Source organism: Glycine max, chromosome 15 (assembly GCF_000004515.6).
Source record: "Glycine max cultivar Williams 82 chromosome 15, Glycine_max_v4.0, whole genome shotgun sequence".
NCBI lineage: Eukaryota > Viridiplantae > Streptophyta > Magnoliopsida > Fabales > Fabaceae > Glycine > Glycine max.
Genome location: NC_038251.2, coordinates 48,418,148 through 48,477,788, shown reverse-complemented (window position 1 = coordinate 48,477,788; position 59,641 = coordinate 48,418,148). Strand labels below are relative to the sequence as shown.

At 31.0% G+C, this 59,641-nt stretch overlaps 3 protein-coding genes, 1 long non-coding RNA gene and 2 pseudogenes across 7 annotated transcripts; all 6 read right to left on the bottom strand.

The window, feature by feature from the left end:
- Nucleotides 1-6,826: 6,826 nt before the first annotated feature.
- On the bottom strand, nt 6,827-12,003 carry LOC106796068 (uncharacterized). Of its 2 annotated transcripts, none has more exons than XR_003264733.2 (7): nt 11,135-12,003; nt 10,742-10,834; nt 10,386-10,527; nt 9,754-9,804; nt 9,353-9,526; nt 8,520-8,626; nt 6,827-7,143 (listed from the first exon to the last, which is right to left on the bottom strand). It is a non-coding gene; the product is annotated as an uncharacterized lncRNA (long non-coding RNA). The 2 variants fall into 2 exon arrangements; XR_001384963.3 differs by lacking the exon at nt 6,827-7,143 and adding an exon at nt 7,164-7,517.
- Nucleotides 12,004-12,471: 468 nt separating this feature from the next.
- Nucleotides 12,472-17,258, bottom strand: LOC100807257 (cytochrome P450 716A67-like; annotated as a pseudogene).
- CYP72A69 (11-oxo-beta-amyrin 30-oxidase) lies at nt 16,951-25,367 on the bottom strand. 3 transcript variants are annotated; one of them, XR_005888542.1, is made up of 7 exons: nt 25,141-25,367; nt 23,743-24,025; nt 22,044-22,261; nt 21,097-21,323; nt 20,503-20,878; nt 18,399-20,431; nt 16,951-17,264 (listed from the first exon to the last, which is right to left on the bottom strand). XR_005888542.1 is itself a non-coding variant. In NM_001354945.1 (7 exons), exons 3-7 carry the CDS (start codon nt 24,017-24,019, stop codon nt 19,994-19,996), a joined length of 1,536 nt encoding a protein of 511 aa, NP_001341874.1. In that variant the 5' UTR covers nt 24,020-24,025; nt 24,398-24,511; nt 25,141-25,366; the 3' UTR covers nt 19,898-19,993. The 3 variants fall into 3 exon arrangements, 2 of the variants coding, with proteins under 2 accessions (NP_001341874.1, NP_001341875.1); NM_001354945.1 differs by lacking the exon at nt 16,951-17,264 and adding an exon at nt 24,398-24,511 and having other exon boundaries at nt 19,898-20,431; nt 25,141-25,366; NM_001354946.1 differs by lacking the exon at nt 16,951-17,264 and having other exon boundaries at nt 19,898-20,431; nt 25,141-25,366.
- Nucleotides 25,368-31,332: 5,965 nt separating this feature from the next.
- On the bottom strand, nt 31,333-31,887 carry LOC102669519 (uncharacterized). Its single transcript, XM_006598554.1, has one exon. It carries the CDS (start codon nt 31,885-31,887, stop codon nt 31,333-31,335), a length of 555 nt encoding a protein of 184 aa, XP_006598617.1.
- Nucleotides 31,888-42,336: 10,449 nt separating this feature from the next.
- LOC100791512 (cytochrome P450 72A68-like) lies at nt 42,337-48,400 on the bottom strand (annotated as a pseudogene).
- A 3,844-nt stretch (nt 48,401-52,244) lies between these two features.
- LOC100805842 (solanesyl diphosphate synthase 1, chloroplastic) lies at nt 52,245-56,362 on the bottom strand. Its single transcript, XM_003546698.5, has 6 exons — nt 55,900-56,362; nt 55,431-55,564; nt 54,702-54,829; nt 54,406-54,509; nt 53,321-53,448; nt 52,245-53,175 (listed from the first exon to the last, which is right to left on the bottom strand). The coding sequence occupies exons 1-6, from the start codon at nt 56,126-56,128 to the stop codon at nt 52,627-52,629; spliced, it is 1,272 nt and encodes a 423-aa protein (XP_003546746.1). The 5' UTR covers nt 56,129-56,362; the 3' UTR covers nt 52,245-52,626.
- Nucleotides 56,363-59,641: the final 3,279 nt, after the last annotated feature.

The following is a 59,641-nucleotide window of genomic DNA, read 5'->3' as shown; positions in this document are numbered from 1 at the left end:
TAGTCCATGCTACATGGATCAACTTTATTTTGATGGTATGGCAATATGCAACCATGTTGGTTTCCCAAATCTTTTTATCACTTTAACATGTAATCCAAATTGGACTAAAATTCGTAGAGTACTTGCACCTTTGAATCTGAAAGCAACAGATAGACCAGATATTATCTCACGTGTTTTCAGATTGAAGTATGAACATATGCTTTTTGACCTAACAAAAAATCACCTGCTTGGGAAAGTAGTTGCGTGTAAGTTTGCTATTATTTTGCTTCTTAAACTTAGATATTTGTTTATTTTTTCCCATTTTTGCTTTTCATATAATATCAAAGTTTAATATTTTTATGTGACTGTTACACGATTAATACTATAATCTAACAATTGCAGTTATGCATACAATTGAATTTCAAAAGCGAGGACTTCCTCACATCCAGCTATTGCTATTTTTACACCCAGATAATCAATACCCATCTTCAGATGAAATTGACCATATAATATCAGCAGAGATACCTTCACATGAAGATGACCCAGAACTCTATACATTGGTGCAAAATCATATGGTACATGGCCCATGTGGAATTCTACAATCTCATTCTCCATGTATGAAAGAAGGCAAGTGCAGTCGTTTTTATCCTAAAATATTTCTGCCCAATACTCTTTTAGATTTAAATGGCTATTTGGTCTATCGTAGAAGAAATGATGGTCGAACAATTTTAAAGAATAGTGTTATCGTTGATAACAGATACTTAGTACCTTACAATGCAAAATTACTCAGAAAATACCAAGCACATATAAATATTGAATGATGTAATGAAAGTACTTCCATCAAATATTTATTCAAATACATAAACAAAGGTTATGACAAAATTACTACTGCTATGGTTTATGATGCTAATGATGAAGTTCAAAATCCTACCACTCAAAATGACGAGATTAAAGAATATCTAGATTGCAGGTAAAATTGATTTAACATACATAATTCATATGTTGACTATTTCTTTTATCAACCAATCTTTATTGCATATACATTTCTCCCTGTGAAGCTGCTTGGAGAATCTTTGATTTTCCAATACATGCTAGAAAACCTGCTATCGAGAGATTACATTTCCATCTTCCAGGCCAACACATTGTTTTTTATGAAGATGATGATGATATAGATGATATCCTATCAAAGCCAAGCATTTTAGATTCAAAATTCTTAGCTTAGATGAATAACAATACATGTTTTCCAGAAGGCTGAAATCTGACTTATTCATAATTTATTTCAAAGTTCGTGTTCAATCAAAAGACCATATCATGGCACCTTAGAAAAAAAAGGACATACCATTGGAAGGCTAATGTGGGTACCACCAACCACAGGAGAATTATTTTATTTAAGAAAGATGCTCACTACATCCAAAGGACCTACTTCATTTGAGGATATTAGAACAGTTGCAAATGTTCTATATCCTACATATAGAGAAGCATGTTTTGCAATGGGTTTTCTGCAAGATGACAGAAAATTTGTGGAAGCAATCAAAGAAGCTAAAGAATGGGGAACAACTAACTATTTGAGGAAACTATTTGTGTTAATGCTATTAACAGGTACCATTACCAAACCTGAAGAACTTTGGAACCAAACTTGGCATTGGTTAGCTGACGACATTGCATATCATTATAGAAAATCAACAGCAAACACAGGTTAGTTTTGATCCATTTGTATCTTGAATACAATCAGACATAAACATTGTTTAACCATTTAACTTCTTATTTGCTAGAATTACACATTAATGATGAACATCTTAAAAATTTGACATTGCTGGAAATTGAAAAACTACTGCATGCAAATCAAAAATCACTTAAAGACTATCCTCCAATGCTATATCCTGATGATGCAAATTCTACACCGTCTCTAGACAATAGCTTGATATTATCAAAGCTCAATTACAACAATGATGAGACTAGATCAGAATTCGAACATCTTTTTTCATCCATGACAGGTTATCTACCTATTCATATATTATAAATTGTATTTCTAAAAGCATTCATATAGAAAATATAACTTCCACCTATATCTTTTAATTTATAATTTAATTATTCTTCATTTACATCTAACATTAAATTATTGTTGATCCTAGATGAACAAAAAGGAATTTATAATAGAATTATGGAAGTTGTCAACAACAATGAAAGTGACATGTTTTTCCTATATGGATATGGAGGTACAGGAAAAACATACATATGGAGAACATTAGCAACTTCATTAAGAACAAACAATCAAATTGTCATTATGGTTGCCTCTAGCAGCATAGCTTCTCTCTTGCTGCCAAGAGGCAGGACTGCCCATTCTAAATTTAAGATACCTGTACCAATCTTTGAAGACTCAACGTGCAACATACATCAAGGAAGTCAATTAGCAGACTTGCTAAACTAAACAAGTCTGATTATTTGGGATGAAGCACCTATGGCTTACAAATTTTGTTTTGAAGCACTTGATCAAAGTTTAACAGATATTGTTCAACAAAAAAACAATTTCAATCTAATCTTTGAAGGTAAAGTCATCATGTTTGGTGGAGATTTTCGACAAATACTGTCAGTCATTCCAAGAGAGAGTCGTTCAAACATTATAAATGCAACAATTAATTCATCATATCTATGGCCTTGCTGTCCAGTATTAAGGCTGACAAAAAACATACGTTTACAAGCCAATTTGCAATCAATTGATGACCAAGAAACTGCTACATTTCCAAAGTGTATTCTAGACATTGGAGATGGAATTATTGGGCATCAAAATAATGGATATGCTACAATTGAAATTCCCGATGACCTATTAATAACTCAATATGATAATCCAATTGATGCTATGGTCAAATCAACATTCCCCGATTTATGTCTGCACCACAATAATCCTGAATTCTTCAAATGTAGGGCAATGTTAGCTTCAACCAACGAAATAATGGAAGAAGTCAATGATTATATACTATGTTTGATTCCAGGTATTCATGAATATCTTATCCAATCAACACTACTTCTTTAAAGCTATGATTGCTCAATTAACAAACTTACAAAACTACAATGTATTTAATATTCGTGCTCTTTGCATGCTAACTCAAATAAATATGATAGGTCAACACATGGAATACCTGAGTTCTGATGCTATAGACAAATCAGAAAGCATTGGTAGTTTCCATTTCCATTCAATTACCACTGAATTTCTTAATTCGCTCACCACATCTAGTTTGTCAAGTCATTCTATCAAGCTAAAAATTGGTTGTCCTATAATGTTGTTAAGAAACTTAGACCAAACACAGGGACTGTGTAATGGTACCAAATTAATAGTTACAAGGCTAGCCAAACATGTTATTGCAGCTGAAATTATTTCTGGCAAAAATCCTGAACATAATGTTTATATTCCAAGAATGTCAATGTCCCCTTCACAATCACCATGGCTTTTTAAGCTTTTAAGAAGACAATTCCTAATCATGCTATCTTATGCAATGACAATCAACAAGTCTCAGGGGCAATCACTTTCTATGGTTGGACTTTATTTGTCAAAACCTATATTTAGTCATGGACAATTATATGTTGCATTATCAAGGGTCAACTCAAGGAAAGGATTAAAAATTCTTATTCATGATAAAGACCAGAAAAGTATGACTTCAACTACAAATGTAGTTTTTAAAGAGGCCTTCAAAAACTTATAAGTTAAATTTTTATTTTGCACAAATAGAAATTTTATCATTTCTTGCGAATATTTCTCAAGTGCTGTTAAATTCCATTTGTTTAACTTACTTTTAATAATGTCATGTTATTAACAACTTTGCAAAAATATCCATAACCTGTTACTATTTCGCACTTTATCGCATTTGTATCTTGATTTAATAACACAATGCTACAGATATTCAATTGCATTCTTTTGTAGCAAAATCATACCATTAACCTATTTCATCCAAAAACAACAGGTCAATCCTAAAATAACTATATATTTAGCATTCCTCTGGCGAAAAAAATCCTGGCAACATCATGCACTGTGCATCATATGATCGTTCTTTTCGTGCAAAATTGATCAAATTTAGGATTAAAGTTATGCCCATCCTACAAATATACCAAAATATGCTTTGATTACAAATAAACCAATCCTACAAATTCTACAAATATTTACCAAATATCTATTATTAAATTTAATCTGCAATTTTAAAAAAACAATCCTCATATAACATCCTATTCAGAAAATTACCACTCCAATTCAATTCCAATTTTCTATGCTTTGATTACATGTCTGCAGCAATAGTCATATCCATTAATTTGGAAAAACTACACCAATATACCTTACAAACAGTCTTGAGCTTATGGGTCTATAAAAAAATCTTCAGTTTTTCTCACCTTTTTCACTTCACAACTATTAGCATACCCACTAAACTTCCAACGTCAGAAGCAATGATTAAATCTACCGTCACTTAGAGCACCGGGAACATCCATCAATTAAATACTACACCTACTACAAAAACACCCTGTAACACGCTATAATGTGCCTTCTCCTACAAATTCTATTTCCCTTTTTTAAGATTAAATTTCAAGTTCACGCCATGACCAACATGAACCCCACATCTTCAAGAGAATCAACTGAAGTAAGTCATTCCTAATCTTCTCCTATAAGCAAAACTTGATTTCCTCCTTTTCTTCAACCTCAACACTTCAACTACTAAAATTACAATGGCTGTCTAACTGCAAGTGAATAATCCAATCATATGACCAACATTGATCATGCAATTTACTACTACTTTTCACAATGATAGAGTCATATTTTACTATCCTTTTATCTGCTATATTTTTTTTATTATAATCGTTCAATATACATGCACTAATCTTTTTCGGTTTTTTTCCCAGACTATCATACGAATTCCATCATTCTACCATAAAGAATGGGCACCAGACTATCCCCAGTATGTTGACCTAAAATATGATGGAGGCAACTATGAAATACGAGTCAGGCGACACAAAACAAGATGCTATTTGGCAGATGGACTCGAAAACTTCAGAAGAGAATTAGAAATCTACGAGTCGACCATCATCAAGTTCTTTGCATGCAATCATCTGTACGAGTTTAACATACACTTCACGCCTCCACTACACCGATAAACATGTGGCAGACCAAGACATCTGTCCATAAAGCATATCTGGACTATTAAAATTACTCAGGCCATGCTCACTGCTCCTTAACCCCTGGTAAGTTAACATTACTTACATTAACACCCTCAATCAAATTTATCAACTTTTCATCAAATGATGGAAATCCAATTTTAATATTAATTTAACTTTTCTTTTATCTGCAGAAACTTCGGCCATCTACTGAAATACCTCTTAATGCTTAGGGCCATCAAATGACAGTATTAAGACGATTTGGCCCTCCATTGCAATGGCCTGTTAAAACTCTCAACCCTGGCATTGCTCCTAAAGCCATTGCTCAACCATGGTATGACTTCCTTGCAGAAAGAGACTTTGATCATGGAGATGAAGTCTCCTTTTATTATAGACACGGTGACAAAATCTGGGAAATTGTGATTAGAAGACAAAAGGATTGGGATGATAGTGGTACTGATTAAAGTTCCTTTTGCAGTTTACAATTTTTGAGAAATGTTTTATGAAAGATGTAGTTTCAACAATTAGTTAATTATAAATATTAACTATGTTCATAATTCACTTATGAATTTAATTTTAACTCTATATTGCAGTTAGAAAAAGCTTGCAAAGTCACTTAACAAACAACCAGTGCATGTGCACGGGTTGCAGACTAGTATATATAAAAAATGATAAATCAAAAGAGATAAACAATTAAAAAAATCTAATATAGAAATAAGATAAAAGAAATTGATTCTTTTTATAACCATATTATTAGTACGAAGTATTCATAAACTCTAATGATATTTAATTTTTATAAGAAAATTATTTGATCAATTTTAGTAAAATTTGTAATAATCTAAACGCCAAGGTAAAAAAAACGTTAAGGGTGATTACCACCATAAATCACTAAAGCATTCACATGTCATGAAGTGAACCTCAAGGAAGTTTTGAAAGAAGAGAAAGAAATTAAAAATCTTTAAATTTAGTTTATAAGGCTTAAAAAATAAGATAAGAATAACAAAGTATATGATGACATTACAACTCCACAATTTACACTATAACTTTTATATAATTTAAATAGATCATGGATAGGCATATATAGATAAACTTGCATGCCTAAAAGAAATAATTAAATTTTGTCACGTTATTATTTTAGACAATAAACTAATAATAGAGATTTGAAAAAGAAGAATATAATACAAACCATGTAACAAGAGATAATTTTACTAGGCTTAAATAATAATTTGTTCCTATAAAACATCCTATTTTATGCTTGTCTTTTAAAGAAAATTGTTTTTGGTGGTTATATTTTGTTTTTGTTTTAGTCCTTAGTGTCAAATAATAGCGTTGATAAATGATATAACAGCTATGCTGTTATAAAGGAGTCTAACAAAACAATTCTAATGTTTTTGCACTACTGGAAAAACTACTTTTTAAGGCGGTTAAATTACACATTTTACAACGGTTTTGAACCGTCGTAAAATAAGGCGTCGTAAAAAGTAAAAAAGTTACAAAGACAGATTACAAAACTGTCGTTATATAGGTTACTTTCTACGACGGTTGATACAAAACCGTCGCAATATATTAGACCAATCTAAAACAGTTGTTGGCTTAACTGTTTTAATATGTTTATATTGTGACACTACTTTCTACGACGGTTATTGTATAACCGTCTTAGAATATTTCAACTACTACGGCGACTTATGGGGAACCGTCTTTGTATGTGTCTGTAGATAATGGCTTTTTATGACGGTTATTAAACAGCCATCGTAGTATGTCTAATATATTAAGACGGTCATCTAATAACCGTCGTAGTATTCATTTACTTTTTTTATTTTATTTATTTTGGAATGACCTTCTTCAAGTCTTCTGCTTCCTTCTTTGCAAGTCAAAGATATACCCGAAAATAATAATGTTTTATAGCATCAATATAACAACAAAATGCAGCTAATAAAGACATTTCATACAAGGCTAGCCTCTTTTAGTCCTCCTTAAACTTCTATCATCACTTGGCAGAAGATGTTCCATAAACAGCAGATTCAGCAGTAACTAGAAAACAAAATGTGAGCATAAAACCATGTAAGAATAAGTGGCTGCTGGTTATAATACTTAAACTGACAACTTAAACAACTAAAGTCTAACACTAACATTTAGATGCAAAAAAAATGGGCTAGCATGATGGTATTTGTGGATAAAATACAACACACCAATTATATTGCATATGTTAATATAGACATGCATTTTCTACAAGGTTGACCATAATATTGCATCAACAAGTAGTCAAGTACTAATGGTGCAATAGTAATCAGCCACGTTATGCAATTGAATCACAAGTCAATGCAGGTTTTGCTTCTTGATGCCTTCCAAAAGCCAAAAGTGCTAACGACACCTTTGATGATCAACACTTGGAGAGAGAGACCCACCTTCAAAAATAGTGCAACATGAAAAGAGATATGGATGCCAAAAAGTATTGAGTATTGATCTACATAAGGAGTTTTAATCATTGCAGTGCATAATCATCTCTAGAAGGAAAATTTAAAAGTAACTAATTCTTAAGTTATGGTCAATTTTTCTCTTGTTTAAGCTAAAGATAAATTAAATATAGCTTCAGAACTTGAAATTCTGTTTCTGTTTTAACACTATAAAAAAAATGCAACTTTTCATCTATGGTCCCCTATCATAACTGTGGACCGTAATATGATTCAACAATGACAAAACAAAAATAGTAACTAGCATGCTCTGTCTTAATTTAATCCAACCTTAAATAAAAACTGTATTTGGTCATGATTCCCTCTCTTGATTTCCTATTTATAACAATAGATATCACCAATCAATTAATTTGTTTCTGTTAAGTCTCTTTGACAGATTTTTTTGAAACAAAAAATGACCCAAAATGTCACTAGTATTAATGCCCCAATTTGTCATATGGCCCATTAAGGTCAAGAGGCAGGTGTAACATAAACATGAAGCAAAAATTTCATAACAAATAACACTATTCTTGGAAATCGACTAGAGAAGAATCATAATAGAAGCAGAAAATGGAATTGTTCCTAAACATCATTTTGCTTTGAAATTGCTTCAAAACATGCAGAGCAGACTGAATATATATATACATACATATATATATATAATCTTAATTACCTAAAATCACATATAGGAAATAATATTATAAAAATATTATATTTATATATTATAATCTATTTGTTTCAAGATTAGATAAGAAAGCCACATAAATAAATGACACGTTGTGGTTTAGAACTCAACACAAAATATGGGATGAATTGAATTGAAATGAAGAGAGAGAAAATAAGGAAAAAGAAAAATATAAAAAATGATTTAGCTAAAATAATGTTCATAGGTAGACTAGTTAATTATACTTTTTACAAAAAAAAAAGCATTTTAAAATATTACTGCTCTACTAATACCTTGTAAGTCTAGACATACGAAGAGAAGTCTATTGTCCCATTGTTCAGTCCCTTTATCTTCACACTAGTTAGTCCCGCCCCTACGAAGTCATAAAATGGTCCACGCGCTGTTTAAACATAAAGGAAAAAATAGTATGAGAGGGGAATGAGAAAAATAGTTTTAATATACTTTAATATTGAAATTGCCCATCATTAATTATAATGTAGTAATATAGCTCAATTCCTTCTAAGTTTTATCTTGAATAATAGGTAACTTCATGAAAAGTGTTTTAAATTGGAACTTAAATCCTGTGCGGTGCTTCCTTTTGGCAAAAACAAGGCAATCATTGACAATTTTTAGTATAATTATCTTACAAAAATATATTAATGATAATTGAACTTAAATCCTATGCGGTGCTTCCTTTTGGCAAAAACACTTAAATCCTGAACAACAATATATCCTAAATATTTCAGAATTTATAATCAATATATATTAATTTAAACTACAGTAAAAAAAATATTATTCCAAATCACTATTGATATACATTAGAATTAATCTATAAATTTTGGGCATGTCTAAAAATTAAAATTTTAAATACCTGTACTTTAATTATCATTAAAATTAATCTATAAATTTATTTTACACATTTTTTTATAAAATTATATTTTCATTAGATGAGATAACTAATTTCAAATAAAATTAATATTCTTTTAAAAAATGATCAAACAACTTTTAGCATAAAATGGGATTTTAAGTAAAATAATAATAAAAATTGACATATTAAATAAAAAATTATGAATATTGGTAGGCGTAAACAATTGTATTATTGAAATAATGAATTCTGCATGCTTACCAATTACACAAGGAGGCGCCTATGCAAATGGAGTATTTTGAAGTTAGTACCATTGTTTCATGATTTATGGAAATAGAATGTTAATTCTAACATTTATCAAGAAAATGCAGGTCCAAATCCTGCAACCAGCAAACTTCAGTTCCTCGGAGATCACTAATCATATATATCTTGTAACTACAAATTAAAGCAAGAAAATGCAGGTCAAAAGTAGTACAGCTTCAGAAATTTCATAACCAATGTAATTCATATATCGGTACAAGAAAAATGAATGGCATTGACAAAATAAAACTATGTGAAGAGACATTAATATTACTACTTAAAATTGTGTGAATTAAATTAACCTTATTAGAATCATTGCAGTGAAGTGAAGACGTTGAAATTAATTGCATTACAACCCTTACCTTCTTAGGTGCCTTGTGGACAAAATTAACTTGCTGCTTCACATCACCAACCTATCATAGACAAGATACAGTAAGCAATCCAATTACCCAGTCTAAAAATAAATGGAATGCCATCAATAGTAAATACACATTTAAATTCTCAGTTCATGGTTTCAAGTACTTCCATGCTACCAGCCAAACATGGGGGCAAATTTACTTCTAATAACCTATAATCTATAATCCATTAAATTGTTATGATCTTGTAGTTTCTGAAACCTTAGGACAATGGAATAGTTGAGTTGTAGATATACAAGAAAAAACAGTTTTCTCGGCATCCAAGGATTAGAAAACTAGATACAACCATAAAACATCATAGCACCAAAGAGAAAAGTAGGGAATAAATGCAGTAATACTCCGGCAATCCTACTTAATAACAATTCACGATTTCATAAAGAACAGAGTAACCATCCAAGAAAGAAAGCATTTAAATCAATGCACCATGCGGAGCAAACAAATATCTTATGGTAGAATGCAGTGACATGATTCAATTCAAAAAATGTTTGCCAACTAATCAAGCGTTGCAAGACTGTTTGATTTTCACTAATAATTCATGCCTTGAACCATGACAAAGGACAAGTTTCTCCAATAATCACCTTGAGCTAACAATTGGATGGGGCTGATTTTGCTTAGCCAACAGACTAGCAGTAGGTTTCATTAGTGTTGAACCCTTCATCACAACAAATTTAACCTTAGAATTCAAATTGCCGCCAATTGTCTTACTGCTAAAGGTCATTCCTGAAAAGACATAATTACATATCAAGCTTAGGAAAAATAAGGTTTAGACAGAAGGTAAAAGGAAAAATACACAAAGAAAAATGCAAAAACATAATGTTATAAGTAATAGAAGCAAACTACAATGAGTTATAAATTATGAAAAAATATTATAGTTCAGAACAAAAATGCTGCAGTCAACATCATCTATAATCACACTATCTATAAGATTGGTTACCTGAGGTTACTTGTAACAGTTGCATATTAACATCCCACGGAACACCACTCAACAAGGCAGAAATGTTCCCACTCCCACCCCTTCCTTTTGAACCTGCCAAGTCAAAAGCATCAATAAAGTAAGCCACGAGCCATGACCCTTCCAACATAACATATAATAGAAAATCAGAGTAAACTCCCATTCTAGTTCCGAGATTGCAAGTGTAGGTCATTTTAGTTCTTTACAAAATTCTCATATTAATCCCCTAATTTTTAGCATAAAAAATTAGATTAAAGTAAATGTTGTTTTGTAAAATCAGGATTATGATGAGCCTAAATCTAAGGATTGAGTTTAGACTGTGTGTTTAGCAGTGCGAGAGTAAAATCAATAAAACAGGGGAAGAAAATTGCATACCGTCATGGTGAAAAACGGGGCGAGAAAATCCAATCCCGGACAGAACATTAGAATTGGCAGCGTGAACAGTGGTTGCACATTCCCTAATGTCGTCCTCTCTCGCCACTGACTTTGCCACAAAAGCTGAAACCAAAAAAAGAAAGAAAGAAAACACAATGATTACAAAACAATGAACATTTATGGAAAAGAAGGAAAGAATAGAAGAAAAAAAGGGTTAAATAGACGAGAAGGAGGATAAATGAGGTGCTTCTTGCCGCTGTGCTGGTCGTCTTCTTGCTCGAACACGATGCTCCGAAGCCGCCTGGCGCGACGTTCCTTGGTGGAGATGTTCTTGTCGGAGGCGGCGCGGGGGATGGCAAGGATCATCTCATCGTGGTTGGGATCAGGGCGGGGGAAGTCATCCAGGTAGGTGAAGGGCTCCGGCCCCGGAGGATGACGACGGCGGAGTGGGTAAGTGGCTGCGGAACCTCACTTGCTCGCTCACTCACTTCACTAGCGTAAGCTAGGGCAGAAGAATGTCAAGCGACTAAGTGTTTAAAAGCAGGGCCAGAGTATGAGACGCAATTAAACAAAGACGGGCTTACGCAATAGCCGTCGTTGGCTTATTAATCTTAATTACAAAATTGTCATTACCTTACATTCTAAGACGGTCCTTTCTAACCGCCTTAGAATGTGCGACGTAAAAAATATTATTTCTTCTCCAAATTACAAAATTGTCACCGCCTCCTATTCTAAGACGGTCCTTTAGAACCGTCTTAAAAACAACGTCGTAGATAATATTTTTTCTAGTAGTGTTGGATAAAGGACAATTTTAATCCCTTATTGATATGAATCCTCATGGCACAAGGGCTGACTTAGGATCGTCTAGGATTAAACCTTGATGGAAAATGCGGAAATTGATTAAGGAAAGGATGGAAAATAAGGTGGTTAATTTCGTAGGTCTTAATAAGGTGGTTCTTGGCATAAAATGGATGAATGGGATGGTAAAACGTAGGTTAAGTGGTGGTTGGACAGAAATATAGAAATGGCAATAACTGAAGCTATAGGGCTCCAAATGAAGTGATTCCAAAACGAGGTGAAAGGTCTCATTTTGAAATTCAATTTAGGCTCAAGAATCACTTAATTTGAGTGCGTAAAATGGGAGTTATGGCCATGAGATAATTCTGGGCAGAGGTGGATTTTCTGGAATTGTGGTTTGAAAGAACAAGGGTGAAGATGAAAGGAAGGAAAGAATCACTCTTTCCAGCGAGGGCAACACACAAAGGTTGTGACAGTCCTTTGATACAGCCAGGGTGTTCTTAAATCACTCAAGAATTTAGGAGAATCACTCTCACTAAGATAAAAGAGATAAACTCTAATTTTCTGAATAAAACTCAACTTGTGTTTATTGATAAAATGGTTCAGCTTATATAGAAGCTTTACAGCAAATTTTAGTAATGACCCACTAACCTAGAATTAAAATAACTTAATGTCATTAACCTAGGGAATTAAAAAAAACTTAATGGCTGAGTGTAACTGAAATTGTGGCAACCAAAAGTCACCCCCAACAGCCAACAAGTCAGCCACCATTTGGTCTCCCAAAAGGCTGATGCCTAGGTTGCCAATTGGGCCCTTATTACAACTTGAACTAAACCTATTAAAGCCCTTTTAGTTGATTAACCCAAAATATATTTTTGGTCAGCCAACTTTACAAGGATTGAGCCATTATTTAGACAAACTAAACACTCTAAAATTGAGACAAAGTGGTGTCATTTAGTCCTCCTCCATTTGGGCCATGATACAACTCACAACCTTGGACTCTTCTCCTTGAAACTTGGGTTTGTATTCAAATAGTATGGACAACACTTGTTGAAAAGCTTCCTTGGCTTTTCTTGCTCTAGCCCTTGTCATAGGCCCTCCAAGTCCTTCAAGTGGATCCTTGCCCTTGCTCTTGGTCATGTCCTCATCACTTATACTTCAAAATAGTTGATGACACAAACAAGTAGAGTATAATACAAATGATATAATAAGAGATAACTATTATTATTCATAATTGTCCACCTTATGTAGAATGACAGGAGCGCCATATTGGGGTTGAATAGTCATCACCAAAGTTGGAGCATGAGTATAGGTTGGAGAAAGTTCAAACGAGAAACATTGTAAAATCATCGACAAAGCAATCTTTGCTTCCAACAAAGCAAAATTTTGTGCGATGCATATTCTAGGACCTCCTCCAAAGGGGAAAAATGAAAATCTACCATTCGTGGCCTTCAGAACTCCTTCAGAAAATCTCTCAGGTTTGAACTCCTTAGCATCATCACCCCAGAGCTCACTATCATGGTGAACCAAAATTGTTGATATGAAAATCTCCACTCCATCAGGAAATGATAGGTTTCCAAGTTTCACATCTTTGATAACTTTTCGAGGAACACCAACTCCTGGAGGGTATAATCTAAGAACCTCATACAAAATCATAGTAACCTGTTGCAAAAATATTCATAGTAAATACCATGAACATGCTATTCAATAACAAGTTTATAATACAAACTTACAATCTTTAATTGATTCAGTCCATCAAAAGTCGGTTTTTGGTTGCCAAAAACTTGTGAGACTTCCTCCCTTGCGCGTGCTTGCCAATCAGGGTACCTACTCAATAATATCATTGTCCAAACAAGCAAAACTGAAGTGGTGTCCTGCCCTGCAAAGTAGAAAAGCTTGCATTCTTCAATAACTTCCTCAAGATTCATTCCAACATTCTTATTGTTCCCCTGTTCTTCAATTTCCTTGTGATTTGACTCCAGAAGTATATCTAATAAGTTATTTTTAGTGGCTTCACCCGCCTTTAGCGCTTTGTCTCTCTTGTTAATAATATCCATAAGTGAAGCTTTTATATCTCTATCAATTTCCATCATCCTTTTAGGTACCAACCTACAAGTATAATCAGTCCTGTGATAATCATGAAATGAAGGGAATGTTCTTTGATGCATCAACTATACTTCTAATGTTGGTTCCTTCGGTAGTAAAAATTGGAACATTGATTTTAAAATGTTAAATTGAGAGATACCCCTTCACATACTCATGTCACAATATATGGTAAAATGGTTGCTGTAAAAAATATAATCTTTAGTTTAGTTGATTAAAGCTCATCCAATAAGTTTGATCACTTAAGTCTATCAGATAATCAAATATACATATTAGTCTTACCTCTGTCCTCTCATTTTCAGTGTAAGTTCAATTTTCTCTTTTAGAAGTTGAAATATTCTTCTCCCTTCTAAATAACTACTTCCAAATGCTGTTCGAGAAATAACATCAGCAGTCAAATTCTTAACAAAAGGCCATACGTCAATTTCACTTGATCCATCTGAAGACAGCATTTCCTCCCATTTGCTAATCAGATCATCGCAACATTGGATGAATAGTGGTAACATATTCTGTGAATGGTGTAATGAAGAAATAGCAAGGTGTTAAAATTTTCCGTGCGTTTCAAATTAATTAAACACATACACATTCGGACATGCACATCATGTTTATAGACCAGCTGATGTTGCTTGCAGTAGAAGAATATGTGTTGCTGGCTAAACTTAACTCAAGCTTTGCCATATATACCAAATTTTTTTCTTACTTGCAAAGTATGTTTTCATTATTATATATGTGACTTTTAAAATTTTTTTATTTAACATTTAATAAAAATGTTGTTAAAAGCCTTTAGGTCATATTTAAAAAATATTATCAAATTATGAATAAATATTATTAATATGTTTTTATGATATATTATCAAATGTTATATATAATATATGTTGCTAAAATCTAAAATGTCACAAAAAAACTTTAACAACATGATTTATACATAATATTCGATAAATCTTATAAAAATATATTAATAACATTTATTCATAGTTTTACAATATTTTTTAATATCATAAACAAATTTTACTAATATTTTTATTAAGTGTTAAATAAAAAAATATTGTTAAAGATTATATTTATAATGATAGTAATTCCTTTTAAGAGGATACATTTTATAGGAAGGTAATTTTCACATTAAAAAAATGTAGATACATTTGTGGCACAATCTCAATATTTGTCTGACATGTTTTCAAAAGACACACATGCCAATATCTAAGATCTTTTTTTAGTAATAGGAAACTAACCTTCTACTTTTCTAAATTAAATGCGGGGTTGATTATCTTTCTATGCATGCTCCACTTTTCTCCCTCATGCATTGCAAGACCAGGAATAAGTGATCTGATATTTGGGCCCATATTAGGCTTTCCAAAGTCATAAATCTTGTTGAATACATCTTTGATTAGCTCGGGATCTGTGAGGGTCACCCTTGGTTTCTGTCCATTCCAAATAAAAGAATTTTTGCCTACATGCCATCAGCAACAATTAGAATATGTATTATATTAAATATGAAAAAGAAAGAGAAAACTTTGAAGAATTGAAAAAATGAGCAACTTTGCGAGCTATTTAAATTTGACAAAAGACATACAAACCATGGTAACCTTTTGGTATAGTACAAGCTACACACTAAGGTTAGTTCAAAGTAGTTGTTTATTTTCACTTATTAAGTGAGAGTCAAAAGAGTAAATTTAAACTACGTGACCATACGTAAATAATTCAAATTTAATATTATATGAACTTTTAAAAAGTTGTCATTTTTTTAAAAACTTGTGACTTTGTGTTTTGTTTTTATTTTGATAATAGTTCAAAATAAGATTTAATGGTTAATATTTTTTCCATAATATATATATATATATATATATATATATATATGCCTCCACTGTCTGATGGTGAGTCTCTAATGACTAAGGCAATGTTCTTTTTCAGAGACAAACAAGGAGAACTGAGATTACAAGTATGCATGTTCCTTTAGCGTCTTTGAATTGGCGTTCACCGTCCACGATATAAAGCAAATTAAACCACGTCCAAATTCATAAAATGACAAGGAAATAAGAGATGAACTGCTTCCAGTGATCCGCGTCAAAGATAGAGAATGTGTTACCAAACATACACTTCGTCTTACCTAAACATCTCATGAACACTCACACACAAGAAAATCAAAATGCATATGACATGAATGAAATACTTTTTTAATATATATTTTTTCACTCTTCTTTTTACTCTCTCTTTTTCAGTCATCAAATCAGGCACATGGATTTTTTCACCTTTTTTCTTATGTATTTTTATCCATTCAAACAATAACTATTGTCTACTCTATTTCCCTTATATTTCTATATATCCTCCCAATTTCATTCTTTCTCACTTTTCTCTCTATTTATTTTACACAATTAACTAGATATGAAAGTGAACACCACGTGAATGAAACATTTTGGTCTATTTTAAACGGTAATTATCAATTTGATAAGAAATTATATTAATTAATTTAATTTGGTCCTTAAATTTTTAAAAGGTTCAATTTGTTTCTCAAATTCTTAAAAATAAATTAATTTAGTCCCTAAATTTTTAAGATTTTAAGAATCAAATTGAGTCATTTAAAATAATTTGGAGACCAACTTGATTTATTTTTAAAAATTTAAGGATTAAATTGAATCTTTTAAAATTTTAAGAAGTAAATTGAACTATTTAAAATAATTCGGAAACCAAATTAATAATTAAATCATTTTAAACATGTAATTTCCGAACAAAACTTGGTTCCTTGATATAACAATTGCAAAAAGAGAAAAGCGGAGAGAAAACTAATTCTAAATCTTCCTACTCCAGTTACCTTTTATAATAAGTTTTAAATGTGTTTTATATTTTAAGACATTAAATACACTTACCTTATTTTAATACTTACTATAAAAGATAGTAAAACAACTTGTAAGAGGATGAAGTGAAAAAATATAACGTTACTCATGAAGGTACCATGTTTGTTGACAATGTAATGATCATAGGGAGACACACGCGGTCCTATGTCATTAGAGAAGAGATTCATGGGTTTGGACATGGCTTGCATTTGCATCTTCAATGTCTCCTTCGTGTCCCCAACCTTAAACCTGTATGGACTGCCTCGAAGGCCTTGTTCTCTTAAGATCTTTTCAAGCCTCTTTGGCGTGAGCCATAATGAGTTGAGCTTCTTCCATGCCCATATCAGAGTCAGTATCAGTATCAGCATCAGAATATTGACCCATGCTGCTTCCATTTCTCTCTAAAAAAAAAAGTTAACAGAAATAAGTGAAGATAAATACTTGGTTTAAAAGAAATAAGTAGTAAGAAATAAGAAAAGGACATATTAGAGAACCATTATAAATAAAATGTAAAGTAAAACTAATCAATAGATTTTATAAATTTAAAATTTATTTGGTTGTTTGCCAAATATATTATGCCTATTTTCTATGTGTTGATTTTCCTTCCTATGTTTCTCTTTTACCAAATACTAATGGATAAATACCAAAAGCGTGTCTAATTCAGTATGGTATGTGAGTTATTATAAATTTATGTTTGATTCCTATTGATAAAAAAAAATATTAATGAACTCATCAGAAAAAAAATATAATCATTATAACAAAACAATGTTGAGTTAGTACAACGAACCTAATTTTTTGCTATTGAATCCCCATTGGTATGTACAGTGTCATTTTACACACATGCGTAAAATAATCGACGGCTTGAGATTCTATTTTGAAAGACTCACAACTTTTAAAAAATCTGAAAAAAAAGTATTCACTTTATTTTGGTGAATTTTTTAATATATAAGAATTTTGTATATTATTTTTTTATGGTTGAATTTATAAATTTATAAAAAAAAAATATCAATAAATTATTTAAGAACTACGTTTCGAAGGGTTTCTTTTAAGTTTTTACTTCCGGTTCTAAAAATATCCAAGACTCACTGGGTAGCTTTCTATCTGGACACCGTTACAAGGATGACATGGTTTGCTTTGTAGTTTGTTATTTTATTGATAAATATTAATTATTAATTTTGTTAAAATGTTAGTAAAAAAAGATTAAAACTAACGACATCTCTCTTCCTTTCTCTTTTTGACGATCAGTCAATTTTATTATAGCACTACTCTCTTTACTACAGTCGATCTATAAACCTATGAAGGAATGATTTACAAACAATTGCAGCCAAGGTGACAAATAGGTGCATAAGATCTTTTAAGCGAAAGGATTTTCTCATCAATATTACACATATTATCTTTAGCACATTTTTTTCTTGATACTTGTAAAACTATTACTAAAAGATTTTGACGATTTTTAAATTTTTTTTGCCAAATATAAATAAATATTATTAATATATTTGAATTGAAATATTGAAAAGGCACAAAATAAAATTTACCTCTGAATATGCTTCTGCTTCTTCACTTTGTATTGCTGTGTGCAGATTAGTCTCTCAAGTACTTCTTTACATATAGTCCCTTTTCACCCCCGTCGTTCATTGCATCATTGATCTTCTGTTTTATGTCCTCCTTTAATTTTCATTATTTTAGTGTTGGTTATAAGGGGTAGCCATTGCTGCAAGCGTTGCTGTCGTGTGAGTCTTTCATTTGTCGGCGGTGTACGTGGTTCTTTCTCAACCTTTCTGATTTCTTTAATATTTAATTATACCCGTGCAGGACATGGCACAAATTAAAAATAATTTTATAGCTTTATGGGTACATTATTAGGGTGTTGCGAGATCCACCCAGCATCGAAAAGATAAAAATATCTCATGAGTATTTAAAGCGATTGCTGTGCACCCAACAGATGTTGTTTGATCTGCGTGTAACGTGATCCACAAATATTATAGTTGATCCATAAGTTTGATATGGAGGACGTTGATCCGGGAACGACTGTGAGAAGTTTTTATCTTCTTTTTTCATTTTAGAAGGTAATTTTATTTTTGAATTTTTGAATATGAATAACATAAAATTTGTACGAATTTAAGCATAAAATAATTTCAAACATAAAATAACATTACATTAACTTAAACAATACATTCACTTCAATAGAATAAAAACAAATTAACATCAAATATATACTACAACTAAACCATACTAATTTTGTGACAATGACACATTATCTTTCCTTTCTATTACATGTTTATTAAAAATAGTTAAAATTTTTATTGATCCGATTTTTTGTAACTATATTATTAAAAAAATCTAGTATAGAAATAAAATAAAAGAAATTGGTTCTTTTTGTAACCATATTACTAGTACAAAGTATTCACATGCTCTAACGATATCTAATTTTTATGTAAAAAAAATTATTTGATCACTTTTAGTTAAATTTGTAATAATTTAAACGCCAAGGAGAAAAGAACGTTAAGGGTGATTACCACCACAAATCACTAAAGCATTCACATGTCATGAAGTGAACCCGAAGGAAGTTTTGAAAGAAGAGAAAGAAGTTAAGAATCTTTAAATTTAATTTATATGGCTTAAAAAATAAGATAAGAATAACAAAAAGTATATGGTGACATTCTAACTCCACAATTTACACTTTAACTTTCATATAAATTAAATAGATCATGGATGGGCATATATAGATAAACTTGCATGCCTAAAAGAAATAATTTGATTTTGTCACATTATTATTTTAGACAATAAACTAATAATAGAGATACGAAAAAGAAGAATATAATACAAATCATGTAATAAGAGATAATTTTACTAGGCTTAAATAATAATTTGTTCGTATAAAACATCCTATTTTGTGCTTGTCTTTTAAAGAAATTTTTTTTGGTGGTTATATTTTGTTTTTGTTTTAGTCCTTAGTGTCAAATAATAGCGTTGATTAATGATATAACAGCTATGCTGTTATAATGGAGTCTAACAAAACAATTCTAATGTTTTTGGATAAAGGACAGTTTTAATCTCTTATACTTCAAAATAGTTGATGACACAAACAAGTAGAGTATAACACAAATGATATAATAAGAGATAACTATTATTATTCATATTTCTCCACCTTATGTAGAATGACTGGAGCGCCATATTGGGGTTGAATAGTCATCACCATAGTTGGAGCATGAGTATAGGTTGGAGAAAGTTCAAACGAGAAACATTGTAAAATCATCGACAAAGCAATCTTTGCTTCCAACAAAGCAAAATTTTGTGCGATGCATATTCTAGGACCTCCTCCAAAGGGGAAAAATGAAAATCTACCATTCGTGGCCTTCAGAACTCCTTCAGAAAATCTCTCAGGTTTGAACTCCTTAGCATCATCACCCCAGAGCTCACTATCATGGTGAACCAAAATTGTTGATATGAAAATCTCCACTCCAGCAGGAAATGATAGGTTTCCAAGTTTCACATCTTTGATAACTTTTCGAGGAACACCAACTCCTGGAGGGTATAATCTAAGAACCTCATACAAAATCATAGTAACCTGTTGCAAAAATATTCATAGTAAATACCATGAACATGCTATTCAATAACAAGTTTATAATACAAACTTACAATCTTTAATTGATTCAGTCCATCAAAAGTCGGTTTTTGGTTGCCAAAAACTTGTGAGACTTCCTCCCTTGCGCGTGCTTGCCAATCAGGGTACCTACTCAATAATATCATTGTCCAAACAAGCAAAACTGAAGTGGTGTCCTGCCCTGCAAAGTAGAAAAGCTTGCATTCTTCAATAACTTCCTCAATATTCATTCCAACATTCTTATTGTTCCCGTGTTCTTCAATTTCCTTGTGATTTGACTCCAGAAGTATATCTAATAAGTTATTTTTAGTGGCTTCACCCGCCTTTAGCGCTTTGTCTCTCTTGTTAATAATATCCATAAGTGAAGCTTTTATATCTCTATCAATTTCCTTCATCCTTTTAGGTACCAACCTACAAGTATAATCAGTCCTGTGATAATCATGAAATGAAGGGAATGTTCTTTGATGCATCAACTATACTTCTAATGTTGGTTCCTTCGGTAGTAAAAATTGGTACATTGATTTTAAAATGTTAAATAAATATAATCTTTAGTTTAGTTGATTAAAGCTCATCCAATAAGTTTGATCACTTAAGTCTATCAGATAATCAAATATACATATTAGTCTTACCTCTGTCCTCTCATTTTCAGTGTAAGTTCAATTTTCTCTTTTAGAAGTTGAAATATTCTTCTCCCTTCTAAATAACTACTTCCAAATGCTGTTCGAGAAATAACATCAGCAGTCAAATTCTTAACAAAAGGCCATACGTCAATTTCACTTGATCCATCTGAAGACAGCATTTCCTCCCATTTGCTAATCAGATCATCGCAACATTGGATGAATAGTGGTAACATATTCTGTGAATGGTGTAATGAAGAAATAGCAAGGTGTTAAAATTTTTCGTGCGTTTCAAATTAATTAAACACATACACATTCGGACATGCACATCATGTTTATAGACCAGCTGATGTTGCTTGCAGTTGAAGAATATGTGTTGCTGGCTAAACTTAACTCAAGCTTTGCCATATATACCAAATTTTTTTCTTACTTGCAAAGTATGTTTTCATTATTATATATGTGACTTTTAAAATATTTTTTTATTTAACATTTAATAAAAATGTTGTTAAAAGCCTTTAGGTCATATTTAAAAAATATTATCAAATTATGAATAAATATTATTAATATGTTTTTATGATATATTATCAAATGCTATATATAATATATGTTGCTAAAATCTAAAATGTCAAAAAAAACTTTAACAACATGATCTATACATAATATTAGATAAATCTTATAAAAATATATTAATAACATTACTCATAGTTTTGCAATATTTTTAAATATTATAAACAAATTTTACTAATATTTTTATTAAGTGTTAAATAAAAAAATATTGTTAAAGATTATATTTATAATGATAGTAATTCCTTTTAAGAGGATACATTTTATAGGAAGGTAATTTTCACATTAAAAAAATGTAGATACATTTGTGGCACAATCTCAATGTTTGTCTGACATGTTTTCAAAAGACACACATGTCAATATCTAAGATCTTTTTTTAGTAATAGGAAACTAACCTTCAACTTTTCTAAATTAAATGCGGGGTTGATTATCTTTCTATGCTTGCTCCACTTTTCTCCCTCATGCATTGCAAGACCAGGAATAAGTGATCTGATATTTGGGCCCATATTAGGCTTTCCAAAGTCATAAATCTTGTTGAATACATCTTTGATTAGCTCGGGATCTGTGAGGGTCACCCTTGGTGTCTGTCCATTCCAAATAAAAGAATTTTTGCCTACATGCCATCAGCAACAATTAGAATATGTATTATATTAAATATGAAAAAGAAAGAGAAAACTTTGAAGAATTGAAAAAATGAGCAACTTTGCGAGCTATTTAAATTTGACAAAAGACATACAAACAGTACAAGCTACACACTAAGGTTAGTTCAAAGTAGTTGTTTATTTTCACTTATTAAGTGAGAGTCAAAAGAGTAAATTTAAACTACGTGACCATACGTAATTAATTCAAATTTAATATTATATGAACTAATATTATATGAACTTTTAAAAAGTTGTCATTTTTTAAAAAACTTGTGACTTTGTGTTTTGTTTTTATTTTGATAATAGTTGAAAATAAGATTTAATGGTTAATATTTTTTCCATAATATATATATATATATATATATATATATATGCCTCCACTGTCTGATGGTGAGTCTCTAATGACTAAGGCAATGTTCTTTTTCAGAGACAAACAAGGAGAACTGAGATTACAAGTATGCATGTTCCTTTAGCGTGTTTGAATTGGCGTTCACCATCCACGATATAAAGCAAATTAAACCACGTCCAAATTCATAAAATGACAAGGAAATAAGAGATGAACTGCTTCCAGTGATCCGCGTCAAAGATAGAGAATGTGTTACCAAACATACACTTAGTCTTACCTAAACATCTCATGAACACACACACAAGAAAATCAAAATGCATATGACATGAATGAAATACTTTTTTAATATATTTTTTTCACTCTCCTTTTTACTCTCTCTTTTTCAGTCATCAAATCAGGCACATGGATTTTTTCACCTTTATTCTTATGTATTTTTATCCATTCAAACAATAACTATTTTCTACTCTATTTCCCTTATATTTCTATATATCCTCCCAATTTCATTCTTTCTCACTTTTCTCTCTATTTATTTTACACAATTAACTAGATATGAAAGTGAACACCACGTGAATGAAACATTTTGGTCTATTTTAAACGGTAATTATCAATTTGATAAGAAATTATATTAATTAGGTCTTTAAATTTTTAAAAGGTTCAATTTGTTTCTCAAATTCTTAAAAATAAATTAATTTAGTCCCTAAATTTTTAAGATTTTAAGAATCAAATTGAGTCATTTAAAATAATTTGGAGACCAACTTGATTTATTTTTAAAAATTTAAGGATTAAATTGAATCTTTTAAAATTTTAAGAACTAAATTGAATTATTTAAAATAATTCGGAAACCAAATTAATAATTAAATCATTTTAAACATGTAATTTCCGAACAAAACTTGGTTCCTTGATATAACAATTGCAAAAAGAGAAAAGCGGAGAGAAAACTAATTCTAAATCTTCCTACTCCAGTTACCTTTTATAATAAGTTTTAAATGTGTTTTATATTTTAAGACATTAAATACACTTACCTTATTTTAATACTTACTATAAAAGATAGTAAAACAACTTGTAAGAGGATGAAGTGAAAAAATATAACGTTACTCATGAAGGTACCATGTTTGTTGACAATGTAATGATCATAGGGAGACACACGCGGTCCTATGTCATTAGAGAAGAGATTCATGGGTTTGGACATGGCTTGCATTTGCATCTTTAATGTCTCCTTCGTGTCCCCAACCTTAAACCTGTATGGACTGCCTCGAAGGCCTTGTTCTCTTAAGATCTTTTCAAGCCTCTTTGGCGTGAGCCATAATGAGTTGAACTTCTTCCATACCCATATCAGAGCCAGTATCAGTATCAGCATCAGAATATTGACCCATGCTGCTTCCATTTCTCTCTAAAAAAAAGTTAACAGAAATAAGTAAAGAGAAATACTTGGTTTAAAAGAAATAAGAAAAAGACATATTAGAGAACCATTATAAATAAAATGTAAAGTAAAAATAATCAATAGATTTTATAAATTTAATATTTATTTGGTTGTTTACCAAATATATTAATTGTTTATTTTCTATGCGTTGATTTTCTTTCCTCTTTATGTCTCTCTTTTACCAAATACTAATGGATAAATGCAAAAAGCGTGTCTAATTCAATATGATATGTGAGTTATTATAAATTTATGTTTGATTTCATGGATAAAAAAATATTAATGAACTCATTAGAAAAAAATATAATCATTATAACAAAACAATGTTGAGTTAGTACAACAAACCTAATTTTTCGATATTGAATCTCCATTGCTATGCACAGTATCGTCTCACACATATGCTTAAAGTAATCGATGACTCGAGATCCCATTTTGAGAGGCTCATAACTTTTAAAAAATCTGAAAAAAAAAAATTATTCACTTGTGAACTTTTTAACATATAAAAATTTTGTATATTATTTTTTTTGGGTTGAATTTATAAATTTATAAAAAAATTTATCAATAAATTATTTATGAACTACGTTTCCAAGGATTTCTTTTTAAGTTTTTACTTTCAGTTCTAAAAATATCCAAAACTCACTGGGTAGCTTTCTATCTGGAAACCGGTACAAGGATGACATGGTTTGTTTTGTAGTTCGTTATTTTATAGATAAATATTAGTTATTAATTTTGTTAAAATGTTAGTAAAAAAAGATTAAAACTAACGACATCTCTCTTCCTTTCTCTTTTTGACGATCAGTCAATATTATTATAGCACTACTCTCTTTACTATAGTCGATGTATAAACCTATGAAGGAATGATTTACAAACAATTGCAGCCAAGGTAACAAATAGGTGCATAAATCTTTTAAGCGAAAGGATTTTCTCATCAATATTACACATATTATCTTTAGCACATTTTTTTCTTGATACTTGTAAAACTATTACTAAAAGATTTTGACGATTTTTAAATTTTTTTTGCCAAATATAAATAAATATTATTAATATATTTGAATTGAAATATTGAAAAGGCACAAAATAAAATTTACCTCTGAATATGCTTCTGCTTCTTCACTTTGTATTGCTGTGTGCAGATTAGTCTCTCAAGTACTTCTTTATATATAGTCCCTTTTCACCCCCGTCGTTCATTACATCATTGATCTTCTGTTTTACGCCCTCCTTTAGTTTTGGTTATAAAGGGTAGCCATTGCTGCAAGCGTTGCTGTCGTGTGAATCTTTCATTTGTCGTTGGTGTGGTTCTTTCTCAAGCTTTCTGATTTCTTTTGTATTTAATGACTATACCCGTGCAGCGCATGGCACAAATTAAAAGTAATTTTGATAGCCTTGTGGATGCATTATTATAGTTTAAAATTGATGCAGTTTCTAGTAAGCATTTACTAATCACGCTACACAGCAGAGTTCTGCACCTCCTGCTCCTCCACTTTCTTTTCTTATTCTCATTAAACTAATACAGTAATATATTATAATGTGCATGGGGGTAGGTGGGGAACATACTTTCATGTCACGGAACACTTGGCTAAAGTGAAATACATGCTGCATGGCGACAAAAATAATTAAAATGGATAGTAATCCTTTCCTTCCATTATAATAATCATATAAAAAAATTGTATTAAAATAATTATCATTTTAATTTTTTAATATAATATTATTTATTTTTGTATTTATATTTTTTATAATATTAATGATAAATAAATAAATCTATGAATAAATTGAATATTTTGAAATGATCAAATTAATTTGGCATAGTATATTTGGGGTGTTTGATTTAACGGTTTTTTGTTTTCATTTTCACTAAAAACAGAAAATGGTGATGAAAATGTGTTTGGTTGGATTTTTAAAAATATTTTTAGTGAAAATGAAAATAGAAAACAATCAAAAAATGAAAATAATAAAATTTCATTTTCAGTATTTTCAGTTGAAAATAAGAATATCACTTTAGGTAAAATAAATATGCGATGACAAGAAATGTAGTTTTAAGTAAATATAAAAATACAGAAAAAACAAAAAGTCAATATATCATATATTTTTAATGTTTTTATTTCTTAAAAATAGAAAACAAGAAGTCAAATCAAACATATTTTTAGAATTCTAATCTTTTAAAAATAAAAATAATTTTCAAAAAATAAAAACAAAAAATAATAACATAAAATAAAAATATAAACCAAACACACCCTTAATTTTTTTAAAAAATATAATATAATTATCATAATTTATCTTTATACACCTTATATATTAATAATATTTTATTTGTTACGTTCACAGTCATTCATTTTTAAATTTCGTATTCCCATATATATATAAAAATTAGATGTTTTATAAAAGTAAAATCATGTAGCTTTGATCCGGTGGTAGTATTTCTATTAGTTTCGAAGAGGAACAAACAAAGTTCTAATCCTTCCTAGACCAAAAATTTGAGAAAATTTTCAAATTCCTCAAGCAGGTGGTTTTGACTGAGTCACATGTATAACTGATTCGAAAAGAAACTCAAACCGGTTGATGGTTCGGTTCCCGATCAGACCAGCTTGTCTGGACTGATTTTTAAAACATTGAATGAATTAACAAAGATATAAAAAGTTAATTTTATATAATTATTATTTTGTTCCATTTATTTACTATTTTTATTATATATATATATATATATATATATATATATATATATATAATAATCTAAATCGACATTATAATGGACGAAGTAAAAAAATGTCACTGGTTCCATTATGTTTCTTTTGTTTTTTAAATGAAAAAAAATTGAATAATAATTCATTTACGTCCTGATCAACGAGGGAATTCTAAGCCCGAAGACAAGCAAAAAGAAAAAAAAATCTTTAGCGCTTGTTGCATTTTGAAAGGAAGATAGAGATCGAAAGGTGAATTCTAGGGATAACCATCTTATGGTGGTTTATATAGTGAATCACGACAATAGATATTGGATATATTGATATTATTTTTTATAGATTGTCATGTTTGTTCACCAATTATTTATTGATTTTGAATTTTGTTAATTATAAGATAGTCCCATAGAGCTAGACAATCTTTTCTCTAGTTTCTACATCATTGTCTACCTCCGTGTGATGAAGAAACCTTGAAACTACATCTTTTTTCGCACCAGCAGCTTCATCTCCGTCTGGCAGGAGCTACGCCTCCTTCTACTCCGCCGTGTTTGGCGGCGCATCATGTTCAACAAGTTTCAAATATATATATATATATATATATATATATATATATATATATATATATATATATATATATATATATATATATGCGTGTGTGTTTGATGTGCTTTTTTGTCTTTAATAGTAGATATAGATTTGCAATTTGTGTGATATTTGTTAATCAGTCATCACGAGTTGAAGAAACCAGTTGGGGATCTAAGTTTTTGAATTTTTGTAAGAGATTTTTCGATGTGTTAGAGAACAAATAATAATATCAAAAAGAAAATTCAAAGAATTAGCCAGGGATCAAACAATAAATATATATCAAAATTTCTAACAACAGGTTAATATAAATTAAATTTCTGTATCATGTTAATTTAAGTGTTTCGCCATGAACCAAAAAGAAGAGTCAATAATTGATTCAAAAGATGAGTAAAATTAAATGCGTATATATATAATTTATTTATTTGGTAGCTGTAATGCTATAGCTTTGCCTTCACATGGAAATTAAGAATTTTTATTAATGCATAGAGTTTGAGAATCCAATTGACAATTATAGTTTTTTTTTTCTTTCGTTCTTTCATCCTTATTTTACGCTTTCCCTGTTTAGTTCTTGTCTATACATGTGTCGTGATGCTTTGGGTAGGAGCAGGTCATTAAAAAGATCTTATTTTTTCCTCTTTTTTGTTTTCACAATAAAAAAATTAGTGACTGCACGTTGATCATAAAACTGACCAAAGCTCGGTCATTATATGTATATATGTATGCGTTGGAGTTTACTTTTAAAAAAAATTAAAAGTTAAATACAATAATTAGAGATGAGTATATTTTTATAAAAAACATATTTTAGTTTTTCTTATAAAGCAACTTTCAAATGATTATATTAATTAGTTCAATTTCTCAATCAGTATGGGAATATCACAATATTGCAGTGATTTTCATGTCACAAACGTAATGAACATATTCAATGATGGTTTAGTTCCTAATTTTGTAGATAAACCGATGAACATCTATATATATATATATATATATGATTTGTAGCCCAAAGAAATAAAAATATATAAATAAATAAATAAACTCCCCAAATCCTATACTTTACGTAGTTATATTTTTTTGATGATTGGGAAATACAAAGACAAGCAAAAGAAAACAAGCAGAGAAATCCCTGGCTAGGATATAAAGTTCCTATGGAGTCAGGTAACAAAATAAAATACGACTAAGCTAGAAATGGCACATGCTAACATGAATTACCTTTATAAGTGGTCCAACACCACTAATTTTGTCTCCTGTTAGATTGATCGTGAACTCCACAATTGTTATAGTACACCTTTCACAATATATTTTTTCTCCCTTACTATCATAGGCTTCTCCGATCAAGCTACCGCTTCCAACCTCTTGTCTAAGCCCCTCCTTCAAAAAGAAATCTATAAAATATCATATTTCATTTACTGAACTACAAGTATGTAAATAAAAATTAATATAAGACACAATTTCTTTTTTGATTCAAGCCTTCTCTTGTTGTGATCATCGAAATTCAAGCTTCAAATGATTTTTTTTACATCCCATCACTTGAATATGAAGTCTAACCATAAACTAACATTGCTTCTCAAGTCATGTTTCATACCTTGAGCACCTAGAAATCCGTCTTTCTCTTTCAGTTTTCGCAAAGGCAGCTATAGTCATAAAAATAAAATCTAAGTAATATTCAAATGGAACATTCTAATAAATTGTTTTTCTGTTTTTTTTTTTTTGCCTTTCTTTAAAGAGATGACAAAATGACATAGAAGGGTCATTTTTTCAAATAATTTAGTTAAGGAGGTTTGTTTGCAAACATTTGCTTGAGGGAGTCTGTTTTTTAAAGGTGTTTCGCTATTCCTGTTGGTGAAACCCTTATTCTGCCATTCTTGTTGGTGTGACTCACCTGTCATCCCTAAAGGATTCTGCCAATACCACTGGTCAGATACCCTTGCTTCCCCTGCAATGAAGGTTCCTCCAACAATACTCGCATTTTTTATTTTTTATCAAATCAAATTTTATATTTTAAAAACAATCGATTGTTTTCTAAAATAAAATAAATTTATTTTTTGGCTAATTATTTTACCAAATATTCTTATATTTTATTTTTTTATTTAAGAGATAAAATAATTTAGTTAAAATTTAAAATAAAAATATATAGTCTCAAGTAAAATATAAAATAAAAATGTTAAGATTCAAGTCAAACATAAAATAAAAATGTATGGATTCAAGTAAAATATAAAATTAAATCTGGAAAGTATTAGAGAGAAAAAACATATAAAAAAGTATAATGAAATATGAATTATTAATTTAGGTGCAATATAAAAATTAATTATATTAGAGAATAAAAAATATTTGAAATTGTTAAAACATACTTAGTAAATAAAAAAGAGTTGAATTTGAATTTCAAAAAATAAAAAAGTTTAATACAAAAAAAAATTAAAATACACATCTTATTTAAAATTATTAAATTAATATATTTACAATAATTTAACATTTAAAGATAAACTATGCTTTTAAAAAGGTCAAAAACCGATTTTTTTTTTCAAATTTTCACATATTTTATTTTATATATTTAAAAATAACTAAGAAGATGTACCCAAAAAATAGAAAGAAGAGAGACAGAGAGTAAATTTCTGTCATGAACTAGTCCGAGTCTTAGACTACATTCATTCATTTACCATATAAATAATAAATAATATTTTTTTATTTGGAAAATTTTATAACAATTTATGCATTCTCCTCTATCAATATATAACAACGTTATATTAACTTATAATATTTTTAATTAATATTTCCTATATTTTATCGAAGGTAAATATTAAGTAAGAGTAAATATATTTAATGCTTTAGAAATATAAAAAAAGTATTAACAATTATTTATTTAATTAATAAATTAATTCAAAAAAATGATAAATCAATCAATATCAAAACAATCTTATAAAAATCAAATTATTCATAAAACATTTGCTCTCTTCCATTGCGCATGAGTTAAGCATGAAATATAAAAAGAATTCATGTAGGATAAACGCCAGTGTTGTTGGTGGAAAAAAAAATAAAAAGCTTATGCTGGCGAAAAAAATAAAATAAAAGCAAGGGTATCTCACAAGTGGTATTGGCGGAACTCTTTCGGGATGACAGATAGTCTGGCCAACAGGAATGACGGAATAAAAAGAATAAGGATTTCGCCACGAGAAATAGCGGAACACCTTTAAAAAATAGACCCCTCGAACAAATGTTTGAAAATAGATCCCCTTAAATAAATTATTTATAAAAGTGACCCCTCTACATCATTTGGCCTCAAAGAGATCTGCCGCTCACTGGCAGCCCTCCATCTTCATGAATCTTTGTGGAGCAGTTGTGCAGAAGGAGTTGGAAAAATAATCAGGTGTGAAAGGTGTAAGATAGAACTGTATACACCAAATTAATTAATCTAATAGAACATAAAAGTGGTACACAATAGAGGTTTTTTTTACCGTACTACACCTTCTCTCTCCAAAATATGCCTGATATACACTAGTTTGAGAATTTTTTCCCAAACTACACCAGTTTCATGCTTTTCACGGAAGTCGGGTTTTGGCACCCCGATTTCCCTTCTTTCTTTTTTTTATAAATAAGTTTATATATTATTAAAATTAAATATTATATTATATAAAATTATTTTTAATTAATTTTAAAATTATTTATTTATTAAATTAATTTATGTAATATTATTTTATAATTTAATTTTGTTATTAAGAAAATGATATTATTAAATTTAAGTATTTTTGTTATATTATTTAAATTATTTAAGATATTTTTTGGGTGAATATATGTTTTAAAATCTGAATTTTTTATAATAATATATTTATTTTAGTAAATATTTATTTTGTATAATAATCTGAATTTTAAAATTTTTAATTTAACTATTTTACTAAATATAATTAGTTTGTTTACGTGATTAGATTTAATTAAAAATGATAAAACTAAAACTTTTAAAAATTTATTTATATAAGTACATTATACTACGTCATCAATAAAATATTTAAACAATGACATTTGTCTAAGGGAAAACTAAGATGAGGATACATTATGACAATTATTTCTACTATGACCATGTTGCCGGCAAAGTCCACATTGTTTTCTACTTGCTCGTTCATTTCTGTCTTCGTCCATCTCAGTAGGAATGCAAGTTGAAACGGGAGGACCCTTTGCAGTCCTCTTTCTCCTTGGATCAGGACCCCACGAATCTCCTTCATATTCTTGCCACATTGATTCGTGTGGCAATAAACCAAAGGAGTTGTCGTAGATGTTCAAAATGTGTTGTAAAGTGAATATCATCGGCACATTGGTCATGGGATCAACATTGACGTATTTACAAGCAGCCATGACGTGAGAACACGGTAAATGTTTAGCCTGAAATTCACCACAATCACACTTTTGGGATTGTAACATTACTCTAAACCTTTCAGGTGGTCTGGGTGTTTCAAGTGGGGATTGAGTCTCTGTTATAATAAAAGTGTGATTGTGTCTGTCACATTCATTCACAATGTGTGTATTAGATTCTTGTTGACCACTATTGATTGCATCGAAGACAACTTCAGAATACTGTGAGCTGGAGTTGATCATTGTCTGAGTTTGTCGACCTCTATTAGCAAAGAGTTATGCGGACTTGAAATAGGTCTCCTCAACCAACGATGACACTGACAAATGTCTTGTGTTTTTGAACATGGAATTAACAGACTCCGACAAATTGGTAGTCATATGTCCCCAACGTTTCCTCTCATCAAAGCATTGTACCCATTTTTGTTTGGGTAATTGATTAAGTCATTCAGCTGCACTTGGCTTATTCACACGAATATCCCCAAGATGTCGCCAGTGCATCTTCTCTGTGTATGCGTACCCTGTAAATATTTAATCAATGTATTATGTTATAACATTTGATTGAAAGAAAATTATAACGAATAAATAAAATAGATTCTCACCAGCCAACATAAGTGGTTTCTTTAAATGTTTGTAGTTTGAGTTACCATGAAGAAAGTTTTGTGTAATGTGGCGCAGGCAAAAGAAATGGGATGTGTCCTGAACCCATAAGTTACTTGGGTTGTTGTAGGCACTTATAATTGAGGGGTGTCGGTCTGAAATGAGAGAAATGTTAATTTGCAGAGTAACATGTCTTCTCAAATTCTTTAGAAAAAACCCCAAGCTGAAGTTGTCTCCCCTTCTACAATGGCATAGGTAATCGGGAAGATATGGTTAGCTCCATCTTGTGCGATAGCTATCAACAGTGTGTCAGTATACTTTCTGTAAAGCCATGTATCATCTACTTGTACAATGGGTTTGCAATATGCAAAACCATTAATGCATGGACCAAATGACCAAAAGACACGTTTAAACAATCTTTTGCCCGGTACTATTTCTCCCCCCTCATACAAGGATTCTGTTTGAGCAGCGACCACAGTCCTGGGAACACAAGATTGCAAAGCTCCGAAAAGTTTTGGCAGTTTGGCATATGATTCTTCCCGATTTCCATGAATCATCTCCAATGCTTTTTGCTTTGCTAACCATGCCTTCTTGTAGGATGGGGTATAATTCATGAACGTTTTGATCTCTGCAATCAACGTCTTGATGGAGACAGTTGGGTTTGTTTTGACAATTGGTTGGATGATATGTGCTATGACGTGTTTGTCGAGTTGGCGATGATCTTGTCTGAGCATCGGCACGAGACAAGTGTGATGACCTCTGATACTCTAGATAATCCATTTGTTATGCCTCTTTGAATTGCATGCGCCCAAGCTCCATGTACAAGCATTTTCATGTAACTTGCAGACGAAGTTTAGCCTTCTTTGGTCAGAGTAAATTGTTCTGCAACCAAAATGATTTCTGATGTTGTATTCTTTGATTGCTCGAATACATTGTGTTTTTTCATCGAAGGTCATGCCAACCTCGAGTACACCGACTGGTAGTTGTACATTGTGTTGTTGATGAACAAAATGGTGTCAATCAATGTAGTGTGGTAGGTGGTCAAAGTTCAAGTCTACTGGACACCTAGGTTGCTGATATTGCAACAGAGGTGACGGAGGTGTCGTTGGTCCGCCAACACCCTCGTCATTGGTTTGGTCATCACTTTGGTCATCGCTTTGCTGATTGATGTGATCAAAGAACTGTTGATCCTCATCCTCAGTAAAATCATCCATGTTTTCATGATGAAATCGTATAATGAGATCTTCGTTAGCAATGGGATGGTCATCTCGGTTTGATGTTTGCGTTTGTGGTAGCTGTGAAGGTGGCGTAAAGGGGGGTGAAGGATGGTTTTGTTGTTCAAAGGAGGTTTGTTGGCCATGAAAAAAGGAATCGTTCTCAGATAATATTTGTGTGTATAAAGTATAAATGTCAAAGGGGTCTTGGGATTCAAGGTTGTTGTATGAAGATACTGGATTATTGAAGTCTATGTTGTTGTACGGTAACTATTATGAAGGCGGTAGTTGTAGTTGTGGACATGAGGGTTGTGGAGACGATGGTTGTGGTTGAGGAATAAGCTCAGTAACAGCATAGAATTTGGCAGAATTCAATTGTGGATTTTGGATAATTGTTTCCATCGCGCCTCTAAGATCATCATTGTCGAATAGTTGAGCTGAAATAAAATGTGTTTGGCCGAGATGAAGTGAAATAGGGACACGAAATAACAATTGAACAACTTGTTCAGTTGCTCGAGTAGGGAGACGATTGTTAATTTTTCGAATGAATTGTGTAAGCGTAATAGAACGACAGGCGTAAAAAAATATTGGGGTCATACATTGGTACGTCGATCCTTGAACTGGATCGTCTACAATGTGACCATTGTGGTAAATGAGGGTCGAAATTTCTTTAGATGGAGCCATGGTGGTGCTTATGGGATATGAGTGGAAATGGTGTGAGAGTTACAAATCGAGTTTTGTTTTGTGAGAAAATTGTTGTGTGTGATATGTTGTTGTCAAATGGTGATATTATATATAGGCTGAGAAAGTTTAGTACCAAAGTTAGATTGGAATGTTAGGTGGGAGAGTTAGATTTGAAGGTTAGATTGGGAGAGTTAGTTACGAGGGTTAGATGGGAGGGTTAGGTGAGAGTGTTAGATTGGAAGGTTAGATGAGAGAGTTAGATTGGAAGGTTAGGTGGGAGGGTTAGGCAGCAAAGTTAGTTACGACGGTTATGTAGGAGAGTTAGGTAGGACATTAAGTGCATGTGAGTAAATTAGTGTACACATGTGAGTGAACAGTATGCAACCTCACACATTAATATATATGACAGACTGTTCGTTTAATCATGATTGTTGACCACAATGTTCTGTATCACATGCCAAGGTCACATGGATTGTTCAGAAACATGTTAATGGGATAAACATACGCATGTGAGTGAACAGTGTGCAACATCACACTTTAATGATGTGTTAGTGCATGTGAGGGTTAGGTCTGACATTGCTCTGCATCTCTAAAATGATGCATATGTAGACTATTATTACTGAAGTAAATTAAAAATAACTTCAAAGCATGCAACAACTACAACTAGATAATAAAGACGGAGAAAAACTTCAATGCAATACAAAAACAAAATATGTTAAATTATTCATTCTAATTTCATGGTATTCTCCAGCTTCTGCTCCATGTCGGCCCAACTTAGGTCATTAACTTGAGTAGGTGATAATGAATTATGAACATGTACTTTAAGTTCCATACATATTATACTTCTCATATTGAGAAATGTATGAAACATGCATGAGACACCTTCTTCGTCAATAATTTGAATTGCCCTATATTGAACTTCACCATTTAATTGATATATAGGACAACGATACCAAAGGGTATTAATTATAGGCATAACATCATTATCTGTAATTGATGACTATATTGCAGTGATTATATTTGGCAGCGTCATTGTTGGATTCAAGAGTAACGACTTTGTGTTGTCACCTCTGAAAATTGTATTTGCACTTGAACTTTGAATGATTTCACCATTGATATAAACGTACACACAAATAGGCTCTGACCTCATTGCTAGTCCTCTCTGTTTTCTCTCACAATTTGATTAGACGCATCATTGCTTGAAGAACCAACAACGCTCCAACTACAATGCAGGTGTAGAGCTTACATAATGTACATGATTGGCGGTGCTTTAATTCCTGATAAATCTGGAAATAGAGTTCATTTAATGTATTTGAACCTATTACGTGATTTGAACAACACAAAAAAATATAGTTGGGGTTCAACTTGCTTTGCTAACCTATATAGAGAACTATGTCGAGCATCATCGGAGGTTGGTAAATCTATGGGTGGTTGTGTCATACTATTGCAGTCATGGGCTTGGTACCACATGCCTTTTATTGCACCAAGAGTCCCACGACCCGAAACAACTTTTCCACTGGCTAAAAGGTTATTTACATATAGCGAAATGTAAATTTTTTTATTTCAATGACGTGTATTATAACATTACAATGAATACTAATTTTGTATGTTTTACATTTTAGATGGAGTGGGAGTAGATTAGAATATAGGGCCACACCGCATGTTGACTTAGTCGAATATAGGTCTCGTATAGATCATATGGAGAGCCATGAGGTATAATACTATCATGATCTGCACCTTAAATATAAACATACATACTAACATGTTGCCTTGTTTGCATATATTTCAGTTTTCTTGGGTCCCATATAGAGGATTTGAAGAACACCTACTCAGACGTGCATATAGAGACATGGAGATTTGGTCTGCATGTACTGCAATTATTTGTTTCTCGATTGTCGAATGGCATCAAACAAATCGGGTGAAGCTACAGTTTGGACTACAACAAGATATCCCTGTTGATCCCATGAATCTTGATCTACTTCACCAAATTGACATGCGAGGCAATCATTACACTGATTGGATGGAATATCATGCAGAGTGGATTAATATCTAGAAAAACAAACACAACGATATTTTGGTTGGGCAATGGGTTGAAGGAATAATGACACATACACCAGCGTACATGGAATGGTTAAGAAAAACATTACTTTGTTTTTGTCTGTTGAACAACAACTACATGATCCACGCATAACAATTACACAAAATGTTGCAGGGTCAGGTGTTGAACAAACACATTTTGAAATTCCACATCCTCAGTCAATGTATTCTACTCCTTCACCTGTTCATCAAACTTTTGGCCACACTAGCGAGTCAGTCACCGCAACCACCCATGAATGGATGATCGATTTATTTGGCGTCGATTTCAATACACCAAATTCAACAACATCATATTTAGCTACTTTACAACAGTTCGATGCACCGCATTCGTTTGGAGAACAAGATCAAAGTTCTTCAGCTGCAACAACCAACATTGAAAATACTAACATAGAACAACAACATAATCATGACGTGGAAGAACCAGTCATACTGGAAAGAAGAAATCTGCGACGTAATCGGTGTCCACCACCTTGTGGGACTGGTCATCGTCTTGGTCATTGAAGTATAAAATGTTGTGATCATGGGATCAAATATGTTTAAGTACCCCTGTAACGGCATCATCAAATATGATTTGGACCCTTGCAACTATGGTTAAGTACCCATTTTTTGCATTTTTTTAAAATTATATCGAGCACATTAATGATATTTATGACTCATTTTTTCTATAGTTTGAACGTCAAAGAATCCAAAAAAAATTATTTCGTGCACCAGTTCCATGGAATAACACCTCAAAATACAAGTACAAAATTAAAAAAACTATGATTCAGACCCTTACAACTATGGTTAAGTACTCATGTTCTGCATTTTTTTTTCAAATTATGTCGAACACATTAATGATATTTGTAACTCAATTTTTCTATAGTTTGAACGTCAAAGAATCCAAAAAAAATTATTTTGTGCACCAGTTCCATGGAATAACACCTCAAAATACAAGTACAAAATCAAAAAAACTATGATTTGGACCCTTGCAACTATGGTTAAGTACCCATGTTCTGCATTTTTTTCAAATTATGTCAAACACATTAATGATATTTGTGACTCAATTTTTCTATAGTTTGAACGTCAAAGAATAAAAAAAATTATTTCGTGCACCAGTTTCATAGAATAACACCTCAAAATACAAGTACAAAATCAAAAAAAATTATGATTTGGACACTTTTTCCATGGTAATAACGTCAAAAACTCCAAAAAAATTTATTCGTGACACATTGCAATTTTCACAAATCAATTTTTTTTAACTCTGAAATTATAATGGACTTCTGCTGCATCAATTATCAGGGATAAATCACAGTCGAAATTGACAACACTCGACAATTTCCATAAGTCTCTAAAAAAATAAATGTCTCACCAGTAAAACTGACATGACATGCACTACTCAATTTTTTTTCACTTTAATAATTATAATGGACTTATACTCCATCAATTACCAGAGATAAATCACAGTCAAAATTGATAACACTCAGCAATTTACACACGTCTCTAAAAAAATAAATGTCGCACCAGTAAAACAGACATGACATGGACAACTCAATTTTTTCACTCTGATAATTATAATGGACTTCTGCTCCATCAATTACCAGGGATAAATCACAGTTGAAATTGACAACACTCAGTAATTTCCACACATCTCTAAAAAAATTAATGTCGCACCAGTAAAACTGACATGATGTGGACAACTCAATTTTTTTTCACTCAGTAATTTGCACATTGTGGACCCTTGTAAATATGCTTAAGTGTTCATTTACCTATTCATCTAAATGCACAGTTAACTAGTGACTCACTCAACTATAACCATATTCTATAAATACCACTACAACTAAAGACATTCGTAACAATTTCAAATTTTCATCTCAATCTCTACCACAATGTGTCACCTAACTGCATATGTTTGTGTTTACTACGACGGCCAAATTTGCAATACTAATGAGGGCACCACCTTCGTTAGTAACAACACAAAAACTTTCATGATCGACAAGGTCATAACCTTTACACAATTGATTGAACTTGTTCACCAAAAACTAAACATTGACCCAAAACAACATATCCAACATCTCCATTTTCGGTGCCCTATATTTGAGTTAGGACAACGTTATATGTACACATCTTTTATTCTGCGAGATGATGCTGATGTTCGACAAATGTTCAACATTTTTTACAATAACCCATCACTACCATTTGTGGAGTTATTTGTCATAATCTGTCACAATAATAACCCACCAGACAACCAACATGGCTCAACTTCTAATCTTGAGAACTTATCAGGTGAATACGAGACTTGTTGGCTCAAAAACCATGATAGTGATACAGACTCCTCTTCCAGGCCCGAAGGAAGTAACCTGTCTCCATCCCACGAACCTATATTAAACGGGATTGGTAATCTACGAATCATTCATGTCTAAGTTATTTCTTCTTTGAGATTTTCATGTAATGTCTTATGTCTGTCTTTAGTTATCACTTTACGTATTGAAATAATTTTTCCTTTACATTTAAATTAGCAATTTTCAGTTTACCCACTTTTACTACAATAGTTGACATAGTAACATAACTGTCAAAATTCACAATACTTTGTCATTTACACTACACTGTTTTTAAAAATTAAATGTCTCATCGACAAAACTGACATGAAATGGATAACTCATAATCTCTTTATTCACTTCTGAAAATAATTATGGACATTTCCTGCTTTAATTACAAGGAAAAAATCACAATCCAAATTGACAATACTCTGTAATTTGCATACGTCTCTAAAAATTAAATGTCTGACCTGCAAAATTGTCATGAAATGGACAACTCATAATCTCTTTATTCACTCTGAAAATCATCATGAACGCCTGTTGCTTTAATTACATGGGAAAAATCACACTCCAAATTAACAACACTCTGCATTATGAGCTGCATAATCACAGTCCAAATTAAATGTCTCACCTGCAAAACTGCCATGAAATGGACAGCTCATAATCTCTTTATTCACTCTGAAAATCATCATGAACGTCTATTGCTTTAATTACATGGGAAAAATCACAGTCCAAATTAACAACACTCTGCATTATGAGTTGTCCATTTCATGTCAGTTTTACAGGTGAGACATTTAATTTTTAGAGACGTGTGCAAAACTGACATGAGATGGACAACTCATAATCTCTTTGTTCACTCTGAAATTATAATGGACGTCTGATACATCACTTACTAGGGAAAAAGAAACATTGGATTCCAATACACATCAACGTGGCAGAATACTCATACAACTATAAATAACACAACACAGACACAATACAAACACACAATCTCACACAACATAATTTCACAAACCAAATTCAATCTTATTACTATGTCATTTTTGGGAGAAACAAGCAGTCAGACCATTACTAACTCCATATTAGCTTTCATTTTTCCAAATGGATCAATCAGTTACAACCAAACTGGTGTTTAGTTTCAAAGTCTCATTCCAACACCAATGCGAGTTCCTAACAACTGTTCTTTTGATACACTCAAGCATAAAATGCACAACACCCTTCAACTAACCAACGATCAATTACTGGATGAAATCTACTACCGACAACCATTCATAGATGCAGGTCAACAATATTTTTTTCAATCTTTACAATTGAAAAATGACGATAATGTTTACACAATGTTAATGTGTAATGAGCAATACTCGTGTGTTGGCCCTATAGAATTATTATGTATCATTATTAGAACACCGGATGCTATACTCAACCTGCTTCAATCAACCATCACTCCTACTCATGATGCAATTATGTATTACAACGGGAAGTGGAACATACCACGTCAAGGTGAGTTTTTGGGTTACTCCTTTACTAGAACTAATCCAATAAGATTTGGCATTCCTTCGGGTGGCATGGAGAAACTCAAGGATTTAATCAAGCAAGTTGCACCTACAGGGGTTCCCCCTAATGGAATTCACGGATCACAATTGGTTAGACGATTGTTCTTTCGACAACCAGGTCATTCTAAGTATTTCGAAAATTTGATTGAATATGACATAAGAGAATTGAAAAATGATGAAGACGTGCTAAAGGTGTTAGCACAATCCAACTATTGGAAACGATTTTGCACAATAGAAATTTTGGCTATTTTTAGCAAAACAGTAATCTAAATAGAAGAAGACATGTATTCTGCACAACATATTTCATATCCTCATTAGTTTTGTTATGTTTGCATTGTAATTGTAATTTTTAATATGTTTCATTATTGTCGAGTATCATTTCAGTTACTGTAATTTAAGTATTTTGTCTATGACAGATTTGTCATATATTTTTTTGTGGTGTTTTTTTTTTACTGTATTTTAATACTACTAACTAATTTTATTATTTTTTAATTACAAGAACATACAAAAATTAACAAAACATAAATTTAACTACACAATTACATATAACATAAATAAAAAATTATACTCTAATTTTATCAAATTTTTATATTTTTCTTTATATGTATATTTCTCTTTACAAAAAATTATAAAATAATATTACATAAATTAATTTAATAAATAAATAATTTTAAAATCAATTAAAAAAATTTATATAATATAATATTTAATTTTAATAATATATAAACTTATTTATAAAAAAAAAGGAAGAAGGGAAGTCGGGGTGCCAGAACCCGACTTCCATGAAAAGCATGAAAGTGGTGTAGTTTGGGAATTAGTATATATCAGACATATTTTGGAGAGAGAATATGTAGTATGGTAAAAAAACTCACAATAGACCATTTGTAAAGTGGTCCACATAATAATGGCAGCTAGAAATAGGCTTTATGACCATAAAGAAGAGAGAGAAAATGAGGATAAAGATAAATGAGGTATATATCGATCTATTAACTTCAGTTAGTTTTATTAGGATAAAGTGACTGAAACAATAACCCAAACACAATGCATGCATCATCACTAAATGTTAATGAGTCTAGATTAATTGATTAAGATATACAATTATTTTAAATCTTGTGAATTGTGATATTGTATTTAGTTCTCCCAATAAAAAAAATGCATCATCACTAAATGTTAATGGGTCTAGATTAATTGATTAAGATATACAATTATTTTAAATCTTGTGAATTGTGATGTTGTATTTAGTTCTCCCAATAAAAAAAAATGCATCACCAATACATATCCTATCTTAGCAATGCCCAAATTCTTTTTGTCACTGTGCGTTTTAAAATATAAAAATTACATAATATAGAATTAAATTAACTTTATATTTTAAATTACAATAGCTAAATTTTTTTGAGGAAAATATAATATAATATAAAATTATCTCAATATTAGTTTGGATTACAGTATTTTAAATTTAAGTCTATAAAATTATATTAAGTCTTTAAGAATTATTATTTAGTTACCAATTTGATGGTAACATGCACAAAAAAATGGGTAGTAAAATTTACTTATTATATATATATATATATATATATAGGAATAGAAAGGTGGTAAGCAGACGAGATTTTACGAAAAAAGTTATTCCAATTTCTAAGGGAAGTTGCTTTATTTTTTTCTATTTCCTTATTAAATATATTAAAATTCCATTTTTATATTTATTTATAGATTTCGATTATAGATTTCGATAATTTATAGATTTCGATCATTTTTTATAAGTTTTTAGTTTAGAATTCGAATAGTTTAGAATTCGAATATAATAAAATTTATATATTAAAAGAATTTTTGTTATAAATAATTATAACTAAATAATAACATTTGAGTGGTAAAATTTACTAATCAAAAACTTGAGTGATAAAATTTACAATTAATTTTTTTTTATATAGAGATTCCAATGAAAATTCCTATGTTTAATAAATTCATATTTCATTTAATAAATTTGAAAACTATGTTATCTTTAATAAATATTTAATTCTATTTTAAAAAAATTTATTTATAAATTTATATAAATATTATATAATAACATTAAAAACTATATTAATACCTACTCTGACTGTATTTTACTTATATATATATAGGCTAAAATAATCTCAAATTTATTTAATCCCTTCTTAATTTTATATGCACATTAAATTGAAAAGGTTTGAATTTTATTCTTGTAAAATTTCTTGTTAACTTTTCATCATCATATTTGGTCCGGAAAAAGGTTTGTATTTATCCAACTTTACCTGAGAATTTTTGTGGGTTAAAAACCATAACAAATTATAGAAAAATTATCATACTTTGCAGGAAAAAAATAAAAAATATAATTTTTGGCAATTTTTCTTTAAGATAAAATTAGCTTATATAAGAATTTATAAAAAAAATCTCTTATAATGGGATAACTATATTAATTATATTTGTTAGCAATTTCCATCTATGTCAAAGATTGACACCAACAGTAACCACGATTTAAAACCTTGATGGTTATATATAAATAGATAAATTTGTGCGCATAGAAGAAATCATTAGCATTTCTTACATTAATACTAAATAAAATAAACTGATAATAGTGATATGAAAAAGTTTGTGTCTCTATTAATCTTCTTGAGATATCACTACATTATAAATTTTTCAAGTGTATAATACAAACCAAACAATATGAGCTATTTTTAAATATTTCCACCTTTCTTAGAATGAGATGAACCCCATATTGGGGCTGAAGAGTAATAACGATGGTTGGAGAAAGTTCAAATGAGAAACATTGTAAAATCATTAACAAAGCAATCTTTGCTTCCAAAAAAGGAAAAGTTTTATCCGATGCATATTCTAGGACCCCCTCCAAAGGCAAAAAATGAAACTCTGCCATTTGTGGCCTTTAGAACTCCTTAAGAAAATCTCTCTGGTTTAAACTCCTTAGCATCATCACCCCAGAGCTCACAATCATGGTGAACCAAAACTATTGGTAAGGAAATCTGCACTCCGGCAGGTAATGATAGGTTTCCAAGTTTAATATCTTCGTTAACTTTTTGAACAACACCAACTGCTGGTGGGTATAACCTAAGAACCTCATACAAAATCATGGTAACTTGTTGCAAAAATATCCATAATAAATACCAAGAGCATACTATTTAAAATCAAGATGATAATACAAACTTACAATCTTAAGGAGGCTTAGTCCATCAAAATTTGGCTTTCGGTTGCCAAAAACTTGTAAGACTTCTTCCCTTGCGCGTGTTTGACAATCAGGGTACTTACTCAATAATATCATAGTCCAAACAAGCAAAACTGAAGTGGTCTCCTGCCCTGCAAAGTAAAATAGCTTGCATTCCAGAATAACTTCCTCAAGATTCAATCCAACATTTTTATTGTTTCTGTGTTCTTGAATTTCCTTGTGATTATATTCCAAAAGTATATATTTCCTTAATCCTTCTATGGGTAGTAGTAGGTACAAACCTGCAAGTAAATATAATCGGCCTTGTAATATGAAGGGAATAACGCTTTTTTTCTGTATCAACTTGACTTTTAATGGTGGTTCTATCAACAGTAAACATAGTTTGATTTTCAAAGTTGCAATTCACTGAATTAAATTGAGAGATAGCATGTAATATCTCAATTTTCATAAATTAGATTAAAAAGGATTGTTATTTATAAATAAATAGAATTTAAAAAAAATGATGAGATTTTATAAATAAATAAATAAGGAGATATAATTATTAATTAAAATAATAATTTGAGAGAAAATAAAAAGGGTATTTTATTTATTTGTTTGATAGAGAATAAAATAAAGTTTGTTTTTATAAAATAATAAATAATAAATAAATAAAGTAAATAATAGGTTGTAAATGCCCCTAGCTATAAATAGCAACATGCTAGGTCAGTTTTCAGACTGACTCCTCAGCCTCCTCTACCTCACAATTTCGTTTCTTCTCTCTTCTCCAAAAACCCTCTCTTTTTCCCGCAGGCCACCTAACCTGACTCAGAAAAATGACGATCTCGGACTCGTTCACCGTTGGATCGTCGTGAAATTTGAGCACTATGTTCGCAGTTGGGAATTTTGATATCATGTTTGAGCTGAGAGAAATACCTTTCGCATTGTAGCATTTTCCTTTCCCGCAGAAACCCAAAATGGTCTCAGTAAAATTATGATCCAAGTTTTGTTAACCATTGGATTTTCATGAAATTTGGATATGTTGTTCGAAAATCAATTTCTCACACTTTCACCGTTGGGATTTACGAGATATTGATCGTGGAAGGAGAAAAAGGAATCTCATGAAGACAGTACAAGTGGAGGTTTCAATCCCTTCTCCGTCTCTCTGACGCTTGGGAACTCTATCAGAGCAGTTGGAGGAAGAACTGGAGGAATCTCAGGAAACCGCTAGAGATGCCGCTGTCGTTGTTGGAAGACACGTGAGCCCGCTTAGAGGTAAGAGATGAGTTATTCACAATTGGGAATTAGTGAGAACATGTGTAGGGATCATTAGAGATATCAATTGGAATGAGTTTTGGGGTGTTTTTGCAATTTTCATTTTATCCTTATAATTATTACAATGAATTATATATGTTTGACAGACCAATTTTTGTGAAATTGATATGCTATTGTATTGAGCGTGAACCCTATAAATTGAGTACTTTTTCTAATTAATATGAATTGATGAAATAAAGTAAGGAGAAATTTAGAGAGAGATATTGATTTTGTATTTTCTCTTTTTCTTGTTGTTTAGGTTTTTTTATATAATTTTAAAAAATTAATATCATAATTGAAACTGACCAAAGTGTTCATATAATTATTTAGAATTTGTGCATTGAAAGCTTACTTTGAAATTTGTGATTCAATATGATGTATGCTAGTTTATAGATATAGAGGTAGTTATTTATATTAATAATTTATGTAAATAATATTGTAGAGTGTTATAGTATGATTCCAAAAATTATTAAGTGTTGGAGTTTGAGAATATTATGGTTAAATTTCATGAATATGTGTATGTTGTACCTTATGAATATCATTAGGAATGTTATGAGACGGTTGATGTGATGTTATGAGATGTTAAAGTGTGAACATGATATTCGATTGTGAATAAGTGGATGTGTTAACACTTGATGTTACATTAATTATATCTTGGATTATACAATAACCCGACCAGTGTTTATGCGCAGTGTTAAAGAGAAAGTGTAGGTTCCTAGTTAGGAACCAGTGTTAAATTGTAGCGCAATTATGTTAAACATGTTTGAAACATGAGTGTGAGGGTATTGTATAATTCATGAGCAGTGCTTATAAATGAAATATGTGATGAATTGTGGAATAATATGTTGCCTTGAGATTATAATATTGTTATTGAGATTGACTAAAAGTGTAAAGTAAAACAAGTGTTGAATTGTGAGATACGTGAAAACATGTGATGGTGGATTGTGACATTATGATATGTGAAATTGTGAATGAGTTTTGGTTGTGAATAAGTGTGTGATTAACTCTTGATGTGACATTATTTGTGTTGTAAGTTGTGAATTGTACAATAACCCGACCAGTGTTATCTTGAGAAAAGTGTAAATGCACAGTGTTAAAGAGAAAGTGTAGGTTTCCTATTTAGGGACCAGTGTTAAAGAGAAAGTGTAGGTTTCCTATTTAGGAACCAGTGTTAAATTGTAACGCAATATGTTGTACGTGTTTAAGACACGAGTGTGAGGTCGTGGGTATTGTATAATTCACTAGCAGTGTCTGTGCGCTAAAATGATTTTAGGGGTTGGACTTGAATCAGGAGGAAAAGGCCCTGACGGACTCTTCGGAGTGTAGGCCTTGGGGGTCACCGTGTTTGAGTGCTTCTTTAAGCCTATGCTGATCCCATATGGTTGGAGCATTCTCGCAAAACATCGTGGCCTTGACTGGTCTCCCTATGATCTTACTTAGTGAGAGTGACCTGGCAAACTCATTGTGTGGTGTGTCTTGTTATGTACTCCTAAGCGCCCCATGGTGGTTTTTCACTGACATGATACCACATTGCATGTAGGCTTGAGTCTTAGCATAATTGTCTCATGCGCTTGCTAATTTTTTATTATGAAATTGAGGTGTTATTATGTCTTGATCAGAGCGTGTGATTCTTGTGTAATGTGATTGATGATTGAAAAGTGTGATTGATGGATGAAAAGTGAACTTTGAATGACAAAGTGGTGGAATTACGTGAATTACGTGTAAGTAAGTTTTATTTGGTTTATATGATATGTATATCTAGTTGTTTTGTTTCTCTATTAGTTAGGAATGTGATAACTCACTCCCAGTTTGTTGTTTGTGTTTGGATCCTGTGATGATCTTGAACTTTGTGTTCGAGGGAGCAAATGACTAGGTGAACTGCTTTAAGGAATATTGTGCTGAAGGACGTCAGGACACAACGTTCTGATAAGATGTGACATTGGGATATAAGTTTTTATGTTAATTTTATGATGTTAGTCTATTTTATTTTACCTCACGGATTTAACAAAATATTTTTGTGAATTTTGACGGCCTTATTTTGAGCTGAATATATTTTTAATGAGTTTTATTTGGTAATTGAAGTGAATGTGAACCTTTTACCCATGTGATTTTGTTTACCAATATATTATATTTATTTATATATATGTAGGGGTAGAGGGTGTCACATACCACATATTCATGTGACAAATATTTGTTAAAATGGCTGTTGTAAAAAATAAATTTCTATGATTCTTTAGCCATAAGTGTAGTAATCCTTTATGAAATATGATAATGTTAGTTTAGTTAATTAATTAAAACTCATCCATTAAGCTTGATAACTTAAGTCTATCAAGTAGTCAATACATATTTGTCTTACCTCCATCCAGTGATGTAAACTTTGAATATAATTTTCATTGTAAGTTCAGTTTGCTCTTTTAGAAGTTGAAATATTCTTCTTCCTTCTTCGTAACTACTTCCAAATGATGTTCTAGAAATAACATCACTAGCCAAATTCTGAAGGAAAGGCCATTACATCCATTTCACTTGATCTATTTGGAGACATCATGCCCTCCCATTTGCTAATCAGATCATCGCAGCATTTGATGAATAATGATAAGAAATTCTGTTGTGTAATGAAGAAATAGCAAGGTGTTAAAATTTTCCATGTCAAATTAAGCTCACAAGCATTCAGACTCCACATCATATTAGTTATAGACCAACTAATGTTACTTGCAAAAGTATATGTTGCAGGCTAAACTAACTCAAGCTTTGTGATACCAAAATATCTTGCTTGCAAGAGAATACATTTTGGGGAGAGTAATTTTCACATGCAAATCAAACACATACACATGTGCAGCACAAATTCCAATGTTTTTCTGACATGTTTTCGGAAGGCACAAAAGTCAATATATAAGATCTATATCTGCCTTCCAAAAAATATAAGATCTGTATCTACTAATAGGAAACTAACCTTCAACTTTTCTAAATTGAATGCGGGGTTGTTATCTTTCTGTGCTTGCCCCACTTTTCTCGCTCATGCCTTGAAAGACCAGGAACTAGTAATTTGACATGCAGATTCATTTTAGGTTTTCCAAAGTCATAAGTCTTGTTGAGTACTTCTTTGATTAGTTTAGGATTTGTGACGGTCATCCTTGGTATTGGTACAAACCAGATAAAAGAGTGTTTGCCTGCATACCATCAGCAACAATAATAATCAAGGCTTAAAAGAGAAAATTTTCAAGAATAGAAGAGAATGGGAAAATTAACTTTGTGCATGCTATTTGAATTTGACATGAATAACAAACCATGGTAACTTTTGGTACACGCTAAGGTTAGTGAAACTAGTTTTCTATACCCCAAAAAACAAAACAATGCATTGATATGCTTTTGTTTAATTTATTATGTGTGACATCCTTAATAATAAAAGAAATAAAAATATGAAATTAATTAATAATTTTTAAAACACATTTAAATAAAAACATTTAAAAAGGATAAAAGACCCACATTCACTTTTCTAACATTATAATAGAATGTGTCCAAATAAATAATAAAATTATCTCGACTCAAAACAAGGTCGCCTAAGACTTCATGTAATTAATATAGAAACCTATGTCCCAATGTCATATCCTATCAGAGCATTGTGTTTCAGCGTCCTCTGACATGAGGTTCTTTAAAGTCATCCACCTAGTCATCTGCTCCCACGAACAGAAGGTTCGAGATTATCATAAGATCCAAACACAAATAGCACACAAGGAATGATTTATCACATTTAAAAAAACAAAACAAATTAACAAAGATGTAATCAAAATAAAGTATGGAAGTGTTTATAATATAGCTCAACTTAATACAATCCATGTCACTTCACTACTTTATCATTTAAAATTAATTTTTCAATCACCAATCACATTACACATGAATCACACACTCGGGTCAAGACGTAATAATACTCATCAATTTCATAATAAGCAATTAGCAAGCGTTATGCAACAATTATACTAAGACTCAAGCCTATATGCAATGTGACACCATGTCAGTGAAAAACTACACTGGGACGCTTAGGAGTACATAACAAGACACACCACACAATGGGTATGTCAGGTCACTTTCACTAAGTAAAATCATAAGGTGATCAGTTAGGGTCACTCTAGCCATATGGGATCAACATAGGCTTAAAGGAGCACTTAAACCGAATATGTTTACCCCCAAGGCCTAGACTCCGAAGAATCCGTTAGTTCATCACCTTCCTGATTCAGGTTCAACCCATAAAACAATTTTTGCACACAGACACTACTCATGAATTATACAATACCGACGACCTTACCATTGTGTTTCAAACATGTTTAACACATTGTGCTAAAATTTAACACTTGAGGTTCCTCACTAGGAATCCTACAATCAAACTACATTATTTTCAATCAAAACGAGTTTCTACAACAATTAAATTTAAATTACATCAAAATAAATTATTACTAGCCATTAACTTTACAACTTTCTTTAATTTATTATTTTATTATTACAATATATATATATATATATAAAATATGAATATGTTGTTGATCATCATCGTGGGAAAATACAGAGCAAAGAAAATAATTTGTATAAAATAAACAATTAAAGAGAATATTATTTAGAGTACAATTCATGTTAAAAAAAACACTCAATTTTTAGGGTTCACACTCAACACAAGAACACATCAATTTCATAACAATTTCTCATTAGGACATCAATTGGTCCATCAAACATGTATAATTCACAATTATAATTGTAAAGATAGAATCAAAATTTGTAGAAACACCCCAAAAATTCATTCCAATTGATGCTCTAAGAATCCCTACACATGTTCTCATTACTCCCCAATTGTGAATAATTCATCTCTTACCTCTAAGCGAGCCCACTTGGGTATTCTGAAAGTGATAGCGGTATCTCTAGTAGTTTCCTAAGATTCCTCAACCTTTTGCTCTGTTAGTTTCCAAGCGCTAGAGAGAAGGATAAGAGATTATAGCCTCTACTTTACTGTCAACGTGTGAGACTAATTTCTCTCTGTCACAATATTAAGTCTCAAATCCCAACGGTTAAAATGTGTGAAAATGGATTCTTAAAGTGGTGTCCAAATTTCACGATGATCCAACGGTTGACCAGCCAAGATCATAGTTTTACTATAACAAGTTTTGGATCTTCGTGGGAAAAGAGAAAGCTACTATGCAAAGGGTATTTCTCTCACCTCACACATTTTTTCGCAAATTCCAATGGTGATGTTGGATCAAGTGGCCTCGGAATAATTAAGAAGGGAGGGTTGAATTAATTATTAATGAACCTTTACTTATTAAAAATCTACCCTTCTTAGGCTTTTACTAAAATGTTAAGAAAGTAAAAAACAGAAATAGAAACTTAACCAAAAGTAAAATCGATAATTAAAGTGCACAGTGGAAATTAAAGAGTGTAGGGAAGAAGAAGACAAATACAAGAGTTTTATACTGGTTCGGCAACGACCCGTGCCTACACCCAGTCCCCAAGCGACCTGCGGTCCTTGAGATTTCTTTTCAACCTTGTAAAATCCTTTACAAGCAAAGATCCACAAGGGATGTACCCTCTCTTGTTCTCTTTGAACAACCAAGTGGATGTACCCTCCACTTGAACTGATCCACAAGAGATGTACCCTCTCTTGTTCTCAGTTACAATAACCCAAGTAGATGTACCCTCTACTTGTACCACAAAGGATGTACCTTCCAATGTGTTAAGACAAAGTTCTCAGGCGGTTAGTCCTTTGAAACTTTGTGAAGGGGGAAACAAAAGATATCTCAGGCGGTTAGTCCTTTGAAATCTTTTATTTAAGGGAAATGGAAGAATCAAAAGAATTCTCAGACTGTGTCGTTTTGAATTCTTTGCCAAGGGAGAAGGGAGACACAAAAGAATTCAGGCGATTAGTCCTTTTTTCTTTTGGAAAAGGGAGAAGAGAGACACAAAAAGAATTCAAGCGATTAGTCCTTGGCGAATTCTTTTTGGCAAAGGGAGAAGAGAAAGAAAAAAGATGAATAGCACACTTTTATTTTCAAGGTTTGGAAAACCAGAAAACTTTAGAAGGCTTTTGGCAAAGGAAGAAGAAGAAGAAATTCAAGAAGATGTTCAAAGAGATTCAAAGGTTGTAAAAGATTATAATAATTGTTCTTAAAATGCAAGTTAAAGTCTTGCTTTTATAAACTCTTCATGTCTGGTCAAGAAAACCATTAGAAGAGTTATAACCTTTAGAAAAACTTGAAAATCATTGGAAGAGTTACATCTTTTGATTTTTATTCAAAACTTATCACTGGTAATCGATTACGAAATCATTGTAATCGATTACACAAAACATTTTTGTGAAAGGATGTGACTCTTCACAATTGAATTTAAATTTCAACGTTTAAACACACTGTTAATCGATTACCAACAACATTTTGAAATTAATTGGAAAATTGTAAATTCAGTTTGAAAGCTTTTGAAAACAAACTTTGCTACTGGTAATCGATTACAGTAAACTGGTAATCGATTACCAGAGAGTAAAAACTCTTTGGTAAAAACTTTTGTGAAAACTTCATGTGCTACTCAATGTTTTGAAAAACTTTTTAGTTCTTATCTTGATTCTTGAATCTTGAGTCTTGAATCTTGAAACTTGATTCTTGAATCTTGAAATCAAATTTCTCTTGATTCTTGAATTGTTCTTGACTCAATCTTGAAATCATTCTCTTGGGAATTGTTCTTGACTCAATCTTGAAATCATTCTCTTGGGCTTTTTGTCATCATCTTTGTTATCATCAAAACAACTTGAATCAATATTGATTCATCATCATCATGAAGCTTGCTTCTACAGGTGAGAAGTTAGAAAATTAGTTTCAACATGGTGGTCAAATTTCACGACGATCCAACGGTTCGCGAGTCCAGGATCATCATTTTATTGAGACAGGTTTGCGTGTATGCTGAAAAAAGAAAGGGTTTTAGGAGAGGAAGAAGGAAAAACGAAATTGAGAGGAAGAAGAAACGTGGAGACTATCGTCCATCTGAAAACTGACCTATCATATCTCTATTTATAGCTAGGGCAATCCAGCCTATTATTTACTCTACTTTTCATTATTTTATAAACAAAAACTCTATTTTATTTCCTATCAAATGAATAAATAAAATATCCTTTTTATTTTCCTTTAAACCATTATTTTAATTAATAATGTTATTTCTCGTTATTTATTTAATTACAAAAACCTCATCATTTTTTAAAAACTATTTATTTTTTTAAAAAAATCTTTTTGATTTATTTATGAAAAATGAGGTGTTACATTATGTCATGAAGATTCTTGTTCTTCATCCATTCTATTGTATGATGTCAAATTCTAGATGGTTGAATATGCACCTACTTTCTTGTCACTCGTAATGATAGGCATCTCCAATATTTGATGGATTCATAAATCTTATAAGTCATATTATTCCTAAATAATTTTTAATATCCACTAGACTTTTTTATGCTAAAATAGTTTTTTAGAATCGTATTTTAATACACCCCCTTAATTGTATTATTTAAAGGTGGGTTCTTCTATATTTTCATAATAAGCAAATTGATCAGAGGATTCAATTTTCATAACCAAGTGTTATGATTGCAAATAATTAAAAATTGAAAATCTTTTGCAATGATAGAGAATAAAGTATGACAATAAATGAGCAAGCCAATACGAGATGGAGTTTACAAGCCAAATTGTATACTGCCTTCAGAAAATACACAAATTAAACATCAATTATCTTTTTTTATTCTTACTGTTTTCAAGATCCCAGAAAGGAACAATGGGGGGAAAGAATGTACTGCAGACTTGTATTGATACAATAATGGAATATATTATGTTATTGGACTTTGCAGGAAGCTGCAAATATATTAAATGATGAGAATGCGCACTTGCTTTGCCCTTCAATGACTATATAAGTACCCCAAAAGTAGCACAAGTGTAGATTTGCTGGATATTCTTGAAATGACAAAAAGTTCAAGGCTCTCTCATCCCTATATTAGGACCAAAAAAAGGTTTGTGTTTTTTTTTTTTAACAAAGTGTCCTCGGCATGCACAAGCTTATGCAATCCGTTGAAGGTTATATGCCACCATATCCTCAAGGGCTAAACGAAACACACTCTGAGGTAGGCATTGGAGACTTTGAATTGCAAGATCAGCTTTCTCTTTTGCTAACTCTTGTGCTCTTTCAATGCCCCCACAACTCTTGACCAAATTGATGGCCTCGTCAAGCGAACCAACCTCACTGAATTCAGACTCAATGATATCCCTCAATTTTGGTTCTTTCTCCAGTGCAAAAATCACTGGTGCAGTCAGGTTGCCCTTGGCAAGGTCACTGCCAGCAGGCTTTCCCAGTTGCTCCGCTGATTGCGTGAAATCCAATATGTCATCCACAACTTGAAAGGATAGACCAAGATTCTTTCCATATTCATACATTTTCTCAGTGACACTGCTGTCAGAACCACTAAAGATCGCAGCTCCTTTTGTGCTGGCAGCAATCAACGACGCTGTCTTGTAATAGCTCTTAATTAGATACTCATCAAGTTGTACATCACAATCAAACAAGCTCGAAGCCTGCTTTATTTCCCCACTTGCAAAATCTTTGATCACCTGCCACAGCACCAGATAGTAATGCAAAAGAACTTCAGAAAATGGAATTATGCATCTCTTCACCCTCTGCTAAGTAATTAGATTCAGGTGCATCAATCACTTGTTGAATAATGGTGTCTTAAACAGGTACAATGATGAAGCTTACCTGGCTGATAAGTTTAATGACTTCAATATTTTCAAGGTTGGCTAGATACCATGATGACTGTGCAAACATGAAGTCTCCAGCCAGCACTGCAACTCTTGTTCCAAACATTTGATGAACAGTTTTCTTCCCTATTAGTACATAGCAATCACGTTGAGTTCAAATTGAGGGAAACAGAAACAAGCAGAGGAGTTAGAAAACAAAAATTATCGTCCCTCCTTAAGAAGGTAATACATTGCTTTAGCCTAATGCCTAATACAAAATGTAAGACTCATACAGATTAATAAGTTCAATTCTCCATTATGCAATCTTAAGGGTTTTTATCAACAAAAGAAGAAGTTTATACTTTATATTACACATGATACCTATACATAACAAAATTAATGTAATAAAGCAGGAATTGAAATGTTCAAGTTAAACCCAAACAAGATATTTAAAGATCTGTTCAATGTGTATAGTAGGAGTTAGGAGAACATATCATTTTATTCATTCTCTACTTGAATTCCCTTAAAAGGCACTAGAAACAATTCCATGAGGATGTGTTGAGAAATAATTCTCTCTTGGTTCTCAATTCTATGCTACAGATTCAGAATGGTGCTCTAGCAGCCTATCAAAAGGGTACAAGCATTATCTCAACAGATGATTGAAAACTAAAGTGACAGACTGAATTTTTTATTCTTTATTAACATGTAAAAATAGCAAGTCCTTTCCAAGACATCACAAAAATGAAGAAGCTTCTATTTTGCACTTTTTCCTCTTTCAGTACCAAAATCTGCTTTAGTTCTCTATTATTTTCTCACTCTTAGTCTCCTCAGTAAAGAGATATTTTTAGATAAAGTGTGTGCATAGTCTTTTCATGCAGAAAATCATCACTAAGTAAGCAAATACCAAACATGACGTGTAAAGGAAATACTTGATCAAATAAATTGTAACATGGTTATCCCAGCTTAAAATCAAAACAACCTTATTGTATGAGCAAATTCAAAATTGCTTTATAGCATGCACTAGCCAAGTAAGACACATAATCAGAAATAAAAAGTGAAGTCAGGAAAACTAAATGAGTATATAAAGAGAAATCACAAGCCTACCTCGTCGAAGGTCACTCTCATCTAGTACATCATCATGTATCAAGCTTGCAGTATGAATCATTTCAATTATCTCTGCTAAACGTCGATGCTTTACAGTAAGTTCCCTGGAATTATCCATTTCAAAATGAAGTTTTCAACTTTTTTATTGTCATATAGAATTTTCTGGTCAGGCAAAGAACTTGTGCCCATGCCTGTGCCTGTGTTTATATGCACACACACACGTGTGTGTGTGTGTGCGCGCGCGCGCGTGCATGCGCGCAAGAGAGAGAGAGAGAGAGAGAGAATTCTGTGCTTACTTCAAGCCAAGTAACTCTGCAGTCGCCCTTGACACCAAGAACACCAGAGCTGGTCTCATCCTCTTCCCACCAGCACTAAAAATCTGCTCAGCTGCAGACATCAAAACAGGATTTTCTGCTCCAACAATCTATCAAAGAATCTTCATCAGATACATTAAAAGTTAGGCAACAAAAATCTAGTCATCACCGTTTGCAAAGCAAAAGAATCTAAAAAGCAAGAAGGTTCGGAAGGCAATGTGAATGATAAGGAGTTGGCACCAGTTGACTGGATAAATATTCTTACAAAAGAAAAAGGAATAACAAGTGAGTAGTGACTTCACAATAAAAACAACTTAGAATGGCTTTTAAAAAAAATTATCCAATCTCATTAACAATTAAATAAAATTCAACAACATTAATCCAGAAACATTGTAATTTGTAAACTGTATCAAGATACAAAGAAACATGTTATCAAACAGAATTGAAACAGGCAATTCAATAAAGGTTAACAAAAACAAAGAGAAAAGAACAACATGTGTCAAATCGCAGAACAAAGAAGTAGCATCATTCAAGTGCCTAAGCCCCATGTTGCCTTCCATTCAAAATAGTATACTTTTCTGGTTTGCTGAAGGCAATTTCACTCACCATAAATATAACAACAACGCGAGTTGATGAGATGGGACAGTGACAGTTACAAATCATTCATACTAAATGAAATTTTTATTGAGAGTTAGCAAAAGCATTACTCACCGACTGAAGATTTTTATTGAGAGTTAGCAAATCATCGGCAACCGCTTCAAAAAACCTAGCTGGGGAAATGGGGGCTTCTGAATAACCCTTCAAGTCCAATCCTGTGGTAAGGCCTTCAATTGCATGAGTCCCCCCTACACAAAAACCAAACCAAAACTTTCAATGCCTAGTACCACAGCTTTAAGTAACCAACACCTACCATGCTTCTTCACTCAAACTGTACGCAACATAAATCACTTCTATAGTCTTATAACAAAATAGTACATGCCCTGAAATTTTAGAGTTTTACACCGTCATTCAATCACAAAAGTCATAATACATGAACCTTAAAAATCATACCAATGATGATTTCTGAAAAATCATACCAACGATGATTTCTGATTGACTACCGGTGTAAAATTTTAACAATGATTTCTGACTGACAGAGAGTGTGAAATTTGTGCATAGAAATTAAACTCAAATATTGTACCATTCACAGTAGGCTGTGCAGTCTTCATAGAAGAAACCCGACATTGAGTGCTCCTCCTCTTACAACAAACCAATTTACGTCCATGGCCTCTGCCACACCCATTAGAATTATTACTATTCGCCTTGGCATAGTTCCTCACAGTGTACCAATCAAACGAAGCATTTGAAGAGCAGCCAGAGACCAAGTTTTTGCCAGCAAAATCAATGCCTTTGCCTGTGACAGACATCATTCTGACTACTTCTAAGCCAAGCCCAGAAGCGAGAAAACGCGGTTCCAATCGCAATTCACAAGACCCAGATGGAAAATGAGACTAATTTCACGTTAGGCAGCGAGGTGCAGCCATTGGAGGAAGAAAAGGAGGAGAATGGAAAGTAAAAAAAAAAGAGGGTCTTTCTGGGTCACAAGTTTGAAGTGGAAAGAGGGAAAACACACACAAACGACGAGTTTAGAGTTAAGTGAGTGGATCCTAAGAGCCCACATGGGACTACGTTTCTTATCAGTTGGAGACAGTGAAATCTGTGACTCATGCTGCTTGCTTAGGACATTTGATTATGAGGATGGGTCAAATTGTCCTGTGTCATTAAGTCACAGGTCAATTTCTTAGTATAAAACACACTGAATTTAAGAAAAGTTTTAGACTTTTACTATTTTTCTTTTTACAATAGTCACATTAATGGTCATTTGTTGGAAGGCAAGAAAATATAGAAGGAAAAAAAGTTGAAATTCGAATTGGAAGGAAAGAAATTTTTTATTTTTTAATTTTAGAAGTCAATTTTTTTTTTATTTTCTCTTCGATCAAACAAAAAAATATTTAATTATTTATATTTTTTCTTCTTATTTTCTCTCCAATCAAACATAAGATAAAATTAGAATTTATTACTTGTAAACGCTACTTATTTATTTTAATAAATTTTTTTTATTCTGAGTTCTCCAAAACAAAAATTACTTATTTATTCTAAAAAATTATTATTAATTAATATTTGTACAAGAGTGAAATTTAATAAATAAAAAATGAGACTCATAAAATTTTATAATTTTTTTTTATAAAATTCAGTTAATAAAATTTGTGTTCAAAGAATTATGTTTCTTTTAAGAGAAGAATTATGTTAAAAATAAGTTTTTTTAAAAATAAAAAAAAGTTAAAAATACGTTATTTACCACTTCTCATGAAGTTAGCACCCCAGAGTGCTTATTCTTGCATGATTTTTAAATATGCATTTGATTGTTGTTTAATTAAATTTCAAATACGCCAAGAGTATAGATCTAAGTATTGATTTTTTTTTATCTTGATTACAAATATCTTCTACTGAGATAATTTATGGTTGAACCACATGCTCTCCCTCCAATATTGATTGTTATAACTTCATTCTTGAATTAGAGTACAAGGAATACAGTTGTCTTCAAAGTTTGAAGAAGAAATTTATCATCTTTAAAATTAAAACAACAAATTGAAATAAAATGTGACATCATAATTAATTTTATCAAAGAAATATATATTTATAAATTGAGTTAAATTTTCATAATTAGTATTAGTACAAACATCTTTTTAACTCTTGAAAAATTAAAAATCATTTTTAGTGTAATTAAAAATCATCTTAAATACAATTTTTTAAGTAATTATTATTAGAGTAAAAAAATTATTATATATGACAATATATGATCAATGAGACCACAACTATTTTTAATAGGTGATAATCATATTTGATCTAAATAAGATCATTACGCATAAAAAAATTATTTAATTGAATATTTAATATATTGCATATTCAAATTTTGAACTCGAGAATATTGGATAAGATAAAATCACACATTAGTATTTTTTTATCAACCATAAATTAGTTGATCATCAACATGTTTAGTAGGATAATATAAAACCAACAAAATCAAGTATTTAATGTAACTATATATCTAAAATTTAAATTTAATGTCTTTAGTTTAATTAATTGGTCACAAATTCAATGGTTTCCTAACAATTTTATTAACCATTGTTATAAGAGTACTCGGTAATGGTTAAGAAATTGTGGTGAATAACGATTGGGAAATTAAAGTTGAAAGATTTTATTGAAAAATATAACATTATTAATCAGTCTTCTGCCCTAATTTTCAATAAAAAAAAACATTTATATATTGATTAGTTAACTATTATCCCCAAAACACTTTCTTATAAAAATTAATTTTATTTATTTATTATTAATTTTTAATTAATAATATTATTTATGGTACAGATTTTTTTGGATTTGTTCGATAAAAAAAAATTTAAGGAAAGTTGTTTTGAAGACGCATCTCTATCATTAATTAGTGTACATAGAAGTTTGCTTGTTGGATTTGCTAAAACAAGAGCCAGAAAAAACATCTACATAAGAATTTAAAGTACCCATGAAAAAACGACCGAATTTGAGTTTGAGGATTCAGCCACGTTGACATTTCTTTTAAACGACGTGATATTATTCAAGAGTACGCTGTGTCCAAATTCAAATATCGTTTGTGTGGCAATAAGTATTACAGCCAATCACACAAGGGTTCCATGGAAATGTATGAGAGATTTTTGTCTGTGTCAAACTAGTCTCACTTGTTACAAGAAGTAGTACATTAGAACAGGATTGTACAAAAGTTGAACTGGAATTGCAGTTACATTTGTAACCATCTCAACAAAAATCTGAAACTGAATACTGAATACTGAATACTGAATACTGAAGAGATGGTTAGAGCTTGTTTATTTTTTATTTTATATTTTTACTACAGAAGACACATAAAATTCTAATAATAAAAAAAGTTTAATGATTATGCAATAAAAATGTAAAACACTCTTACATTATTATCTAATTATAATTCATTGTTAATTTAAAGTAATTATTATAAAATTAACAAACTTATCATCTGTGATTAAGGAATGATATCAAATATTTTTATCTCACTAATATATAATTATTTTATTCTATTAAAAATTAACAAACTAATACTAGTTTGCAAGATATAATGTAATGATAGTTTTTGTTATGCAAGCCGCAAAAATCAACAAATTAATAAATAATATTTGCTGATAAAAAAATATAAAATTCTGATATATATGACAAGTTTTTAAACACTATCAAACTTGTATATACTGCATATAACTACATACAGTATAAAAAATGAAATAAAAATTATAGATTTTTATTTTATTTTTTAAATTTGATTTTTTTATTTTAAAAATTAAATTTTATAAATACAATAAAAAATACATAATAACTATATTATAAGCTTGTGCATTGTAATAATTTTCTAAAAGATTATTTTTGGCATTTTTTATTTATTTTTTAATTTGTAGATAAATAAAATTATTAATTTTTAATTTATAGTAGTATATTAAATACAAAAGTAGATATAATAAATGTGAATATTACTTTTGAGTGTTCATTTTTATATTATGGATATTATTTACCATCTAATTGATTTTTTGTGTTTATAATTAATCAATTTAAATGTATTTTCAGTAAAATTAAAAAAATTTAAATTTGTTAAAATTGTGTGATTTATTTTATCCTTTCAGAGTTATTTATTTTAACAATATTGTTTAAATTTTGAGTTGATTAATCTCATCACGACATAGTTTTCTACCTTATTTGAACATTTGGTTAATAATTATATATATATATATATATATATATATATATATATATATATATATATATATATATATATATATATATGAGCATGTTGAAGTTCAACTAAACCTTATTAGTTTCTGTGAACAACTAACACA

Bases quoted from the DNA above. Each gene is read 5' to 3' on its own strand.
- CYP72A69 (NM_001354945.1), bottom strand. From the start codon at position 24,019: ATGGAAGCAGCATGGGTCAATATTCTGATGCTGATACTGATACTGGCT. The intron at 22,262-23,742 runs GTACCTTCATGA...GATGGCATGTAG, and splicing joins TTACATTGTCAACAAACATG to GCAAAAATTCTTTTATTTGG. The intron at 20,879-21,096 runs GTAAGACTAATA...TTATACTTGTAG, and splicing joins CTGAAAATGAGAGGACAGAG to GTTGGTACCTAAAAGGATGA.
- LOC102669519 (XM_006598554.1), bottom strand. From the start codon at position 31,887: ATGATCAACTCCAGCTCACAGTATTCTGAAGTTGTCTTCGATGCAATC.
- LOC100805842 (XM_003546698.5), bottom strand. From the start codon at position 56,128: ATGATGTCTGTCACAGGCAAAGGCATTGATTTTGCTGGCAAAAACTTG. The intron at 53,449-54,405 runs GTAGGCTTGTGA...ATGTACTAATAG, and splicing joins TGAGAGTGACCTTCGACGAG to GGAAGAAAACTGTTCATCAA. The intron at 53,176-53,320 runs GTAAGCTTCATC...GTGCTGTGGCAG, and splicing joins TCATTAAACTTATCAGCCAG to GTGATCAAAGATTTTGCAAG.